Here is a 72,089-nt window from a genome sequence, read left to right as displayed (position 1 = left end):
CTCTGGGACTCTCTCACACACACACACTCTGGAACACTGATTCTCATACAGTCTGAGACTCACACACACACTCACACACGCTGGGACTCTCTCACCCACACACTCTGGGAGACAGTGGTTCTCACACGGTCTGGGACTACACACGCACTCTGGGACTCTGTCTCTCTCACACACAGACACACACAATAGGACTCACACCCTCTGGGACACTGATTCTCACACACTCTGGGACTCTCACACACACACAGTGTGGGACGCACACACACTCTGTGACTCACATATGCACACACTCTGGGCCTCACACAAACACACACCATCTGGGACACTGACTCTCACAAACTCTGGGACTCACACACACACACACACACACACACACACACACACACTGGGACTCTCACACACACTGGGACTTTCACACACACTCTGGGTCACTGTGATTCTCACACACTCTGGGACTCACACACACACACACACACACTCGGGGACTCACACACACATACGCACACACACACACACACTCTGGGACACTGATTCTCACACACACTCTGGGACTCACACACACACACATTCTGGGACTCACACACACACACACTCCGGGACTCATACACACACACGCTCTGGGACACTGATTCTCATACAGTCTGAGATTCACACACACACACGCACTTGGACTCTCACACACACACGCACCCACTCTGGGACTCTCACACACACACACTCTGGGACACTGTGATTCTCACTCACTCTGGGACTCACACACACACTCTGGGACACTGTGATTCTCACACACTCTGGGACTCTCTCTCTCACTCTCTCTCTCTCACACACACACACACACAAACACAAACTCTAGGACTCACACACACATACACACACACTCTGGGACACTGTGATTCCCACACACACTCTGGGACTCACACACAGGCACACACACTCTGGGACTCACTCGCAAACACACACACACTCTGGAACTCTCTCTCACACACACACTGGGACACTGATTCTCACACATTCTGGGACTCTCACACACACTCTCTGGGACTCTCTCCCTCTCTCTCTCTCTCTCACAGACACACACACACACACACACGCTGGGATTCTCACACACAGACGCTGGGACACACACACACACACACACACGCTGGTACTCACTCACTCACACACACAAACACACACTCTGGGACTCTCATTCTCACATACACTGATTCTCAGACACACACACACTGAGACTCGCACACTCACTCTGCGACTCTCTCTCTCTCTCACACACACACACACGCATACACACACACACACACACACACACACACACACACTCTGGGACTCACACACACACACACTCTGGGACTAGCACACACTCTGTGACACACATACGCACACACTCTGGGACGCACACACACACACTCTGGGACACTGCCTATCACACACTCTGGGACTCACACACACACACTCTCCGGGACTCTCACACACAAAAACTCTGGGACTCACACACACACATACACACACACACACACACACACACACACACACACACTCTGGGACCATGATTCTCATACACTCTGAGCCTCTCTCTCTCACACACACACTGGGACTCTCTCACTCACACTCTGGGACACAGGGGTTCTCACACACTCTGTGACTCACATATGCACACACTCTAGGACCCTGACTCTCACACACAGGGACTCTCACACACACACACAAACTCTGCAACTCACACACGCACACTTGGGACATTGATTCTCACACACTCTAGGACTCTCACACACACGCGCACACACACACATACGCTGGGACTCACACACACACGCTGGGACACACACACACACACAGACACACACACGCTGGGACTCACACACATACCCACAAACACACACGCTGGGACTCTCATTCTTTCACACACGCTGGGACACTGATTCTCACACACACTCTGTTACTCACACACACACACTCTGGGACTCGCACTCACACACTCTGGGACACTCACACACATGCACACTCTGGGGCTCTCATACGCACACACTCTGGGACACTGTGATTCTAACACACACTCTGGGACTCACACACACACACACACTCTGGGACACTGATTCTCATACAGTCTGAGACTCACACACACACACACTCTGGTACTCTCACACACGCACTCTGGGACACAGTGGTTCTCACACGGTCTGGGACTCACACACACACTCTGGGACTCTCTCTCTCTCACACACACACACACTCTGGGACTCACACAAACACTCTGGGACTCACACACACACTCACACAAACTCTGCGACTCACGCACACACACAATCCGGGACACTGATTCTCACACACTCTGGGACTCTCTCACACACACATTCTGGGAAGCACACATACACACACACACACACACACACACTCTGGGACTCACACACACACACAAACACACACGCTGGGACTCACACACACACAAACACACACGCTGGGACTCGCATTCTAACACACTCTCTGGGACACTGATTCTCACACACACTCTGGTACTCACACACACACATTTGGGGACTCTCACAAAAACACGCACATTCTCTGGTACTCACACACACACACACTGGGGCTCTCACACGCACACATTCTGGGACACTGTGATTCTCACACACTCTGGGATTCTCACACACACACTCTGGGACACTGTGATTCTCACACACTCTGGGACTCACACACACACACACTCTAGGACACTGATTCTCACACATTTCTGGGACTTACACACACCCAACCACACACACACTCTGGGATACGGTGATTCCCACACACTCTGGGACTCTCACACACACACTCTGGAACTCACACACACACACACTCTGGGACTCAGACCCAAACTCTGGGACTCACACACACACTCTGGGTCACTATGAAAATCACACACTCTGGGACTCACACACACACACACACACACACACATCTGGGACACTGTGATTCTCACACACACTCTGGGACTCTCTTTCACACACACTGGGACTTACAAAAACACTCTGGATCAATATGATTCTCACACACTCTGGGACTCTCTCACACACACACACTGGGACTTACACATACAGTCTGGGTCACTGTGATTCTCACACATTCTGGGACTCACACACACACTCTGGGACACACACACACACACACACACACACACACACAGACACACAAACTCTGGGACACTGTGATTCTCACACACACTCTGGGACTCACACACACACACACACACACACACACTCTGGGACACTCACACACACACACACTCTGGGACACTGATTCTCATACAGTCTGAGACTCTCTCACACACACACACTCTGGGACTCTCTCTCTCTCTCACACACACACTCTGGGACACTGTGATTCCCACACACACTCTGGGACTCACACACACACACACACTCTGGGACTCACACACACACACGCACACACACTCTGGGACACTGTGATTCTCACACACGCACTCTGGGACTCTCACACACACACACTCACACAGACACACTCATACAGTCTGAGACTCACACACACACACACAATCTGGTACTCACACACACACACTCTGGGACCCAGTGGTTCTCACACGGTCTGGGACTCACACACACACTCTGGGACTCTCTCTCTCTCTCACACACACACGCACAGACTGGGACTCACGCACACACACACACTCTGGTACACTGTGATTCTCACTCACTCTGGGATTCTCACACACACACTCTGGGAGACTGTGATTCTCACACACTCTGGGACTCTCACACACACACACGCTGGGACGCACACACACTCACGCACACACTCTGGGACTCTCACAAACACAGACTCTGGGACACTGTGATTCTCACTCACTCTGGGATTCTCACACACACACTCTGGGACACTGATTCTCACACACTCTGGTATTCACACACACACACACACACACTGGGACTCATACACACACACACGCACACACTCTGGGACACTGTGATTCTCACACACACTCTGGGACTCACACACACACGCACTCTGGGACTCTCTCACACACACACACTGTGGGACACTGATTCTCATACAGTCTGAGACTCACACACACACACACACACACACTGGGACTCTCTCACCCACACACTCTGGGAGACAGTGGTTCTCACACGGTCTGGGACTCACACACGCACTCTGGGACTCTGTCTCTCTCACACACACAGAAACACACAATAGGACTCACACCCTCTGGGACACTGATTCTCACACACTCTGGGACTCTCACACACACACAGTGTGGGACGCACACACACTCTGTGACTCACATATGCACACACTCTGGGACTCACACACACACACACCATCTGGGACACTGACTCTCACAAACTCTGGGACTCTCACACACACACACACACACACACACACACACACACACACACACACACTGGGACTCTCACACACACTGGGACTTTCACACACACTCTGGGTCACTGTGATTCTCACACACTCTGGGACTCACACACACACACACTCGGGGACTCACACACACATACACACACACACACACACTCTGGGACACTGATTCTCACACACACTCTGGGACTCACACACACACACAATCTGGGACTCACACACACACACACTCCGGGACTCATACACACACACACTCTGGGACACTGATTCTCATACAGTCTGAGACTCGCACACACTCTGGGAGTCTCACACACACACACTCTGGGACACTGTGATTCTCACTCACTCTGGGACTCACACACACACTCTGGGACACTGTGATTCTCACACACTCTGGGACTCTCTCTCTCTCTCTCACACACACACACACACACACACACACAAACACAAACTCCGGGACTCACACACACATACACACACACACTCTGGGACACTGTGATTCTCACACACACTCGGGGACTCACACACAGACACACACACTCGGGGACTCACACACACACGCACTCTGAGACTCTCTCACACACACACTCTGGGACTCTCTCTCTCTCTCTCACACACACACACACAGACTGGGACTCACACACACATACACACTCTGGGACACTGTGATTCTCACTCACTCTGGTATTCTCACACACACACTCTGGGACACTGTGATTCTCACACACTTTGAGACTCTCGCACGCACACACTCTGGGACGCACACACACTCACACACACACACACAAACACACACTCTGGGACTCACACACACATACACACACACGCACTCTGGGACTCTCTCACACACACACTCTGAGACAGTGATTCTCATACAGCCTGAGACGTACACTCACACACACACACAGACACACTCTGGGACTCTCACACACACACTCTGGGACACAGTGGTTCTCACACGGTCTGGGACTCACACACACACTCTGGGACTCACACACACACACGCACTCTGGGACTCTCTCTCACACACACACACTCTCTGGGACACTGATTCTCATACAGTCTGAGACTCACACACACACACTCTGGTACTCTCACACACGCACTCTGGGACACAGTGGTTCTCACACGGTCTGGGACTCACACACACACTCTGGGACTCACTCTCTCTCTCTCACACACACACACACACACACTGGGACGCACACACACACACACACACACACTCTGGGACTCACACAAACACTCTGGGACTCACACACACACTCACACAAACTCTGCGACTCACGCACACACACAATCCGGGACACTGATTCTCACACAATCTGGGACTCTCTCACACACACATTCTGGGAAGCACACACACACACACACACATACACACACGCTGGGACTCATACACACACACACACAAACACACACGCTGGGACTCACACACACACAAACACACACGCTGGGACTCGCATTCTGACACACTCTCTGGGACACTGATTCTCACACACACTCTGGTACTCACACATACACATTTTGGGACTCTCACACAAACACGCACATTCTCTGGTACTCACACATACACACACTGGGGCTCTCACACGCACACATTCTGGGACACTGTGGTTCTCACACACAATCTGGGACTCACACTCACATACACTCTCTGGGACTCACACACACTCTGGACTCGCATATGCATACACTCTGTGACTCACACGCATACACTCTGGGACTAACACACACTCTGTGACTCAACTATGCACACACTCTGGGACACACACACACACAAACACACACACACATACGATGGGACTCACACACCCACGCTGGGACACACATACACACACAGACACACACACGCTGGGACTCACACACATACACACAAACACACACGCTGGGACTCTCATTCTGTCACACACGCTGGGACACTGATTCTCACACACTCGGGGACTCACACACACACACACGCACACACTCTGGGACTCACACACACACACACACACACTGGGACTCTCACACACTCTGGACTCACATATGCATACACTCGGGGACTCTCACACACACACTCTGGGTTCACTGTGATTCTCACACACTCTGGGACTCACACACACACACACACACACACTGGGACTCACACACACACACACTGGGATACTGTGGTTCTCACACACACTCTGGGACTCACACACACACTCACTCTGGGACACAGTGGTTATCACACGGTCTGGGACTCACACACAAACTCTGGGACTCACACACACACACACTGGGAATCACACACACACACACACACACACACACACTGGGACACTGATTCTCACACACTCTGGGACTCTCTCTATCACACACACACACTGGGACTCATACACACACACACACTCTGGGACACTGATTCTCACACATACTGGGACTTACACACACACTCCGGGTCAGTGTGATTCTCACACACTCAAGGACTAACACACACACATACTGGGACTCACACATACACACACACACTGGGACACTGATTCTCTCACACTCTGGGACTCTCTCTCTCACACACACACACACTGGGACTCACACACACACACACACACACTGAGACACAGATTCTCACACACACTGGGACTTAGACACACACTCTGGGTCACTGTGATTCTCACACACTCTGGGACTCACACACACACACTCACACTCTGGGACTCACACACACACACACACACACTCTGGGACACTGTGGTTCTCACACACAATCTGGGACTCACACTCACATACACTCTCTGGGACTCACACACACTCTGGACTCGCATATGCATACACTCTGTGACTCACACGCATACACTCAGGGACTAACACACGCTCTGTGACTCAACTATGCACACACTCTGGGACTCACACACACACACACACTGGGACACACACACACACACACACACACACACACATACGATGGGACTCACACACCCACGCTGGGACACACATACACACACAGACACACACACGCTGGGACTCACACACATACACACAAACACACACGCTGGGACTCTCATTCTGTCACACACGCTGGGACACTGATTCTCACACACTCGGGGACTCACACACACACACACGCACACACTCTGGGACTCACACACACACACACACACACTGGGACTCTCACACACTCTGGACTCACATATGCATACACTCGGGGACTCTCACACACACACTCTGGGTTCACTGTGATTCTCACACACTCTGGGACTCACACACACACACACACACACACACTCTGGGACTCACACACACACACACACACACACACTGGGATACTGTGGTTCTCACACACACTCTGGGACTCACACACACACTCACTCTGGGACACAGTGGTTCTCACACGGTCTGGGACTCACACACAAACTCTGGGACTCACACACACACACACTGGGAATCACACACACACACACACACACACACTGGGACACTGATTCTCACACACTCTGGGACTCTCTCTATCACACACACACACTGGGACTCACACACACACACACACACACACACTCTGGGACACTGATTCTCTCACACTCTGGGACTCTCTCTCTCACACACACACACACTGGGACTCACACACACACACACACACACTGAGACACAGATTCTCACACATACTGGGACTTAGACACACACTCTGGGTCACTGTGATTCTCACACACTCTGGGACTCACACACACACACTCACACTCTGGGACTCACACACACACACACACTCTGGGACACTGTGGTTCTCACACACAATCTGGGACTCACACTCACATACACTCTCTGGGACTCACACACACTCTGGACTCGCATATGCATACACTCTGTGACTCACACGCATACACTCTGGGACTAACACACACTCTGTGACTCACCTATGCACACACTCTGGGACTCACACACACACACACACACTGGGACACACACACACACACACACACACACACACACGCATACGATGGGACTCACACACCCACGCTGGGACACACATACACACACAGACACACACACGCTGGGACTCACACACATACACACAAACACACACGCTGGGACTCTCATTCTGTCACACACGCTGGGACACTGATTCTCACACACTCGGGGACTCACACACACACACACGCACACACTCTGGGACTCACACACACACACACACACACACACACTGGGACTCTCACACACTCTGGACTCACATATGCATACACTCGGGGACTCTCACACACACACTCTGGGTTCACTGTGATTCTCACACACTCTGGGACTCACACACACACACACACACACACACACACACTCTGGGACTCACACACACACACACACACACACTGGGATACTGTGGTTCTCACACACACTCTGGGACTCACACGCATACACTCTGGGACTAACACGCACTCTGTGACTCACCTATGCACACACTCTGGGACTCACACACACACACACTGGGACACACACACACACACACACATACGATGGGACTCACACACCCACGCTGGGACACACACACACACACAGACACACACACGCTGGGACTCACACACATACACACAAACACACACGCTGGGACTCTCATTCTGTCACACACGCTGGGACACTGATTCTCACACACTCGGGGACTCACACACACACACACGCACACACTCTGGGACCCACACACACACACACACACTGGGACTCTCACACACTCTGGACTCACATATGCATACACTCTGGGACGCTCACACACACACTCTGGGTTCACTGTGATTCTCACACACTCTGGGACTCACACACACACACACACACACACACACACACACACACACTCTGGGACTCACACACACACACACACACACACACACACTGGGATACTGTGGTTCTCACACACCCTCTGGGACTCACACACACACTCACTCTGGGACACAGTGGTTCTCACACGGTCTGGGACTCACACACACACTCTGGGACTCTCTCACTCTCTCACACATACACACACACTTGGACTCACACACACCCACACTCTGGGACTCACACATACACACACAAACTCTGCGATTCACACACACACATTCTGGGACACTGATTCTCACACACTCTGGGACTCTCACACACACACACTCTCGCTGGGACTCACACCCACACACGCTGGGACACACACACACACACACACATGCTGGGACTCACACACACACACACAAACAAACACGCTGGGACTCTCATTCTGACACACGCTGGGACACTGATTCTCACACACACTCTGGTACTCACACACACACAAACACACACATACTCTGGGACTCACTCGCACACACACACACACTGGAATTCACACACACACACACACACACACACACACTGGGACACTGATTCTCACACATTCTGGGACTCTCACACACACTCTCTGGGACTCTCTCCCTCTCTATCTCTCACACACGCACACACACACACGCTGGGACTCTCACACACAGACGCTGGGTCTCACACACACACACACACATATACACACACACACGCTGGGACTCACTCACATACACACACACAAACACACACTCTGGGACTCTCATTCTCACATACACGCTGGGACACTGCTTCTCACACACACATACACACACACACACATTGGGACTCACACACACTCTGGGACTCTCTCTCTCTCTCTCACACACGCACATACGCACTCTGGGACTCTCACACACACACACACACTCTGGGACTAACACACACTCTGTGACTCACATATGCACACACTCTGGGACTCACACACACACACTCTGGGACACTGCCTCTCACACACACTGGGACTCACACACACACACACTCTGGGACTCTCACACACACAAACTCTGGGACTCACACACACACACACACACTCACACACACACTCAGGGACACTAATTCCCATACACTCTGAGACTCTCTCTCACACACACACACTGGGACTCTCTCTCTCTCTCTCACACACACACACGCACATACGCACTCTGGGACTCTCACACACACACACACTCTGGGACTAACACACACTCTGTGACTCACATATGCACACACTCTGGGACTCACACACACACTCTGGGACACTGCCTCTCACACACACTGGGACTCACACACACACACACTCTGGGACTCTCACACACACAAACTCTGGGACTCACACACACACACACACACACACTCACACACACACTCAGGGACACTAATTCCCATACACTCTGAGACTCTCTCTCTCACACACACACTGGGACTCTCTCACTCACACTCTGGTACACAGTGGTTCTCACACACTCTGTGACTCACATATGCACACACTCTGGGACTCACACACACACACTCTGGGACCCTGACTCTCACAAACTCTGGGACTCAAACACACACACACACACAGGGACTCACACACACACACACACAAACTCTGCGGCTCACACAAACACACTCTGGGACACTGATTCTCACACATTCTGGGACTCACAGACACACACACTCTGGGACACACACACACACACACATACGATGGGACTCACACACCCACGCTGGGACACACACACACACACACACACACACACACGCTGGGACTCACACACATACACACAAACACACAGGCTGGGACTCTCATTCTGTCACACACGCTGGGACACTGATTCTCACACACACACTCTGGTGCGCACACACACACACTCTGGGACTCACACACACACGCACATACTCTGGGACCCTCACACACACACACTTTGGGACTCTCACACACACACTCTGGGACACTGTGATTCTCACACACTCTGGGACTCTTACACACACACACTCTAGAACACTGATTCTCACACGTTTCTGGGACTCACACACATGTACACACACACACACACTCTGGGACACTGTGATTCTCAGACATTCTGGGACTCTCACACAAACTCTGGGACTCACAGACACACACACTGGGACTCACACACACACGCACACACACTCTGGAATTCACACACACACACACACTCTGGGACACTGATTCTCACACACTCTGGGACTCGCTCTCTCTCTCACACACACACACACTCTGGGACTCACACACACACTGGGTCACGATGATTCTCACACACTCTGGGACTCACGCACACACACACACTCTGGGACTCTCTCTCACATATGCATACACTCTGGGACTCACACACACACACACACACACTGGGACACTGTGGTTCTCACACACACTCTGGGACTCTCAGACACACACACACTCTGGGACACAGTGGTTCTCACACGTTCTGGGACTCACACACACACTCTGGGACTCTCTCACTCTCTCTCACATACACACACACTTGGACTCACACACACACACACTCTGGGAGTCACACAAACACTCTGGGACTCACACACACAAACACAAACACTGCGACTCACATACACTCACTCTGGGACACACACACACACGCACACACACACACATACGCTGGGACTCACACACACACGCTGGGACACACATACACACAAACACACACGCTGGGACTCTGATTCTGTCACACACGCTGGGACACTGATTCTCACACACACTCTGGTACTCACACACACACACACTCTGGGACTCTCATACACACACGCACACACTCTGGGACCCTCACACACACACACACTCTGGGACTCTCACATGCACACACTCTGGGACACTGTAATTCTCACACACTCTGGGACTCTCTCACACACACACTCTAGGACACTGATTCTCAAACATTTTGGGACTCACACACACACACACACACAGTCTGGGACTCACACACACACACACACGTACTCTGGGACTCACACACACACGCACACACACTTGTACTCTCTCACACACACACTATGGGACTCACACACGCACTCTTGGACACTGTGATTCTCACAAACTCTGGGACTCACACACACACTTTAGGACACTTATTCTCACATATTTCTGGGACACACACACACACACACACACACACACACACGCACACACACTCACACTCTGGGACACTGTGATTCTCACTCAGTCTGGGACTCACACACACACTCTTGGACACTGTGATTCTCACATACTCTGGGACTCACACACACACTCTAGGACACTGATTCTCACACATTTCTGGGACTCACACACACACACACACACACACACACACACACACACTGGGACACTGTGATTCCCGCACACTCTGGGACTCACACACACACACTCTGGGACTCACACACACACACACACTGGGACACTGATTCTCACACACTCTGGGACTCGCTCTCTCTCTCACACACACACACACTCTGGGACTCACACACACACTGGGTCACGATGATTCTCACACACTCTGGGACTCACGCACACACACACACTCTGGGACTCTCTCTCACATATGCATACACTCTGGGACTCACACACACACACACACACACTGGGACACTGTGGTTCTCACACACACTCTGGGACTCTCAGACACACACACACTCTGGGACACAGTGGTTCTCACACGTTCTGGGACTCACACACACACTCTGGGACTCTCTCACTCTCTCTCACATACACACACACTTGGACTCACACACACACACACTCTGGGAGTCACACAAACACTCTGGGACTCACACACACAAACACAAACACTGCGACTCACATACACTCACTCTGGGACACACACACACACGCACACACACACACATACGCTGGGACTCACACACACACGCTGGGACACACATACACACAAACACACACGCTGGGACTCTGATTCTGTCACACACGCTGGGACACTGATTCTCACACACACTCTGGTACTCACACACACACACACTCTGGGACTCTCATACACACACGCACACACTCTGGGACCCTCACACACACACACACTCTGGGACTCTCACATGCACACACTCTGGGACACTGTAATTCTCACACACTCTGGGACTCTCTCACACACACACTCTAGGACACTGATTCTCAAACATTTTGGGACTCACACACACACACACACACAGTCTGGGACTCACACACACACACACACGTACTCTGGGACTCACACACACACGCACACACACTTGTACTCTCTCACACACACACTATGGGACTCACACACGCACTCTTGGACACTGTGATTCTCACAAACTCTGGGACTCACACACACACTTTAGGACACTTATTCTCACATATTTCTGGGACACACACACACACACACACACACACACACGCACACACACTCACACTCTGGGACACTGTGATTCTCACTCAGTCTGGGACTCACACACACACTCTTGGACACTGTGATTCTCACATACTCTGGGACTCACACACACACTCTAGGACACTGATTCTCACACATTTCTGGGACTCACACACACACACACACACACACACACACACACACACACACTGGGACACTGTGATTCCCGCACACTCTGGGACTCTCACACACACACTCTGGGACTCATACACACACACACACCCTGGGTCACTGTGATTCTCACACACTCTGGGACTCTCACACACACTCTGGGACACTGTGGCTCTCACACAATCTGGGACTCAGACACAAACTCTGGGACTCACACACACACACACACTCTCTGCGATTCACACACACACACACACACATGCTCTGGGACACTGATTCTCACACACACTGGGACATGCACACACACTGGGTCACTATGATTCTCACACACTCTGGGACTCACACACACACACACACACACACTCTGGGACTCACACACACACACACTCTGGGACACTGTGGTTCTCACACACACTCTGGACTCACATATGCACACACACTAGAACGCACACGCACACACTATGGGACACTGATTCTCACACATTCGGGGACTCACACACACACTCTGGGACTCACACACACACACACACACACACTGGGACTCACACACACTCTGGACTCACATATGCATATACTCTGGGACTCACACGCACACACTCTGGGACACTGATTCTCACACACTCTGGGACTCTCTCACACACACACTCGGACTTCCACACACACTCTGGGTCACTGTGATTCTCACACACATTCTTGGACTCACACACACACACACACTCTGGAACTCACACACACATACACACACACTCACACTGGGACACTGATTCTCACACATTCTGCGAATCTCTCACACACACACTCTTGGACTCTCTCTCTCTCTCTCTCACACACACACACACACATACACACACTCAGGGACGCACACACACACTCTGGGACGCTCTCTCACACACATACACACACGTACGCTGGGACTCACACCCACACACGCTGGGACACACACACACACACACACACGCTGGGGCTCTCATTCTGACACACAGGCTGGGAAACTGATTCTCACACACTTTGGTACTCACACACACACTCTCTGGGACTTACACACACACGCACACACGCACACACACTGGGACACTGTGATTCTCACTCACTCTGGGACTCTCACACACACTCTTGGACACTGTGATTCTCACACACTCTGGGACACTGTGGCTCTCACACAATCTGGGACACAGACACAAACTCTGGGACTCACACACACACACACTCTGCGATTCACACGCACACACACACACACACATATGCTCTGGGACACTGATTCTCACACACACTGGGACTTGCACACACACTGGGTCACTATGATTCTCACACACTCTGGGACTCACACACACACACACACACACACACACTGGGACACACACACACACACACACACACACACACACTGGGACTCACACACACTCTGGACTCACATATGCATATACTCTGGGACTCACACGCACACACTCTGGGACACTGATTCTCACACACTCTGGGACTCTCACACACACACACTCGGACTTCCACACACACTCTGGGTCACTGTGATTCTCACACACACTCTGGGACTCACACACACACACACACTCTGGGAGTCACACACACACACACACACACACTGGGACACTGTGGTTCTCTCACACACACTGGCACTCACACACACACACACTGGGACACAGTGGTTCTCACACGGTCTGGGACTCACACACACACTCTGGGACTCTCTCACTCTCTCTCACATACACACACACTTGGACTCACACACACACACACTCTGGGACTCACACAAACACACTGGGACTCTCACACACACACACAAACTCTGCGACTCACACACACACAGTCTGGGATACTGATTCTCACACACTCTGGGACTCTCACACACACACACTCTGGGACGCACACACACGCTCTAGGACGCTCACACACACACACACACACACACACACACGTACGCTGGGACTCACACACACACACGCTGGTACACACACACACACACACACACACACACATACACACACGCTGGGACTCACACACACACAGAAACACACACGCTGGGACTCTCATTCTGACACGCACTCTGGGACATTGATTCTCACACACTCTTGGTCACTGTGATTCTCACACACTCCGGGACTCACACACACACACACACACTCTGGGACTCACACACACACACACACACACACACTCTGGGACACTGTGGTTCTCATACACACTCTGGGACTCACACACACACACACACACTCTTTGGGACTCACACCCATTCACTCTGCGACACTGTGATTCTCACACACTCGGGGACTCTCTCTCTCTCTCTCTCTCACACACACACACACACACACTGGGACCCACTCACTCACACACACACACTCTGGGACTCACACACACATACACACACACACACACTGGGACACTGATTCTCACACATTCTGCGACTCTCTCACACACACACTCTGGGACTCTCTCTCTCTCTCTCTCTCACACACACACACACATACACACACTCTGGGACGCACACACACACTCTGGGACGCTCTCTCACACACATACACACACGTACGCTGGGACTCACACCCACACACGCTGGGACACACACACACACACACGCTGGGGCTCTCATTCTGACACACAGGCTGGGACACTGATTCTCACACACACTTTGGTACTCACACACACACTCTCTGGGACTCACACACACACGCACACACGCACACACACTGGGACACTGTGATTCTCACTCACTCTGGGACTCTCACACACACTCTTGGACACTGTGATTCTCACACACTCTAGGACACTGATTCTCACACATTTCTGGGACTCACACACACACACACACACACACTCACACTCTGGGACACTGTGATTCCCACACACTCTGGGACTCTCACACATACACTCTGGGACTCACACACACATACCCTGGGTCACTGTGATTCTCACACACTCTGGGACTCTCACACACACTCTGGGACACTGTGGCTTTCACACACTCTGGGAAACAGACACAAACTCTGGGACTCACACACACACTCTAGGACACTGATTCTCACACATTTCTGGGACTCACACACACACACACACACTCACACTCTGGGACACTGTGATTCACACACACTCTGGGACTCTCACACACACTCTGGGACACTGTGGCTTTCACACACTCTGGGACTCAGACACAAACTCTGGGGCTCACACACACACACATACTCTGGGACTCACACACACACACGCACTCTGGGACACTGATTCTCACACACTCTTGGACTCTCTCACACACACACTGGGACTTACACACACAATCTGGGTCACTGTGATTCTCACACACGCTGGAACTCACACACACACACACACACACACTCTGGGACTCACACACACACACACACACTCTGGGACTCACACACACACACACACACACGCACACACTCTGGGACACTGTGGTTCTCATACACACTCTGGGACTCACACACACACGCACACACTCTGGGACCCTCACACACACACACTCTGCGATTCACACACACACACACACATGCTCTGGGACTCACACACACACACACACTCTGGGACACTGTGGTTCTCACACACACTGGGACTAGCACACACTGGGTCACTATGATTCTCACACACTCTGGGACTCACACACACACACACACACACTCTGGGACTCACACACACACACACACTCTGGGACACTGTGGTTCTCACACACACTCTGGGACTCACACACACACACACTCTGGGACTCACACACACTCTGGACTCACATATGCACACACACTAGAACGCACACGCCCACACTATGGGACACTGATTCTCACACATTCGGGGATTCACACACAAACACACACACACACACACACTCTGGGACTCACACACACACACACACTGGGACTCACACACACTCTGGACTCACATATGCATATACTCTGGGACTCACACGCACACACTCTGGGACACTGATTCTCACACACTCTGGGACTCTCACACACACACACTCGGACTTCCACACACACTCTGGGTCACTGTGATTCTCACACACACTCTGGGACTCACACACACACACACACACACACACACTCTGGGAGTCACACACACACACTGGGACACTGTGGTTCTCTCACACACACTGGCACTCACACACACACACTGGGACACAGTGGTTCTCACACGGTCTGGGAATCACACACACACTCTGGGACTCTCTCACTCTCTCTCACATACACACACACTTGGACTCACACACACACACACTCTGGGACTCACACAAACACTCTGGGACTCTCACACACACACACAAACTCTGCGACTCACACACACACAGACTGGGATACTGATTCTCACACACTCTGGGACTCTCACACACACACACTGTGGGACGCACACACACGCTCTCGGACGCTCACACACACACACACACACACACACGTACGCTGGGACTCACACCCACACACGCTGGGACACACACACACACACACACACACACACACACACGCTGGGACTCACACACACACAGAAACACACACGCTGGGACTCTCATTCTGACACGCACTCTGGGACATTGATTCTCACACACTCTTGGACTCTCTCACACACACACTGGGACTTACACACACACTCTGGGTCACTGTGATTCTCACACACTCCGGGACTCACACACACACACACACACACTCTGGGACTCACACACACACACACACACACACACTCACACACACACACTCTGGGACACTGTGGTTCTCATACACACTCTGGGACTCACACACACACACACACACACTCTTTGGGACTCACAACCATTCACTCTGCGACACTGTGATTCTCACACACTCGGGGACTCTCTCTCTCTCTCTCTCTCACACACACACACACACACACACACTGGGACTCACTCACACACACACACACACTCTGGTACTCACACACACATACACACACACACACACTGGGACACTGATTCTCACACATTCTGCGACTCTCTCACACACACACTCTGGGACGCTCTCTCTCTCTCTCTCTCTCACACACACACATACAGACACTCAGGGACGCACACACACACTCTGGGACGCTCTCTCACACACATACACACACGTACGCTGGGACTCACACCCACACACGCTGGGACACACACACACACGCTGGGGCTCTCATTCTGACACACAGGCTGGGACACTGATTCTCACACACACTTTGGTACTCACACACACACTCTCTGGGACTCACACACACACGCACACACGCACACACACTGGGACACTGTGATTCTCACTCACTCTGGGACTCTCACACACACTCTTGGACACTGTGATTCTCACACACTCTAGGACACTGATTCTCACACATTTCTGGGACTCACACACACACACACACACTCACACTCTGGACACTGTAATTCCCACACACTCTGGGACTCTCACACATACACTCTGGGACTCACACACACATACCCTGGGTCACTGTGATTCTCACACACTCTGGGACTCTCACACACACTCTGGGACACTGTGGCTTTCACACACTCTGGGAAACAGACACAAATTCTGGGACTCATACACACACTCTAGGACACTGATTCTCACACATTTCTGGGACTCACACACACACACACACACACACTCACACTCTGGGACACTGTGATTCACACACACTCTGGGACTCTCACACACACTCTGGGACTCACACACACACGCACTCTGGGACACTGATTCTCACACACTCTTGGACTCTCACACACACACACTGGGACTTACACACACAATCTGGGTCACTGTGATTCTCACACACGCTGGGACTCACACACACACACACACACACGCTCTGGGACTCACACACACACACACACACGCACACACTCTGGGACACTGTGGTTCTCATACACACTCTGGGACTCACTCACACACGCACACACTCTGGGACACACACACACACACTCTGGGACTCTCACACACACACTCTTGGACACTGTGATTCTCACACACTCTGGGACTCTCACACACACACACACTCTAGGACACTGATTCTCACACGTTTCTGGGACTCACACACATGTACACACACACACACTCTGGGACACTGTGATTCCCACACACTCTGGGACTCTCACACACACTCTGGGACACTGTGGCTCTCAGACACTCTGGGACTCACACACACACACTGGAACTCACACACACACACTCTGGGACACTGATTCTCACACACTCTGGGACTCTCTCTCTCATACACACACACACATACACTCTGGGACACTGATTCTCACACGCACTGGGACTTGCACACACATTGGGTCACTTTGATTCTCACACACTCTGGGACACACACACACACACTCTGGGACACTGTGGTTCTCACACACTCTCTGGGACTCACACACACACACACACACACACTCTGGGACTCACACACACTCTGGACTCACATATGCATATACTCTGGGACTCACACGCACACACTCTGGGACACTCACACACACACACTCGGACTTCCACACACACTCTGGGTCATTGTGATTCTCACACACACTCCGGGCCCCACTCACACACACACACACACTCTGGGAGTCACACACACACTGGGACACTGTTGTTCTCACACACACACTGGCACTCACACACACACTGGGACACAGTGGTTCTCACACGGTCTGGGACTCACACGCACACTCTGGGACTCTCTCACTCTATCTCACATACGCACACACTTGGACTCACACACACACACTCTGGGACTCACACAAACACTCTGGGACTCACACACACACACACAAACTCTGCGACACATACACACACTCTGGGACACTGATTCTCACACACTCTGGGACTCTCACACACACACACACTCTGGGACGCACACACACACTCTAGGACGCTCACACACACACACACACACACGTACGCTGGGACACACACCCACACACGCTGGGACACACACACACACACACACGCTGGGACTCACACACACACAAACACACACGCTGGGACTCTCATTCTGACACGCACTCTGGGACACTGATTCTCACACACTCTTGGACTCTCACACACACACTGGGACTTACACACACACTCTGGGTCACTGTGATTCTCACACACTCTGGGACTCACACACACACACACACACACTCTGGGACTCACACACACACACACACACACACACACTCTGGGACACTGTGGTTCTCATACACACTCTGGGACTCACACACACACACACATACACTTTGGGACTCACACGCATTCACTCTGGGACACTGTGGTTCTCACACACTCGGGGACTCTCTCTCACACACACACACAAACACACACACACACACACACTCTGGGACACACACGCACACACTCTGGGACACTGTGATTCTCACTCACTCTGGGATTCACACACACACTCTTGGACACTGTGATTCTCACAAACTCTGGGACACACACACACTCTAGGACACTTATTCTCACACATTTCTGGGACTCACACACACACACACACACACACACTCACACTCTGGGACACTGTGATTCTCACTCAGTCTGGGGCTCACACACACACTCTTGGACACTGTGATTCTCACATACTCTGGGACTCACACACACACTCTAGGACACTGATTCTCACACATTTCTGGGACTCACACACACACACACACACACACACACACACACACACACACTGGGACACTGTGATTCCCGCACACTCTGGGACTCTCACACACACACTCTGGGACTCACACACACACACACACCCTGGGTCACTGTGATTCTCACACACTCTGGGACTCTCACACACACTCTGGGACACTGTGGCTCTCACACTATCTGGGACTCAGACACAAACTCTGGGACTCACACACACACACACTCTGCGATTCACACACACACACACACACACACACACACACATGCTCTGGGACACTGATTCTCACACACACTGGGACTTGCACACACACTGGGTCACTATGATTCTCACACACTCTGGGACTCACACACACACACACACACACACACTCTGGGACTCACACACACACACACTCTGGGACACTGTGGTTCTCACACACACTCTGGGACTCACACACACACACACTCTGGGACTCACACACACTCTGGACTCACATATGCACACACACTAGAACGCACACGCACACACTCTGGGACACTGATTCTCACATATTCGGGGACTCACACACACACACACACACACTCTGGGACACACACACACACACACACACACACACACACACTGGGACTCACACACACTCTGGAGTCACATATGCATATACTTTGGGACTCACACGCACACACTCTGGGACACTGATTCTCACACACTCTGGGACTCTCACACACACACACTCGGACTTCAACACACACTCTGGGTCACTGTGATTCTCACACACACTCTGGGACTCACACACACACACACACACACACACACACTCTGGGAGTCACACACACACACACACACACACACACACTGGGACACTGTGGTTCTCTCACACACACTGGCACTCACACACACACACACACACTGGGACACAGTGGTTCTCACACGGTCTGGGACTCACACACACACTCTGGGACTCTCTCACTCTCTCTCACATACACACACACTTGGACTCACACACACACTCTGGGACTCACACAAACACTCTGGGACTCTCACACACACACACAAACTCTGCGACTCACACACACACAGTCTGGGATACTGATTCTCACACACTCTGGGACTCTCACACACACACACTCTGGGACGCACACACACGCTCCAGGACGCTCACACACACACACACACACACACACACACGCTGGGACTCACACACACACAGAAACACACACGCTGGGACTCTCATTCTGACACGCACTCTGGGACATTGATTCTCACACACTCTTGGACTCTCTCACACACACACTGGGACTTACTCACACACTCTGGGTCACTGTGATTCTCACACACTCCGGGACTCACACACACACACACACACACTCTGGGACACACACACACACACACACACACACACTCTGGGACACTGTGGTTCTCATACACACTCTGGGACTCACACACACACACACACTCTTTGGGACTCACACCCATTCACTCTGCGACACTGTGATTCTCACACACTCGGGGACTCTCTCTCTCTCTCACACACACACACACACACACACACTGGGACTCACTCACACACACACACACATTCTGGGACTCACACACACATACACACACACACACTGGGACACTGATTCTCACACATTCTGCGACTCTCTCACACACACACTCTGGGACTCTCTCTCTCTCTCTCTCTCTCTCTCTCTCTCTCTCACACACATACACACACTCTGGGACGCACACACACTCTGGGACGCTCTCTCACACACATACACACACGTACGCTGGGACTCACACCCACACACGCTGGGACACACACACACACACCCTTGGGCTCTCATTCTGACACACAGGCTGGGACACTGATTCTCACACACACTTTGGTACTCACAAACACACTCTCTGGGACTCACACACACACACGCACACACGCACACACACTGGGACACTGTGATTCTCACTCACTCTGGGACTCTCACACACACTCTTGGACACTGTGATTCTCACACACTCTAGGACTCTGATTCTCATACATTTCTGGGACTCACACACACACTCACACTCTGGGACATTTCTGGGACTCACACACACACTCACACTCTGGGACACTGTGATTCACACACACTCTGGGACTCTCACACACACTCTGGGACACTGTGGCTTTCACACACTCTGGGACTCACACACAAACTCTGGGGCTCACACACACACACACACACTGGGATTCACACACACACACACACACACACACACACACATACTCTGGGACTCACACACACACGCACTCTGGGACACTGATTCTCACACACTCTTGGACTCTCACACACACACACTGGGACTTACACACACAATCTGGGTCACTGTGATTCTCACACACGCTGGGACTCACACACACACACACACACACACACACTCTGGGACTCACACACACACGCACACGCTCTGGGACACTGTGGTTCTCATACACACTCTGGGACTCACACACACACGCACACACTCTGGGACCCTCACACACACACACTCTGCGATTCACACACACACACACACACACACACACACATGCTCTGGGACACTGATTCTCACACACTCTGGGACTTGCACACACACTGGGTCACTATGATTCTCACACACTCTGGGACTCACACACACACACAAACACACTCTGGGACTCACACACACACACACACTCTGGGACACTGTGGTTCTCACACACACTCTGGGTCTCACACACACACACACTCTGGGACTCACACATACTCTGTACTCACATATGCACACACACTAGAACGCACACGCACACACTATGGGACACTGATTCTCACTCATTCGGGGATTCACACACACACACACACACACTCTGGGACTCACACACACACACACACACACACACACACTGGGACTCACACACACTCTGGACTCACATATGCATATACTCTGGGACTCACACGCACGCACTCTGGGACACTGATTCTCACACACTCTGGGACTCTCACACACACACACTCGGACTTCCACACACACTCTGGGTCACTGTGATTCTCACACACACTCTGGGACTCACACACACACACACACACACACACACACTCTTGGTGTCACACACACACACACACACACACACTGGGACACTGTGGTTCTCTCACACACACTGGCACTCACACACACACACTGGGACACAGTGGTTCTCACACGGTCTGGGACTCACACACACACTCTGGGACTCTCTCACTCTCTCTCACATACACACACACTTGGACTCACACACACACACACACACTCTGGGACTCACACAAACACTCTGGGACTCTCACACACACACACAAACTCTGCGACTCACACACACACAGTCTGGGATACTGATTCTCACACACTCTGGGACTCTCTCACACACACACTCTGGGACGCACACACACGCTCTAGGACGCTCACACACACACACACACAGACACACACACACGTACGCTGGGACTCACACCCACACACGCTGGGACACACACACACACACACACACACACACACACGCTGGGACTCACACACACACAGAAACACACACGCTGGGACTCTCATTCTGACACGCACTCTGGGACATTGATTCTCACACACTCTTGGACTCTCTCACACACACACTGGGACTTACACACACACTCTGGGTCACTGTGATTCTCACACACTCCGGGACTCACACACACACACACACACTCTGGGACTCACACACACACACACACACACACACACACACTCTGGGACACTGTGGTTCTCATACACACTCTGGGACTCACACACACACTCTTTGGGACTCACACACACATACCCTGGGTCACTGTGATTCTCGCACACTCTGGGACTCTCACACACACTCTGGGACACTGTGGCTTTCACACACTCTGGGAAACAGACACAAACTCTGGGACTCACACACACACTCTAGGACACTGATTCTCACACATTTCTGGTACTCACACACACACACACACACACACACTCACACTCTGGGACACTGTGATTCACACACACTCTGGGACTCTCACACACACTCTGGGACATTGTGGCTTTCACACACTCTGGGACTCAGACACAAACTCTGGGGCTCACACACACACACACACTCTGGGATTCACACACACACACATACTCTGGGACTCACACACACACGCACTCTGGGACACTGATTCTCACACACTCTTGGAGGCTCACACACACACACTGGGACTTACACACACAATCTGTGTTACTGTGATTCTCACACACGCTGGGACTCACACACACACACACACACACACACACACTCTGGGACTCACACACACACACACACACGCACACACTCTGGGACACTGTGGTTCTCATACACACTCTGGGACTCACACACACACGCACACACTCTGGGACCCTCACACACACACACTCTGGGACTCTCACACACACACTCTTGGACACTGTGATTCTCACACACTCTGGGACTCTCACACACACACACACTCTAGGACACTGATTCTCACACGTTTCTGGGACTCACACACATGTACACACACACACACTCTGGGACACTGTGATTCCCACACACTCTGGGACTCTCACACACACTCTGGGACACTGTGGCTCTCAGACACTCTGGGACTCACACACACACACTGGAACTCACACACACACACTCTGGGACACTGATTCTCACACACACTGGGACTCTCTCTCTCATACACACACACACATACACTCTGGGACACTGATTCTCACACGCACTGGGACTTGCACACACATTGGGTCACTATGATTCTCACACACTCTGGGACACACACACACACACACTCTGGGACTCACACACACTCTGGACTCACATATGCATATACTCTGGGACTCACACGCACACACTCTGGGACACTGATTCTCACACACTCTGGGACTCACACACACACACTCGGACTTCCACACACACTCTGGGTCATTGTGATTCTCACACACACTCTGGGACTCTCACACACACACACACACACACACACACACACACTCTGGGAGTCACACACACACTGGGACACTGTGGTTCTCACACACACACTGGCACTCACACACACACTGGGACACAGTGGTTCTCACACGGTCTGGGACTCACACGCACACTCTGGGACTCTCTCACTCTATCTCACATACACACACACTTGGACTCACACACACACACTCTGGGACTCACACAAACACTCTGGGACTCACACACACACACACACAAACTCTGCGACTCATACACACACTCTGGGACACTGATTCTCACACACTCTGGGACTCCCACACACACACACTCTGGGACGCACACACACACTCTAGGACGCTCACACACACACACACACACACACACACACACACACACACACGCTGGGACTCACACACACACAAACACACACGCTGGGACTCTCATTCTGACACGCACTCTGGGACACTGATTCTCACACACTCTTGGACTCTCACACACACACTGGGACTTACACACACACTCTGGGTCACTGTGATTCTCACACACTCTGGGACTCACACACACACACACACACTCTGGGACTCACACACACACACACACACACACACACACACTCTGGGACACTGTGGTTCTCATACACACTCTGGGACTCACACACACACACACTTTGGGACTCACACGCATTCACTCTGGGACACTGTGGTTCTCACACACTCGGGGACTCTCTCTCACACACACACACACACACACACACACAAACACACTCTGGGACTCACTCACACACACACACACACACTTTGGGACTCACACGCATTCACTCTGGGACACTGTGGTTCTCACACACTCGGGGACTCTCTCGCACACACACACACACACACACACACACGCACACACTCTGGGACACTGTGATTCTCACACACTCTGGGACTCACACACACACTCTTGGACACTGTGATTCTCACAAACTCTGGGACTCACACACACACTCTAGGACACTTATTCTCACACATTTCTGGGACTCACACACCCACACACACACACACACACACACACTCACACTCTGGGACACTGTGATTCTCACTCAGTCTGGGACTCACACACACACTCTTGGACACTGTGATTCTCACATCCTCTGGGACTCACACACACACTCTAGGACACTGATTCTCACACATTTCTGGGACTCACACACACACACACACACACACACACACACACACACACTGGGACACTGTGATTCCCGCACACTCTGGGACTCTCACACACACACTCTGGGACTCACACACACACACACACCCTGGGTCACTGTGATTCTCACACACTCTGGGACTCTCACACACACTCTGGGACACTGTGGCTCTCACACAATCTGGGACTCAGACACAAACTCTGGGACTCACACACACACACACTCTGCGAATCAAACACACACACACACACACACACATGCTCTGGGACACTGATTCTCACACACACTGGGACTTGCTCACACACTGGGTCACTATGATTCTCACACACTCTGGGACTCACACACACACACACACACACACACACACACTGGGACTCACACACACACACACTCTGGGACACTGTGGTTCTCACACACACTCTGGACTCACACACACACACACTCTGGGACTCACACACACTCTGGACTCACATATGCACACACACTAGAACGCACACGCACACACTCTGGGACACTGATTCTCACACACTCGGGGACTCTCTCTCTCTCTCTCTCTCTCACACACACACACACACACACACTGGGACTCACTCACACACACACACACACTCTGGGACTCACACACACATACACACACACACACACTGGGACACTGATTCTCACACATTCTGCGACTCTCTCACACACACACTCTGGGACTCTCTCTCTCTCTCTCTCACACACACACACACATACACACACTCAGGGACGCACACACACTCTGGGACGCTCTCTCACACACATACACACACGTACGCTGGGACTCACACCCACACACGCTGGGACACACACACACACACACGCTGGGGCTCTCATTCTGACACACAGGCTGGGACACTGATTCTCACACACACTTTGGTACTCACACACACACTCTCTGGGACTCACACACACACGAACACACGCACACACACTGGGACACTGTGATTCTCACTCACTCTGGGACTCTCACACACACTCTTGGACACTGTGATTCTCACACACTCTAGGACACTGATTCTCACACATTTCTGGGACTCACACACACACACACACACTCACACTCTGGGACACTGTGATTCCCACACACTCTGGGACTCTCACACATACACTCTGGGACTCACACACACATACCCTGGGTCACTGTGATTCTCACACACTCTGGGACTCTCACACACACTCTGGGACACTGTGGCTTTCACACACTCTGGGAAACAGACACAAACTCTGGGACTTACACACACACTCTAGGACACTGATTCTCACACATTTCTGGGACTCACACACACACACACACACACACTCACACTCTGGGACACTGTGATTCACACACACTCTGGGACTCTCACACACACTCTGGGACACTGTGGCTTTCACACACTCTGGGACTCAGACACAAACTCTGGGGCTCACACACACACAAACACACTCTGGGATTCACACACACACACACACACATACTCTGGGACTCACACACACACGCACTCTGGGACACTGATTCTCACACACTCTTGGACTCTCACACACACACACTGGGACTTACACACACAATCTGGGTCACTGTGATTCTCACACACTCTGGGACTCACACACACACACACACACACTCTGAGACTCACACACACACACACGCACACACACTGGGACACTGTGGTTCTCATACACACTCTGGGACTCACACACACACGCACACACTCTGGGACCCTCACACACACACACACTCTGGGACTCTCACACACACACTCTTGGACACTGTGCTTCTCACACACTCTGGGACTCTCACACAAACACACACTCTAGGACACTGATTCTCACACGTTTCTGGGACTCACACACATATACACGCACACACACACTCTGGGACACTGTGACTCCCACACACTCTGGGACTCTCACACACACTCTGGGACACTGTGGCTCTCAGACACTCTGGGACTCACACACACACACTGGAACTCACACACACACACACTCTGGGACACTGATTCTCACACACTCTTGGACTCTCTCTCTCATACACACACACACATACACTCTGGGACACTGATTCTCACACGCACTGGGACTTGCACACACACTGGGTCACTATGATTCTCACACACTCTGGGACACACACACACACTCTGGGACTCACACACACTCTGGACTCACACGCACACACTCTGGGACACTGATTCTCACACACTCTGGGACTCACACACACACACTCGGACTTCCACACACACTCTGGGTCATTGTGATTCTCACACACACTCTGGGACTCTCACACACACACACACACTCTGGGAGTCACACACACACTGGGACACTGTGGTTCTCACACACACACTGGCACTCACACACACACACACACACACACACTGGGACACAGTAGTTCTCACACGGTCTGGGACTCACACGCACACTCTGGGACTCTCTCACTCTATCTCACATACACACACACTTGGACTCACACACACACACACTGGGACTCACACAAACACTCTGGGACTCACACACACACACACAAACTCTGTGACTCATACACACACTCTGGGACACTGATTCTCACACACTCTGTGACTCTCACACACACACACACTTGGACACTCACACACACACACACACTCTGGGACTCAAACACACTCTGGACTCACATATGCACACAGTCTGGGACTCACACACGCACACACACACTCGGGGACTCACACACACACACACACACACACACACTCTGGGACTCACTCGCAAACACACACACACTCTGGAACTCTCTCACACACACACACTGGGACACTGATTCTCACACATTCTGGGACTCTCACACACACTCTCTGGGACTCTCTCCCTCTCTCTCTCTCACACACACACACACTGGGACTCTCTCACTCACACTCTGGGACACAGTGGTTCTCACACACTCTGTGACTCACATATGCACACACTCTGGGACCCTGACTCACACACAGGGACTCTCACACACACACACAAACTCTGCAACTCACACACGCACACTCTGGGACATTGATTCTCACATACTCTGGGACTCACATACACACACGCTGGGACTCACACACATACCCACAAACACACACGCTGGGACTCTCATTCTGTCACACACGCTGGGACACTGATTCTCACACACACTCTGGTACTCACACACACACACTCTGGGACTCTCTCTCACACACGCACACACTCTGGGACCCTCACACACACACACTCTGGGACTCTCACACGCACACACTCTGGGACACTATGATTCTCACTCACTCTGGGACTCTCACACACACACTCTGGGACACTGTGATTCTCACACACTCTGGGACTCTCTCACACACACACTCTAGGACACTGATTCTCAAACATTTCTGGGACTCACACACACACACACAGGGGCACTGTGATTCCCACACACTCTGACACTCTCTCACACACACTCTGGGAATCACACACACACACACTGGGACACTGTGGCTCTCAGACACTCTGGGACTCACACACAAATTCTGGGACGCACACACATACACACACACACACACACACACACACTGGGACTCTCTCACACACACACCCACACCCACACTGGGACACTGATTCTCACACACTCTGGGACTCTCTCTCTCTCTCTCCCACACACACACACACACACACACTGGGACTCACATACAAACTCTGGGACTCACACACACACACACACACACACTGGGACTCACACACACACACACACACACACACTGGGACACTGATTCTTTCACACTCTGGGACTCTCTCTCTCACACACACACAGGGACTCACACACACACACACACACTGGGACACTGATTCTCACACACACTGGGACTTACACACACACTCTGGGTCACTGTGATTCTCACACACTCTGGGACTCAAACACACAAACAGTCTGGGACTCATACACACACACACACACACACACACACACACTGGGACACTGTGGTTCTCACACACTCTCTGGGACTCACACACACACACTCTCTGGGACACACACACACTCTGGACTCACATATGCATACACTCTGGGACTCACACGCACACACTCTGGGACACTGATTCTCACTCACTCTGGGACTCAGTCACACACACACACACAGACACTCTGGGTTCTCTGTGATTCGCACACACTCTGGGACTCACTCACACACACACTCTAGGACACTGATTCTCAAACATTTCTGGGACTCTCACACACACACACACACACACACGCACACACACACACACTCTGGGACACTGTGTTTCCCACACACTATGACACTCTCTCAAACACACACTGGGAATCACACACACACACTCTGGGACTCACACACACACACACACTGGGACACTGTGGCTCTTAGACACTCTGGGACTCACACACAAACTCTGGGACTCACACACACACACACTGGGAATCACACACACACACACACACACACACACACACACACTGGGACACTGATTCTCACACACTCTGGGACTCTCTCTATCACACACACACACTGGGACTCACACACACACACACACTCTGGGACACTGATTCTCACACATACTGGGACTTACACACACACTCCGGGTCAGTGTGATTCTCACACACTCAAGGACTCACACACACACACATACTGGGACTCACACATACACACACACACTGGGACACTGATTCTCTCACACTCTGGGACTCTCTCTCTCTCACACACACACACTGGGACTCACACACACACACACACACACTGAGACACAGATTCTCACACACACTGGGACTTAGACACACACTCTGGGTCACTGTGGTTCTCACACACTCTGGGACTCACACACACACACTCACACTCTGGGACTCACACACACACACACACACTCTGGGAAACTGTGGTTCTCACACACAATCTGGGACTCAAACTCACATACACTCTCTGGGACTCACACACACTCTGGACTCGCATATGCATACACTCTGTGACTCACACGCATACACTCTGGGACTAACACACACTCTGTGACTCACCTATGCACACACTCTGGGACTCACACACACACACACACACACTGGGACACACACACACACACACACACACACACACACACACATACGATGGGACTCACACACCCACGCTGGGACACACATACACACACAGACACACACACGCTGGGACTCACACACATACACACAAACACACACGCTGGGACTCTCATTCTGTCACACACGCTGGGACACTGATTCTCACACACTCTGGGACTCACACACACACACACGCACACACTCTGGGACTCACACACACACACACACACTGGGACTCTCACACACTCTGGACTCACATATGCATACACTCGGGGACTCTCACACACACACTCTGGGTTCACTGTGATTCTCACACACTCTGGGACTCACACACACACACACACACACACACTGGGACTCACACACACACACACACACACACACTGGGATACTGTGGTTCTCACACACACTCTGGGACTCACACACACACTCACTCTGGGACACAGTGGTTCTCACACGGTCTGGGACTCACACACACACTCTGGGACTCTCTCACTCTCTCACACATACACACACACTTGGACTCACACACACCCACACTCTGGGACTCACACATACACACACAAACTCTGCGATTCACACACACACATTCTGGGACACTGATTCTCACACACTCTGGGACTCTCACACACACACACACTCTCGCTGGGACTCACACCCACACACGCTGGGACACACACACACACACACATACACACACACACACACATGCTGGGACTCACACACACACACACAAACTAACACGCTGGGACTCTCATTCTGACACACGCTGGGACACTGATTCTCACACACACTCTGGTACTCACACACACAAACACACACATACTCTGGGACTCACTCGCACACACACACACACTGGAATTCACACACACACACACACACACACACTGGGACACTGATTCTCACACATTCTGGGACTCTCTCACACACTCTCTGGGACTCTCTCCCTCTCTATCTCTCACACACGCACACACACACACGCTGGGACTCTCACACACAGACGCTGGGACTCACACACACACACATACACACACACACACGCTGGGACTCACTCACATACACACACACAAACACACACTCTGGGACTCTCATTCTCACATACACGCTGGGACACTGCTTCTCACACACACATACACACACACACACATTGGGACTCACACACACTCTGGGACTCTCTCTCTCTCTCACACACACACACACACACACGCACATACGCACTCTGGGACTCACACACACACACACTCTGGGACTAACACACACTCTGTGACTCACATATGCACACACTCTGGGACTCACACGCATACACTCTGGGACTAACACGCACTCTGTGACTCACCTATGCACACACTCTGGGACTCACACACACACACACACTGGGACACACACACACACACACACATACGATGGGACTCACACACCCACGCTGGGACACACACACACACACAGACACACACACGCTGGGACTCACACACATACACACAAACACACACGCTGGGACTCTCATTCTGTCACACACGCTGGGACACTGATTCTCACACACTCGGGGACTCACACACACACACACGCACACACTCTGGGACTCACACACACACACACACACACACACTGGGACTCTCACACACTCTGGACTCACATATGCATACACTCTGGGACTCTCACACACACACTCTGGGTTCACTGTGATTCTCACACACTCTGGGACTCACACACACACACACACACACACACACACACACACACACACACACTCTGGGACTCACACACACACACACACACACTGGGATACTGTGGTTCTCACACACCCTCTGGGACTCACACACACACTCACTCTGGGACACAGTGGTTCTCACACGGTCTGGGACTCACACACACACTCTGGGACTCTCTCACTCTCTCACACATACACACACACTTGGACTCACACACACCCACACTCTGGGACTCACACGTACACACACAAACTCTGCGATTCACACACACACATTCTGGGACACTGATTCTCACATACTCTGGGACTCTCACACACACACATTCTCGCTGGGACTCACACCCACACACGCTGGGACACACACACACACACACACACACACACACACATGCTGGGACTCACACACACACACACAAACAAACACGCTGGGACTCTCATTCTGACACACGCTGGGACACTGATTCTCACACACACTCAAACACACACATACTCTGGGACTCACTCGCACACACACACACACTGGAATTCACACACACACACACACACTGGGACACTGATTCTCACACATTCTGGGACTCTCACACACACTCTCTGGGACTCTCTCCCTCTCTATCTCTCACACACGCACACACACACACGCTGGGACTCTCACACACAGACGCTGGGACTCACACACATATACACACACACACGCTGGGACTCACTCACATACACACACACAAACACACACTCTGGGACTCTCATTCTCACATACACGCTGGGACACTGCTTCTCACACACACATACACACACACACACATTGGGACTCACACACACTCTGGGACTCTCTCTCTCTCTCTCACACACACACACACACGCACATACGCACTCTGGGACTCTCACACACACACACACTCTGGGACTAACACACACTCTGTGACTCACATATGCACACACTCTGGGACTCACACACACACACTCTGGGACACTGCCTCTCACACACACTGGGACTCACACACACACACACTCTGGGACTCTCACACACACAAACTCTGGGACTCACACACACACACACACACTCACATACACACACTCAGGGACACTAATTCCCATACACTCTGAGACTCTCTCTCACACACACACACTGGGACTCTCTCTCTCTCTCTCACACACACACACGCACATACGCACTCTGGGAATCTCACACACACACACACACTCTGGGACTAACACACAATCTGTGACTCACATATGCACACACTCTGGGACTCACACACACACACTCTGGGACACTGCCTCTCACACACACTGGGACTCACACACACACACACTCTGGGACTCACACACACACACTCTGGGACACTGCCTCTCACACACACTGGGACTCACACACACACACACTCTGGGACTCTCACACACACAAACTCTGGGACTCACACACACACACACACTCACATACACACACTCAGGGACACTAATTCCCATACACTCTGAGACTCTCTCTCACACACACACACTGGGACTCTCTCTCTCTCTCACACACACACACACGCACATACGCACTCTGGGACTCTCACACACACACACACACTCTGGGACTAACACACAATCTGTGACTCACATATGCACACACTCTGGGACTCACACACACACACTCTGGGACACTGCCTCTCACACACACTGGGACTCACACACACACACACTCTGGGACTCTCACACACACAAACTCTGGGACTCACACACACACACACACACACACTCACACACACACTCAGGGACACTAATTCCCGTACACTCTGAGACTCTCTCTCTCACACACACACTGGGACTCTCTCACTCACACTCTGGTACACAGTGGTTCTCACACACTCTGTGACTCACATATGCACACACTCTGGGACTCACACACACACACTCTGGGACCCTGACTCTCACAAACTCTGGGACTCAAACACACACACACACACACAGGGACTCACACACACACACACAAACTCTGCGGCTCACACAAACACACTCTGGGACACTGATTCTCACACATTCTGGGACTCACAGGCACATACACTCTGGGACACACACACACACACACATACGATGGGACTCACACACCCACGCTGGGACACATACACACACACACACACACACGCTGGGACTCACACACATACGCACAAACACACAGGCTGGGACTCTCATTCTGTCACACACGCTGGGACACTGATTCTCACACACACTCTGGTGCGCACACACACACACTCTGGGACTCACACACACACGCACACACTCTGGGACCCTCACACACACACACTTTGGGACTCTCACACACACACTCTGGGACACTGTGATTCTCACACACTCTGGGACTCTTACACACACACACTCTGGAACACTGATTCTCACACGTTTCTGGGACTCACACACATGTACACACACACACACACTCTGGGACACTGTGATTCTCAGACACTCTGGGACTCTCACACAAACTCTGGGACTCACAGACACACACACTGGGACTCACACACACACGCACACACACTCTGGAATTCGCACACACACACACACTCTGGGACACTGATTCTCACACACTCTGGGACTCGCTCTCTCTCTCACACACACACACACACTCTGGGACTCACACACACACTGGGTCACGATGATTCTCACACACTCTGGGACTCACGCACACACACACACTCTGGGACTCTCTCTCTCACACACACACACACACACACACACACTCTGGGACTCACACACACTCTGGACTCACATATGCATATAATCTGGGACTCACGCGCACAATCTGGGACACTGATTCTCACACACTCGGGGACTCACACACAGACACACACACTCTGGGACTCACACAAACTCTGGACTCAGATATGCATACACTCTGGGACTCACGCGCACAATCTGGGACACTGATTCTCACACACTCGGGGACTCTCACACACACACACACACACACTCTCTCTGGGACTCACACACACACACACTCTGGGACTCACACACACTCTGGACTCACATATGCATACACTCTGGGACTCACACACACACACACACACACTGGGACACTGTGTTTCTCACACACACTCTGGGACTCACACACACACACACTCTGGGACACAGTGGTTCTCACACGGTCTGGGACTCACACACACACTCTGGGACTCTCTCACTCTCTCTCACATACACACACACTTGGACTCACACACACACACGCACTCTGGGAGTCACACAAACACTCTGGGACTCACACACACAAACACAAACACTGCGACTCACATACACTCACTCTGGGACACACACACACGCACACACACACACATACGCTGGGACTCACACACACACGCTGGGACACACATACACACAAACACACACGCTGGGAATCTGATTCTGTCACACACGCTGGGACACTGATTCTCACACACACTCTGGTACTCACACACACACACTCTGGGACTCTCATACACACACGCACACACTCTGGGACCCTCACTCACACATACACACTCTGGGACTCTCACATGCACACACTCTGGGACACTATGATTCTCACTCACTCTGGGCCTCTCACATACACACTCTGGGACACTGTGATTCTCACACACTCTGGGACTCTCTCACACACACACTCTAGGACACTGATTCTCAAACATTTTTGGGACACACACACACATACAGTCTGGGACTCACACACACACACACACGTACTCTGGGACTCACACACACACGCACACACACTGGGACTCTCTCACACACACACTCTGGGTCTCTCACACGCACACACTCTGGGACACTGTGATTCTCACTCACTCTGGGACTCACACACACACTCTTGAACACTGTGATTCTCACAAACTCTGGGACTCACACACACACTTTAGGACACTTATTCTCACATATTTCTGGGACACACACACACACACACACACACACGCACACACACTCACACTCTGGGACACTGTGATTCTCACTCAGTCTGGGACTCACACACACACTCTTGGACACTGTGATTCTCACATACTCTGGGACTCACACACACACTCTAGGACACTGATTCTCACACATTTCTGGGACTCACACACACACACACACACACACACACACACACACTGGGACACTGTGATTCCCGCACACTCTGGGACTCACACACACACACTCTGGGACTCACACACACACACACACCCTGGGTCACTGTGATTCTCACACAATCTGGGACTCTCACACACACTCTGGGACACTGTGGCTCTCACACAATCTGGGACTCAGACACAAACTCTGGGACTCACACACACACACACTCTGCGATTCACACACACACACACACATGCTCTGGGACACTGATTCTCACACACACTGGGACTTGCACACACACTGGGTCACTATGATTCTCACACACTCTGGGACTCACACACACACACACTCTGGGACACTGTGGTTCTCACAGACACTCTGGACTCACATATGCACACACACTAGAACGCACACGCACACACTATGGGACACTGATTCTCACACATTCGGGGACTCACACACACACTCTGGGACTCACACACACACACACACACACACACACTGGGACTCACACACACTCTGGACTCACATATGCATATACTCTGGGACTCACACGCACACACTCTGGGACACTGATTCTCACACACTCTGGGACTCTCACACACACACACTCGGACTTCCACACACACTCTGGGTCACTGTGATTCTCACACACACTCTGGGACTCACACACACACACACACACACACACACACTCTGGGAGTCACACACACACACACACACACACACACTGGGACACTGTGGTTCTCTCACACACACTGGCACTCACACACACACACTGGGACACAGTGGATCTCACACGGTCTGGGACTCACACACACACTCTGGGACTCTCTCACTCTCTCTCACATACACACACACTTGGACTCACACACACACACACTCTGGGAAACACACAAACACTCTGGGACTCTCTCACACACACGCAAACTCTGCGACTCACACACACACAGTCTGGGATACTGATTCTCACACACTCTGGGACTCTCACACACACACACACTGGGACGCACACACACGCTCTAGGACGCTCACACACACACACACACACACACACATACACACGTACGCTGGGACTCACACCCACACACGCTGGGACACACACACACACACACACACACACACACGCTGGGACTCACACACACACAGAAACACACACGCTGGGACTCTCATTCTGACACGCACTCTGGGACATTGATTCTCACACACTCTTGGACTCTCTCTCACACACACTGGGACTTACACACACACTCTGGGTCACTGTGATTCTCACACACTCCGGGACTCACACACACACACACACACTCTGGGACTCACACACACACACACACACTCTGGGACACTGTGGTTCTCATACACACTCTGGGACTCACACACACACACACACACTCTTTGGGACTCGCACCCATTCACTCTGCGACACTGTGATTCTCACACACTCGGGGACTCTCTCTCTCACACACACACACACACACACACACTGGGACTCACTCACACAAACACACACACTCTAGGACTCACACACACATACACACACACTCACACTGGGACACTGATTCTCACACATTCTGCGACTCTCTCACACACACACTCTGGGACTCTCTCTCTCTCTCTCTCACACACACACACACACACATACACACACTCAGGGACGCACACACACACTCTGGGACGCTCTCTCACACACATACACACACGTACGCTGGGACTCACACCCACACACGCTGGGACACACACACACACACACGCTGGGGCTCTCATTCTGACACACAGGCTGGGACATTGATTCTCACACACACTTTGGTACTCACACACACACTCTCTGGGACTCACACACACACGCACACACGCACACACACTGGGACACTGTGATTCTCACTCACTCTGGGACTCTCACACACACTCTTGGACACTGATTCTCACACACTCTGGGACACTGTGGCTCTCACACAATCTGGGACTCAGACACAAACTGTGGGACTCACACACACACACACTCTGCGATTCACACACACACACACACACACACACACATGCTCTGGGACACTGATTCTCACACACACTGGGACTTGCACACACACTGGGTCACTATGATTCTCACACACTCTGGGACTCACACACACACACACACACACACACACTCTGGGACTCACACACACACACACTCTGGGACACTGTGGTTCTCACACACACTCTGGGACTCACACACACACACACTCTGGGACTTACACACACTCTGGACTCACATATGCACACACAGTAGAACGCACACGCACACACTATGGGACACTGGTTCTCACACATTCGGGGACTCACACACACACACACACACACTCTGGGACTCACACACACACACACACACACACACTGGGACTCACACACACTCTGGACTCACATATGCATATACTCTGGGACTCACACGCACACACTCTGGGACACTGATTCTCACACACTCTGGGACTCTCACACACACACACTCGGACTTCCACACACACTCTGGGTCACTGTGATTCTCACACACACTCTGGGACTCACACACACACACACACACACACTCTGGGAGTCTCACACACACACACACACACACTGGGACACTGTGGTTCTCTCACACACACTGGCACTCACACACACACACACTGGGACACAGTGGTTCTCACACGGTCTGGGACTCACACACACACTCTGGGACTCTCTCACTCTCTCTCACATACACACACACTTGGACTCACACACACACACACTCTGGGACTCACACAAACACTCTGGGACTCTCACACACACACACAAACTCTGCGACTCACACACACACAGTCTGGGATACTGATTCTCACACACTCTGGGACTCTCACACACACACACTCTGGGACGCACACACACGCTCTAGGACGCTCACAAACACACACACACACACACACGTACGCTGGGACTCAAACCCACACACGCTGGGACACACACACACACACACACACACACACACACACGCTGGGACTCACACACACACAGAAACACACACGCTGGGACTCTCATTCTGACACGCACTCTGGGACATTGATTCTCACACACTCTTGGACTCTCTCACACACACACTGGGACTTACACACACACTCTGGGTCACTGTGATTCTCACACACTCCGGGACTCACACACACACACACACACACACTCTGGGACTCACACACACACACACACTGGGACACTGTGGTTCTCATACACATTCTGGGACTCACACACACACACACACACACTCTTTGGGACTCACACCCATTCACTCTGCGACACTGTGATTCTCACACACTCGGGGACTCTCTCTCTCTCTCTCTCTCTCACACACACACACACACACTGGGACTCACTCACTCACACACACACACACTCTGGGACTCACACACACATACACACACACACACACTGGGACACTGATTCTCACACATTCTGCGACTCTCTCACACACACACTCTGGGACTCTCTCTCTCTCTCTCACACACACACACACATACACACACTCAGGGACGCACACACACACTCTGGGACGCTCTCTCACACACATACACACACGTACGCTGGGACTCACACCTACACACGCTGGGACACACACACACACACGCTGGGGCTCTCATTCGGACACACAGGCTGGGACACTGATTCTCACACACACTTTGGTACTCACACACACACTCTCTGGGACTCACACACACACGCACACACGCACACACACTGGGACACTGTGATTCTCACTCACTCTGGGACTCTCACACACACTCTTGGACACTGTGATTCTCACACACTCTAGGACACTGATTCTCACACATTTCTGGGACTCACACACACACACACACACACACTCACACTCTGGGACACTGTAATTCCCACACACTCTGGGACTCTCACACATATACTCTGGGACTCACACACACATACCCTGGGACACTGTGATTCACACACACTCTGAGACTCTCACACACACTCTGGGACACTGTGGCTTTCACACACTCTGGGACTCAGACACAAATTCTGGGGCTCACACACACACACACACTCTGGGATTCACACACACACACACACACATACTCTGGGACTCACACACACACGCACTCTGGGACACTGATTCTCACACACTCTTGGACTCTCTCACACACACACTGGGACTTACACACACAATCTGGGTCACTGTGATTCTCACACACGCTGGGACTCACACACACACACACACACACTCTGGGACTCACACACACACACACACACACACTCTGGGACTCACACAAACACACACTCTGGGACACTGTGGTTCTCATACACACTCTGGGACTCACACACACACGCACACACTCTGGGACCCTCACACACACACACTCTGCGATTCACACACACACACACACACATGCTCTGGGACACTGATTCTCACACACACTGGGACTTGCACACACTGGGTCACTATGATTCTCACACACTCTGGGACTCACACACACACACACACACACACACTCTGGGACTCACACACACACCCACACTCTGGGACACTGTGGTTCTCACACACACTCTGGGACTCACACATACACACACTCTGGGACTCACACACACTCTGGACTCACATATGCACACACACTAGAACGCACACACTATGGGACACTGATTCTCACACATTCGGGGATTCACACACACACACACACACACTCTGGGACTCACACGCACACACACACACACACACACACTGGGTCTCACACACACTCTGGACTCACATATGCATATACTCTGGGACTCACACGCACACACTCTGGGACACTGATTCTCACACACTCTGGGACTCTCACACACACACACTCGGACTTCCACACACACTGGCACTGTGTGTGGAGTCCCAGAGTGAGTGAGAATCACAGTGTCCCAGTGTGTGTGCGTGTGTGCGTGTGTGTGTGAGTCCCAGAGAGTGTGTGTGTGAGTACCAAAGTGTGTGTGAGAATCAGTGTCCCAGCCTGTGTGTCAGAATGAGAGCCCCAGCGTGTGTGTGTGTGTGTGTCCCAGCGTGTGTGGGTGTGAGTCCCAGCGAACGTGTGTGTATGTGTGTCACTGTGATTCTCACACACACTCTGGGACTCACACACACACACACACACACACACACACACTCTGGGAGTCACACACACACTGGGACACTGTGGTTCTCTCACACACACTGGCACTCACACACACACTGGGACACAGTGGTTCTCACACGGTCTGGGACTCACACACACACTCTGGGACTCTCTCACTCTCTCTCACATACACACACACTTGGACTCACACACACACACACTCTGGGACTCACACAAACACTCTGGGACTCTCACACACACACACAAACTCTGCGACTCACACACACACAGTCTGGGACACTGATTCTCACACACTCTGGGACTCTCACACACACACACTCTGGGACGCACACACACGCTCTAGGACGCTCACACACACACACACACACACACACACACGTACGCTGGGACTCACACCCACACACGCTGGGACACACACACACACACACACACGCTGGGACTCACACACACACAGAAACACACACGCTGGGACTCTCATTCTGACACGCACTCTGGGACATTGATTCTCACACACTCTTGGACTCTCTCACACACACACTGGGACTTACACACACACTCTGGGTCACTGTGATTCTCACACACTCCGGGACTCACATACACACACACACACTCTGGGACTCACACACACACACACACACTGGGACACTGTGGTTCTCATACACACTCTGGGACTCACACACACACACACACACACTCTGGGAGTCACACACACACACACACATTGGGACACTGTGGTTCTCACACACACTGGCACTCACACACACACACTGGGACACAGTGGTTCTCACACGGTCTGGGACTCACACACACACTCTGGGACTCTCTCACTCTCTCTCACATACACACACACTTGGACTCACACACACACACACTCTGGGACTCACACAAACACTCTGGGACTCTCACACACACACACAAACTCTGCGACTCACACACACACAGTCTGGGATACTGATTCTCACACACTCTGGGACTCTCACACACACACACTCTGGGACGCACACACACGCTCTAGGACGCTCACACACACACACACACACACACACACACGTACGCTGGGACTCACACCCACACACGCTGGGACACACACACACACACACACACACACACGCTGGGACTCACACACACACAGAAACACACACGCTGGGACTCTCATTCTGACACGCACTCTGGGACATTGATTCTCACACACTCTTGGACTCTCTCACACACACACTGGGACTTACACACACACTCTGGGTAACTGTGATTCTCACACACTCCGGGACTCACACACACACACACACACACTCTGGGACTCACACACACACACACACACACACACTGGGACACTGTGGTTCTCATACACACTCTGGGACTCACACACACACACACACACACTCTTTGGGACTCACACCCATTCACTCTGCGACACTGTGATTCTCACACACTCGGGGACTCTCTCTCTCTCTCACACACACACACACACACACACACTGGGACTCACTCACACACACACACGCACTCTGGGACTCACACACACATACACACACACAGACACTGGGACACATTCTGCGACTCTCTCACACACACACTCTGGGACGCCCTCTCTCTCTCTCACACACACACATACACACACTCAGGGACGCACACACACAGTCTGGGACGCTCTCTCACACACATACACACACGTACGCTGGGACTCACACCCACACACGCTGGGACACACACACACACACACACGCTGGGGCTCTCATTCTGACACACTGGCTGGGACACTGATTCTCACACACACTTTGGTACTCACACACACACTCTCTGGGACTCACACACACACGCACACACGCACACACACTGGGACACTGTGATTCTCACTCACTCTGGGACTCTCACACACACTCTTGGACACTGTGATTCTCACACACTCTAGGACACTGATTCTCACACATTTCTGGGACTCACACACACACACACACACACTCACACTCTGGGACACTGTGATTCCCACACACTCTGGGACTCTCACACATACACTCTGGGACTCACACACACATACCCTGGGTCACTGTGATTCTCACACACTCTGGGACTCTCACACACACTCTGGGACACTGTGGCTTTCACACACTCTGGGAAACAGACACAAACTCTGGGACTCACACACACACTCTAGGACAATGATTCTCACACATTTCTGGGACTCACACACACACACACACACACACACTCACACTCTGGGACACTGTGATTCACACACACTCTGGGACTCTCACACGCACTCTGGGACACTGTGGCTTTCACACACTCTGGGACTCAGACACAAACTCTGGGGCTCACACACACACACACACACACACTCTGGGATTCACACACACACACACACACACACACACACACGCTGGGACTCACACACACACAGAAACACACACGCTGGGACTCTCATTCTGACACGCACTCTGGGACATTGATTCTCACACACTCTTGGACTCTCTCACACAAACACTGGGACTTACACACACACTCTGGGTCACTGTGATTCTCACACACTCCGGGACTCACACACACACACACATACTCTGGGACTCACACACACACACACACACTGGGACACTGTGGTTCTCATACACACTCTGGGACTCACACACACACACACACACACTCTTTGGGACTCACACCCATTCACTCTGCGACACTCGGGGACTCTCTCTCTCTCTCTCACTCACACACACACACACTCTAGGACTCACACACACACACACACACACACACACACTGGGACACTGATTCTCACACATTCTGCGACTCTCTCACACACACACTCTGGGACGCTCTCTCTCTCTCACACACACACACACATACACACACACACTCAGGGACGCACACACACACTCTGGGACGCTCTCTCACACACATACACACACGTACGCTGGGACTCACACCCACACACGCTGGGACACACACACACACACACGCTGGGGCTCTCATTCTGACACACAGGCTGGGACACTGATTCTCACACACACTTTGGTACTCACACACACACTCTCTGGGACTCACACACACACGCACACACGCACACACACTGGGACACTGTGATTCTCACTCACTCTGGGACTCTCACACACACTCTTGGACACTGTGATTCTCACACACTCTAGGACACTGATTCTCACACATTTCTGGGACTCACACACACACACACACACTCACACTCTGGGACACTGTGATTCCCACACACTCTGGGACTCTCACACATACACTCTGGGACTCACACACACATACCCTGGGTCACTGTGATTCTCACACACTCTGGGACTCTCACACACACTCTGGTACACTGTGGCTTTCACACACTCTGGGAAACAGACACAAACTCTGGGACTCACACACACACACTCTAGGACACTGATTCTTACACATTTCTGGGACTCACACACACACACACACACACTCACACTCTGGGACACTGTGATTCACACACACTCTGGGACTCTCACACACACTCTGGGACACTGTGGCTTTCACACACTCTGGGACTCAGACACAAACTCTGGGGCTCACACACACACACACACTCTGGGATTCACACACACACACATACTCTGGGACTCACACACACACGCACTCTGGGACACTGATTCTCACACACTCTTGGACTCTCACACACACACACTGGGACTTACACACACAATCTGGGTCACTGTGATTCTCACACACGCTGGGACTCACACACACACACACACACTCTGGGACTCACACACACACACACACTCTGGGACACTGTGGTTCTCATACACACTCTGGGACTCACACACACACGCACACACTCTGGGACCCTCACACACACACACTCTGGGACTCTCACACACACACTCTTGGACACTGTGATTCTCACACACTCTGGGACTCTCACACACACACACACTCTAGGACACTGATTCTCACACGTTTCTGGGACTCACACACATGTACACACACACACACTCTGGGACACTGTGATTCCCACACACTCTGGGACTCTCACACACACTCTGGGACACTGTGGCTCTCAGACACTCTGGGACTCACACACACACACTGGAACTCACACACACACACTCTGGGACACTGACTCTCACATACTCTGGGACTCTCTCTCTCATACACACACACACATACACTCTGGGACACTGATTCTCACACGCACTGGGACTTGCACACACATTGCGTCACTATGATTCTCACACACTCTGGGACACACACACACACACACACACACACACACACACTCTGGGACTCACACACACACACACTCTGGGACACTGTGGTTCTCACACACTCTCTGGGACTCACACACACACACACACACACACACACACACTCTGGGACTCACACACACTCTGGACTCACATATGCATATACTCTGGGACTCACACGCACACACTCTGGGACACTGATTCTCACACACTCAGGGACTCACACACACACACTCGGACTTCCACACACACTCTGGGTCATTGTGATTCTCACACACACTCTGGGACTCTCTCTCACACACACACACACACACACACACTCTGGGAGTCACACACACACTGGGACACTGTGGTTCTCACACACACACTGGCACTCACACACACACTGGGACACAGTGGTTCTCACACGGTCTGGGACTCACACGCACACTCTGGGACTCTCTCACTCTATCTCACATACACACACACTTGGACTCACACACACACACTCTGGGACTCACACAAACACTCTGGGACACACACACACACACACACAAACTCTGCGACTCATACACACACTCTGGGACACTGATTCTCACACACTCTGGGACTCTCACACACACACACACTCTGGGACGCACACACACACTCTAGGACGCTCACACACACACACACACGTACGCTGGGACACACACCCACACACGCTGGGACACACACACACACACACACGCTGGGACTCACACGCACACAAACACACACGCTGGGACTCTCATTCTGACACGCACTCTGGGACACTGATTCTCACACACTCTTGGACTCTCACACACACACTGGGACTTACACACACACTCTGGGTCACTGATTCTCTCACACTCTGGGACTCATACAGATACACGCTGGGGCTCTCACACACACACAAACACACACGCTGGGACTCTCATTCTGACACACACGCTGGGACACTGATTCTCATACACACACACTCTGGGACTCTCACACACACACGCACACACTCTTGGACTCTCACACACACATACTCTGGGACACTGTAATTCTCACTCACTCTGGGACCCTCACACACATACTCTGGGACACTGTGATTCTCACCCACTCTGGGACTCTTTCACACACACACTCTAGGACACTGTGATTCTCACTTACTCTGGGACTCTTACACACACTCTTGGACACTGTGATTCTCACACACTCTGGGACTCACACACACACTCTAGGACACTGATTCTCACACATTTCTGGGACTCACACACACACACACACACTCACACTCTGGGACACTGTGATTCCCACACACTCTGGGACTTTCACACACACACACTGGGACTCACACACACACACCCTGGGTCACTGTGATTCTCACACACTCTGGGACACTCACACACACTCTGGGACACTATGGCTCTCACACACTCTGGGACTCAGACACAAACTCTGGGACTCACACACACTCTGGGATTCACACACACACACACACACACACATATTCTGGGACTCACACACACACGCACTCTGGGACACTGATTCTCACACACTCTTGGACTCTCACACACACACACTGGGTCACTGTGATTCTCACACACTCTGGGACTCACACACACACACACACACACACACACTGGGACTCACACACACACACACACGCACTCTGGGACACTGTGGTTCTCATACACACTCTGGGACTCACACACACACACTCTCTGGGACGCACACACACTGGGACTCTCACACACACACACTCTGGGACACTGTGATTCTCACTCACTCTGGGACTCTCACACACACTCTTGGACACTGTGATTCTCACACATGCACACGCACACACACACACGCACTCTGGTACTCACACACATACACACATACACACTCTGGGACTCACACACACACACACTCTGGGACTTACACTCTGTGACTCACATATGCAAACACTCTGGGACTCACACACACACACACGCTGGGACTCTCACACACACACACACACTCTGGGACTTACACTCTGTGACTCACATATGCAAACACTCTGGGACTCACACACACACACACGCTGGGACTCTCACACACACGCACTCTGGGACACTGATTCTCATACACTCTGAGACTCTCTCTCTCTCACACACACACACACACACACACACTGGGACTCGCACACAAACACACATACTCTGGGACTCACACACACACTCTGGGACTCACACACACGCACACGGAAACTCTGCGACTCACACACACACACACACTCTGAGACACTGATTCTCTCACACTCTGGGACTCATACAGACACACGCTGGGGCTCACACACACACACACACACACACACGCTGGGACTCACACACGCACACGCACACACACACGCACACACACAAACACGCTGGGAATCACACACACACAAACACACACGCTGGGACTCTCATTCTGACACACACGCTGGGACACTGATTCTCATACACACACACTCTGGGACTCTCACACACACACGCACACACTCTTGGATACTCACACACACATACTCTGGGACACTGTAATTCTCACTCACTCTGGGACCCTCACACACATATTCTGGGACACTGTGATTCTCACTCACTCTGGGACTCTTTCGCACACACACTCTAGGACACTGTGATTCTCACTCACTCTGGGACTCTCACACACACTCTTGGACACTGTGATTCTCACACACTCTGGGACTCACACACACACTCTAGGACACTGATTCTCACACATTTCTGGGACTCAAACACAAACACACACACTCACACTCTGGGACACTGTGATTCCCACACACTGTGGGACTCTCACACACACACTCTGGGACTCACACACACACACCCTGGGTCACTGTGATTCTCACACACTCTGGGACTCTCACACACACTCTGGGACACTGTGGCTCTCACACACTCTGGGACTCAGATACAAACTCTGGGACTCACACACACACACACACACACTCTGGGATTCACACACACACACACACACACACACACATATTCTGGGACTCACACACACACGCACTCTGGGACAATGATTCTCACACACTCTTGGACTCTCTCACACACACACTGGGACTTACACACACACTCTGGGTCACTGTGATTCTATCACACTCTGGGACTCACACACACACTCTGGGACTCACACACACACACTGGGACACTGTGGCTCTCATACACACTCTGGGACACACACACACACACTCTCTGGGACTCACCCGCATACACACTGGGATACTGATTCTCACACACTCGGCGACTCACACACACACACACACACACACTGGGACTCACTCACACACACACACACTCTGGGACTCACACACACACACACAGGGACACTGATTCTCACACATTCTCCGACTCTCACACACACACTCTCTTGGACTCTCTCTCTCTCTCTCTCTCTCTCTCTCTCACACACACACACACACACACACACACACACACACGCTGGGACTCACACACACACACGCTGGGACGCACACACACACACACACACGCTGGGACTCACGCTCTCACACATACACACAGACACACACTCTCGGACTCTCATTCTCAATACACGCTGGGACACTGATTCTCACACACACACACACACGCACTCTGGTACTCACACACGCACACACACACACTGGGACTCACATCCACACTCTGGGACTCTCTCTCTTTCTCTCACACACACAGACACACACACACACACACACATACACACATACACACTCTGGGACTCACACACACACACTGTGGGACTTACACTCTGTGACTCACATATGCAAACACTCTGGGACTCACACACACACACTCTGGGCCACTGACTCTCACACACTCTTGGATTCACACACACACACACACACACACACACACGCTGGGACTCTCTCTCTCACACACACACACACTCTGGGACTCTCACACACACGCACTCTGGGACACTGATTCTCATACACTCTGAGACTCTCTCTCTCTCTCTCTCTCACACACACACACACACACACTGGGACTCTCACACACACACTCTGGGACACAGTGGTTCTCACACACTCTGTGACTCACATATGCACACACTCTGGGACTCACACACACATACACACACACAAACACGCTGGGACTCACACACACACACACACACGCTGGGACTCACACACACACACACACACACACATACACACACACATACACACACACACTCTGGGTCTCTCACACAACACATAAACACACACGCTGGGACTCTCATTCTGACGCACACGCTGGAACACTGATTCTCACACACACTCTGGGACTCACACACACACTCTGGGATTCTCACACACACACGCACACATTCTGGGACTCACACACACACACACACACACACTGGGACTCACACAGCCACATACTCTGGGACACTGTAATTCTCACTCACTCTGGGACTCTCTCACACACACACTCTGGGACACTGTGATTCTCACACACTCTGTGACTCTCACACACACACTCTGGGACGCTCATCCACACACTCTGGGACTCATACACACACATTCTGGGTCACTGTGATTCTCACACACTTTGGGACTCTCACACACACTCTGGGTCACAGTGATTCTCACACACTCTGGGACTCACACACACACACACTCTGGGACAGTGTCGTTCTCACACACACTCTGGGACTCACACACACACTCTGGGACTCTCTCTTTCTCTCTCACACACACACGGACACACACACACACATACACACTCTGTGAATTACACACACTCTGGGACTCACACACACTCTAGGGCACTGATTCTCACACACTCTGGGACTCACACACACACACACACACTGGGACTCACACACACACACACACACACTCTGGGACACTGATTCTCATACACTCTGAGACTCTCTCTCTCACACACACACACACAGGGACACAGTGGTTCTCACACACTCTGGGACTCACACATACACTCTGGGACTCTCTCTCTCTCACACACACACACACACACACACACACTGGGACTTACACACACACACATACTCTGGGACTCACACACACACTCTGGGACTCACACACACGCACACGCAAACTCTGCGACTCACACACACACACACTCTGGGACACTGATTCTCACACACTCTGGGACTCATACAGACACACGCTGGGGCTCACACACACACTCTGGGACCTGATGTTTAAAATCGCTTATTCTCCTAACATTGGCAAATGGACAACACTAACAAGCTACAATCACATCTCTTATCAAGGCCATGTAACTGTTTAAGAGCCAATCACTGAATTAAATTAACCACCAGAGGCCAACGACATTAATGCTTCCTCATTAACAAGTCAGTGGAATCTTTAAGATGTATGATAAGGAAACAGTAAAGGTTGGAGGAAATTTGTAACAGCAGTAGATCATTGAGCCCTTCGATGCTGTTCCAACATCTCAAGATACCATTGCTAATCGGACGCCAAAATCCATTTTCCGACTTTTTGCCATTTGTTGTTGGAAGTGCTTATTAACATGCATCTTGAATGGTCTGGCCCTAATTTTCTATTATGAGCACTATCAACGCAGGAGTATTTTTGTGAACAGGCGAACATGCTGACTAAATGCAAAATAGAGTCTGAGGTGTACAAAAAATGTAGGATTCCGAACATTATGTGTTCCAGCGTTAGACTGCATTTCCTGAAATATCAGTTGTCCTCGATCAGTATTCCACTTCCAAAGTATAGGCTGGGACTTTCATTGTCGAAAGATGGGGGCAGTCTTGTCGCAGCCATTGCATACCCATCTATGTTACGAGGAATCATCCCTGTGTGCGGATACATGCAAAGTAATTCTGCAGTTTGTCTGCCATTGTCTTCCTTTCAATTACGGTGTCACCTGTGTCGCTATTTAGAAACATGGATAGACCAAACCGAGTGCAATCTTTCTCTATGGTACGACACCGTGGTAAACCTTTCTGCTAACAAAACCAAACACATAGAAAATCTCACCTCGTCTCATAACCTGTTCATATAAAAGAGACAAAGAGCGACTCGAATTCCACTATTTAACTAAAGTATATCAGTTTGATTCTGTATCTCTAAAACTGAACATTAAACAACAAATATTGAAAATTCTAAGTCTCGTTCGATTGGGTTATAATTATTGGGGCATCATTTAATCTATTTGGTTAAATTGAAACTGATGTGAAATAGTCATTCTGGATTGTTATTAGACAGAGGGAGAACTGGTGGTGATCGACAAAGAGGGAAATCACACAACAGATGAACAGACGTTTTGTAAAGGAGAGTCTTTCCTCGTCAGCTGACGGATTTAAACCCACACTTTGGAGACATAAGGAAAACAGGCAATCGGCTCTGAGAAAGTGTTTGGTTTTCAGAAACTTCTTCAAGGAGGAAAACTGAGATTGTGTGTTCCAACAAACAACTTCGCTCACTGTTATTGGTTAAAGGAGCTGGATTTTTGTTCAGCTGCAGCCTTCAAGACATGGAATTACTATTTGGATGAACATTTAAAACGCGTTTGAACACACAAGGTCAAGTTTTGGAATCTTGGTTCAGAAGTACGATGTGTGACGACTGTCATTGATATAATGGGGTGAAGGGACTGTGCCATTGTTCTGAAAATTCAGTGATTGTCTCTCATTTTGCAACTGAACGAAAAATCATAAGCAGTGTTTAGATGTAAAGTTGCAAGCATAGAGTGCGCGTTCTCTGGTGCTCTAGTTGTTGGGATTCAGCACTCGCACTGTTATTTCCTGAGTTTAATTCTCAGAGAGGAATGCGGACTGAGCATTCTTATAAAAAGTGTGAAAAATGAACATGAATTCCTGACATTAAAAACTGCAAATGGTGCAGCTCTGAAAGACTCAATGAGCGTTTTACTGCATTGATAAAATTAAATGGGAGGAAGCGGTGATATCCATTGTCTGTGCCTGCTCAGACTCAGTACTGCAACAAAAAAAATACTCCTTACTTCAGCATACACGTTCGTGAAAGATTTAACTTCATGCAGAAAGTTTGGTTTCCTTCTTGGACAGCCGAAGATCAGAGTGCCTCATATCAGAATGGGATTTGCAGGTTTAACACAGACATGAGAAAGAATTTCGGAGCAAATGACTGCACATTCTGGAATCTGTACTGATGGCAAAAAAACACCTGGAAATTACAGGGGATCAGGAATCATCCATGCTGAGTATGGACGTCAGTGTTTCCAGATTGGAGTCATCATCATCAGAGCAGATGTGAAGTGTGGAGGTGGCAGTGGTTGTGAAATAGTGGGGAGAGGGGGTGGCCTGCTGTGTGAGTAACGATGTTAATCGTTCAGGTAATTGATTGGAATCTGAGAATGGCAGAACAATGGCGTAATTTTGAAACCACACCCACTCTTTCCCTTTCCTTTAGTTTTAACTGTTACATTCTCTCTCACCATGACTTCACCATTCTCCCACTCCAGTGGGACTGACTGTTATTTCCTATTTGGCAAGTTTACTCACTATTGTTCTGTATTTCGTGGAATTCTGTACAGCATAGGCTGTCTGGTCTAGCTCATTAAGTATATTCAAGTCTAAGAGAGACAAAGTTGTAATCAATAAAGTTATGAAGGGTTATGAAGAAAGGCTAGTTATGCAGTTCGGAATTATCAAATCAGACATGAGCTGAGTTCATGGTGAAACAGACATGGCTTGAATGGTGTCTTTCTGCTTCTAAAAATAGCTGTGTTAATATGAATCTGCAAAGATGATCTGAGTAAACTTCGCCAAGTTAAAAATGCGTGGATCCACTTGTGACACTGAACCGATGTGAGACCTGCAAAGGTCACCACACGAAGAAGAGTCAATTGGGTGATTGATCCGGAGTGGTCACTACACCAGGATAAACAGGAAAACTAACCTTCAGGGCACATATTGATCCTGGCTCCAGTTAGCCTATAGTCGATTCCAACAAACCACCATCGGCCTTCCTTATTCCGGTGGCCTCCTCTGTTCTTGTTTTGAGCCGAATGCACGTCTGGCAATTGTAGCTGACATTACGCATGTGGATCTGTGACATGGAGGGAAGTGATTCTGACTGGTTCACGCATAATTCTGCTTCTAAAGGTCAGTCAGCATTTCCTAGTACCTACCATAATTGGTAACAATTAACAGACCATGACATTGATGACTGATAACCAGCCAGCACATCCCCATTCTGCAGGCATGGTTGGTGGTCTATTGGTTCGGAGTTTGCACTTTTACCACCGCGTCCCGTCTTCGATTCCCTGCCAGTGAATGAGAATTTTATTGTTCCCGACAACGGCAACAGCAAACGCACAGCATCTGTGACAGGATTCCTCGCAAAGCCTCGGATCACTTAATCACTCCGAGAACATCAGAGTCAATATAGTGGCCTCTGACAGAAGGGGCAGATGCCTGGATAATCCCTGCTCCGTCGGTCAGGTGAGCCTTAATTCTCCTCAGATTCCGCTTCCCAGTGAATTTCTGAGGATTTTAAAACCTAAGATTTGGTATTCGTTTCGTTTCATTGCCATTCCCTCCAGCCACAGCAATTGGTGGCTGTGATAGGAAGGTTGTGCGTGAGCAGCGTGTCAGACTAATCCAGCTTCCACCTCTGTGATGACCCTGGGACATTGAATAGGATATCCTCAGGGACATTTATGGAAGGGATATTTGCTCTTGCCGATATAGAATTGAATTCTTATCTCAGCTTCACAAAAACACTTCATAAGATTGTGAAAGCCGAAAGCCCTTGCTGACGAACCCAGCAGTATTCGAACCTACAATTGCCCAAACTGTAGATAGGCGCGTGACCCATTGCGCCACTGGAAAAGGCTTGGAAAAAGCCTACAAGCCTTGCTGTTGATTCGTAGTCAGGTGCGTTATCTATTGTGCCACTGGCCCCGAGCATGCCTTGGGTGTGCATGCTGCAAATTAGTGTCGTCAACACAGATATGAACAAGAGCATTCATGTTCACAAGTCAAACAACTAACAAAGATAATCACCATTAATATTTAACGCCAATGTCCCCAACTTTTTGAAGCAGCGAGTTTCGCAAAGAAAACACATCTGTCGTGATGATGCTGGCATTCACTGTATGTCAGATCAAACATTCAATGGGATCACTGCTGATCTGATAAATTTAAACTCCAGGTTCCTCCTTTTCGTCGTTAACTCGAGATAAACTCGAGTGTAATCACAACAATGGATGTTCCGCTTAATTTTAGGAGCTTTAGATTACTTTAACGACCTGTGAGATTTCGCAGGAAATTGATGAACATGAACGAGCTAAAATTCGCTTCTGTAAATTTAGCTCAGTGCAGAGTCAGCCATGTGTTAAAGGTCATAGGGAGAAAACATTGCCGCCATTTCTCTCTGCACAGATTAGATTTCTTACAGGGTGGAAACAGACCATTTGGCCGAACAAATGGCCACCGACAGTTCAAAGAGTAACCCAGAAGACCCAACCCCCTCTGACTAATACACCTTACACTATCAGCAATTTTGCATCGCCAATACGACTGACAATATTTGAATTGTGAGAGAAAATCATAGAACCCGGAGGAAAGCCATGCATATTCAACGAGTATGCTCAAACTCCACAGAGACAGTCGTCCGGTGCTTGAATCAAACTCGATCCATGGCTCTCTCAGGGTGCAGTGATAACCACTGAACACTTCCACGAGTTGAAACTTGGCAGCATTTCTCTTTATGGAGGAAGTGAGGACTGCAGATGCTGGAGATCAGAACTGAATATGTGTTGCTGGAAAAGCGCAGCAGGTCAGGTAGCATCCAAGGAGCAGGAGAATCGACGTTTCGAGCATGAGCGCTTCTTCCAGCAACACATTTTCATCTCTGATCTCCAGCATCTGCAGTCCTCACTTTCTCCTCATGCCCGAAAAATCGATTCTCCTGCTCCTTGGATGCTGCCTGACCTGCTGGGTTTTTCCAGCAACACATTTTCAGCTCAGTATTTCTCTTTATAACAGAAATATATACCTTGGGAAACATATTCCCTCAATTTTCAAATATGTGCACTGCTAAGATCTATTTCACTTCAGATTAAAATAGCTTCGCATCCTTTCCCTCAGCCAGATGTCAAAATGCTCCCTGCTCCATGTCAACATGAGCTGTACCCGGTGCGGTTGGACCTCACAGCCTGTTGTCCCAATGTTCCCTTCTCAATGTCATTAGAAACTGCTGCAGGTGAGGTTGGAGCTCCCAGCATGATATTACAATAATCCCTGCTGCTCCATGTCAAAAGAAATTGCTCCACGTGAGGCTCAAACTCCCAGCCACGTGTCACAGTGCTCCCTGCTCCACAACAACAGAAGATGCTCCAAGTGACGTTAGAGCTTCCAGCCTCGGCATTTCACACACCTCTGATCCGTCAGAGATGGACCTGGCCCTCATCGATTACATCACTGGTGCAACAGGTGCGTGCTCTTCCCCATCACAATTTCCACTTGGATCTTCGGGACGTATCAATTAGTTTCTCTGATTCTGGGCCTGTGAACTGGGATTACATGATATTTCGCAGCAGTGTTTACTTGATTTTGTGAGCAAATTGGTGAAGAAAACCGATGTTAAACTACATTCTTATTGGGAAATAAGAAGTTTTGTAAAAATCCATCAATCTCAGCATTCAACAACTCCAAGTTAAAGATTCAGGCCACTCTGAGTACCCACATCTCAGACACTGTTTGGCAACTATTTCTGTTGTGCCTGTGGAGCTGTTCCTGATATATCCTCTGTCGCTATCCTTACTGCTATTGAATAGTATTTTTACATGTAACGCCGGGAACGTGCTTTGCCTTGTGGCCACCGCAAGTTCAGCTCCGGTCTGAGTTATGGCTAAATACATCTTTCCGGTTGTATGCCACGTAATGCCTGATGTCCCAATGTTCCCTTCTCAATGTCAGAAAAAAAACTGCTGTAGGTGAGGTTGGAGCTCCCAGCCTGATATTACAATAATTCCTGCTGCTCCGTGCTTTGCAAACGCGGGGAGAAATCAGTAAAATACGCCATGAAAATACTCTTCGAGGCGATGATTTCGCGCTTTCGAACACGCGTTTCCTCCATCTCAGAGTTTCAGATATCAGGATTCAAACCCACCCTTCCTCGGAGATTTCTCTCCCTCTACAATCACTAACCAACCTTTACGCTGCTCCTGCGATTTCACTGAGGTATTCCACAATCTAACACTCACATTACACCGTGCAGTCTGTGCTGCTGGGGTGCTGTAGCTGGGTGAACATGCCCCTAAAGAGCATCGGGACCTTCAAACCAGTCGATTCATTCAGCTTCCGCGGTTGTGAGATTAATCGTCATATAGTAGCATTTATGACATAGACCAGAAATTATTGGAGTATCATGCTCAGGAAGATGATACAGCGCAGTGTTGAGCAAAAGAAAATTTATTGCAAAAGAACATTTTGTGTAGCTTTCTGCGTCATTTATTCCATTTGTTCATTCTGCTGTCGACTGAGTATTGTGTGTAGTTCTGCAATTCACATTACATCAGGGATGATCTAGCACTGGAAACGGTACAGAAGAGATTCAACAGGAGATTGGCTGATTGAGGATTTTAGGTTTTGAAGAGAGAATGTACACACTGGGGTTATTTTTCTTACAGAAGAGTAGATTTTGTAAATGCATGATTGAGTTACAAAATAATGAGGGGCATGCGTGGGGTAGATTGAAAGAAATATTTACTTTTGATCAATCACCGCGGGAGATAGATTTAAGGTAAAAGGCGAAAAGAGTTGTGGAGCGATGCAGTAAAGCCGAAACAGCCAACGAGTGTTTCAATCTAGATCTCACTCTGTGGAAAGGTCAGAGGAGCAGAAACCCGCATAACCTTCACCGGTATTTCAATGTGATTTTGTGATGCTGAGCCATACAAGTCCTAGAAATGGAATGTGAGATGAGGATAATCAAGTTGTTGTTTCTGACAAGAGCGCTTACAAGGGGCTTAAGAGTTATCACGCCAGACATGCACTTGATTCTTGAAGTCATACTTGCTGGTGTAATGGGCAGCATTCAGTGCTTTCACAACTTTGGTTGGGCTTCGATTCCTAGCCAGGGAGACGGGAATTTATTTTTCTCCTATCAGCGCCAACAACAAAAGCGGAACGTCTGTCATGTTAGTGCGTTGAATGTCTCGGATCAATTAATGTCCTCGAGAACATCAGAGGCAATCTTCTATCCTGTTTAAGAATTGGAAGATGCCTCGGAAATCCCTGATCAATCGGACAGTTCATTCTTCATTCTCCTTTGAAACCGCTTCACCCAGAGTTTCTAAAGATTCTCAAAGCTGCAATATGGCTACACATTTTATTTCCTTGCCATTTCAAGGAGGCGCAGTGATTGGGTCAGTGCGTTATGGAAATGGAAAATTGCCCATGAGCAGCGTGTTTAACTATTTCAGCTTTCGCTCCTCTGATGATGTTGGGGCATTGAATGAAAGTTCCTGCATATCAGGAGTTCAAACATCTACTTGGCTTCAGTTCAAAATGCACGATTGGTTTGTCAGTGTAATAAAAACCGACATTGCTCTCGAGCCATGTACGAGTCGAACCTATACTCTCCTGACACATAGTCAGGCGCGTTATCCATTGCTGATTCAGACATGAATGGCATGACGTTCAGCATGTGGGAGACAGCATCACCACACAGACACATTTCCTCCATGTTAGGACATATGACACCGATTGTGAATGATCTCAGAGAGATACAAGTTGCACAGATTCTGTGTGTGCGGAAATGACGCCACGTGTTTGAGCCGTCCCTTGCCCTATCACTGGGACAGCGGGTGAAACAATGGCTCATTTTTAACCCTACATTCTGCGTTGGGCTGTCAGCAGCAACGCAGCTCTGGGCCGTTGTGATGAATGTCAGTGAGTGAGCATTTCTCTTGGATCCTCCTCATCTGCGACAGTGGTGGCTCAGATATCGCAGCAAAAAATAGACGCCCATTTTGCATTGGACATTCTGCAGGATTGCTGTGAGAAGACTTCTGAACACCACACAGGCTGCACTCAAGGGAACTCACATTATTTACCTGAAGGAAGAATCTCCAGTGTCAATTTGTTCCTTTCCCACCAGCTCAGCAGCTTTCTATTTCTCGGATAAGAGACTTTTGGAGAAAATCCACAAATAAAGTTGCTGACTTCCTGGCGTGTAATTTTCTCCTTCCACCGCAAGTGATTGAAACTGAGCAGAAGAGCGAATGGACTCTCCCCCCACCCAGCACAGCTTACACAGCGAAACAATGTTGTCTACCAGTGGAGACAGCCCGGTCTTTTTTTTTACGGGACAAACAGCAGAATCAGGGAGCAGGGAGACAGAATGGGAAGCAGATACTCTGGAAACACTTCGATGTTTGGAATTCTGGAGCAATGTGGAAGGAATTTAAACTGAGAAAAAGTGAGCTGCTGGCAGACTGGGCAGTGCAACCAGGCTGTGGCTCATTGCTCAAGGGATGTATTTTTCTTTTGAGCTTTCAGTGGTTTAGATATACCGTTCAAATTCCGGAGGGACCCATATGTCCTGTCCGTACTTCCGCAAAAATGTTCGATCGATAACCTCAAGTAGTAGATTCTCTACATGACGTCGGACTACCTGAAGTCAGGATGGGGAAGAGCGAGCATTGCGTTAAGTGCGACAAATGGAAGCACATTGAAAGTTAAAACATGTGTTTCGGATTTTTCTCTGTGTCAATCCGACTCTAAGTGAATCTTTCAGCTGCATTATTGTTCAGTTCTGCACGTGAAACTTCAGTAAGTGGGGAAGTGAAGTGATTGGCGACAGCGCTGAACAGGTTGAAGTGAAAGGTGTAGTGTATGTTCAATGTCAGTTGTGAAGATAGATTGGAAAATTGGGTCAAGTCCTGAAGAACAGAAAGCTGAAAGCTGGTCTTCCCTTACAACCGCATGAGGTGAAAAACCTGCACCCTCACCAGCTCCCTCACCTCTGTCGATTGCCCCATAGGTACTGCATATGCCAACATCTGTTCTACTGTGTGCGTTGTTCTCGTCGTGGTCTCCTTGACTTTGGGGAGACAGGATGCTATTACGCAGAGCGTTGCAGAGGATATCTCTGGAAAGCACGCACCAAACAGTCCACTGTACTGTAGTCGACTGTTTCATCTTCCGCTCCCATTCCATCAAGGGCATGCAAGTCCTGGGCTTCCTCCAACATCAAATACAAGTTGCACGATGAGTGGAGGAAGACCACCTCATCTTCATCTTTGGGATCATCCAACAACTCGTCATCAACTTTAACTTCTCCAGTTTCCTCATCTCCTCTCCCCTCCCCCCATTGCAGGTCAAAACCTCCAACTCGTCACCGCCCTCTTGAACTGACCTACCAGTCCAACTTTCTTCCCCCACCTATCGTCTCTACAATCTGCTCCGACCTATCACTGTCTCCCCTCAACCTGCATCTACTATCTGACTTCCCAGTTCCTTGGTCGCAACTTCACTCTCTCAGATTCGGCCCATGCACCTTCCAATTTGTCTCTCAGTCCCCTTCCAGCCCCCATTCCTGATGAAGGGCCAATGTCTGAAATGTCGATTTTCCTGCTCCCGAGGTTGCCTGAACAGCTGTGTTATTCCAGCCCTCCATTATTTTAATCTGCTTGACCTTTTTCATGTCAAGAATGCTCTCGACAGAGAAAATAATGACTTGAAAATTCTCCAACGCCAGAAACGATCCAGAAAGACTTGGTAGAAATTGAAAGTCACGAGGAAAATAATTAGAAATGACACGAGAAAAAATGTGTTCGCAAAGGGAGTGGTGCATGTCCGTAAATCACTGTCTGAGAGTGACAAAGAGTGAGTTTCCATGGATGCAAAATGGAACTCAATGTTCAGAGTTACGTGGAGAGAGCAATAAAATGACAGCAGATACAAGGTTGGCTGCCCAGCCTCCTTGTGCGCTGTGACAAACTTTGTGATTCTGAATGAAATCGCATTTGGTACTACAGAATGTGGGACATTTGACAACGCCTATATTCTGCCCAAAAACAATGAAGGAATTATGACTACATTCTCAAAGTTACATGCTACATGAAGATGGAAAACTAAGTATTTCTCTGAATCACTGAGAGCTTTCTTTACAGTTATTAAGCTCAGGTGAGCGGAGTGGCGCACTTGGAGCTTAAAGGTGTGCAACCCATTGGACAATGTATCAAAGCCGTCTCCTCCTGTGTGGCAGTTCCGCGAGCAATACAATTTGCTGTGCTTCCAGTAAGTAGACGAGATGTGTACAGAGGAGGTGATACGCCTGTGAATGCCTGAATACCATTCTTTTGTTCTCCGATGGTCTGCTATGATCTAAATTACGCAACCTCTCTTCACTGAGATGGGAATAAAGTCATGAAATTGTAAAAATAAAAATCAGTTGCGATGTGTTTCACGCCCTGCTGTAATTTCCTATTTTGTTTCACACAGCGACGTCCTCCCAGCCGATTAAATGCAACAAATACAGGACTGAACAAAATCAATGTCCGTAGTTGGATTTTACCAACACAGTGTGACATTCAGCCTCACCGTTAATATGGAGAAATCCTTTTTGGATGTAGGTTTGCTCGCTGAGCTGGAAGGTTCATTTCCAGACATTTCGTTACCTTACGAGGTAACACCTTCACTGGACCTCAAACGAAGCAATGCAGACAATTCCTGCTTTCTATTTATATGTTTCGGTTTCTTTGGGAGAATGCCCTCAGACTACTGGCCCTTCTGTTGAATAAAGATCACTTTTACTGTCCAGTGAGTGGAAAGAATTGCTGTTGCTGGGAAACATTGCCTTCTCAAACATAAAATTGGGTGTCCATAAATTATGTAATAAAATGTCAGTATATAAAACTAAGCACTACCCTGTCACCAACTGAACGAAGCGGCTATCCAGAGGGAGGTGGTTGTGTGTTTATACCCCATGCTGAAAGTTTGTTTTTAATTCTCACAATGGGTGAAGTGAGCATTTACCAAAACGATGGGCATTCCAACTCCCTGAAATAGTATTCACAAATAAAACTGACAGCAACACTTCTCGTGTGATCCAAAGGAGCTGGAAAGAACATTTTGACCAATGAATATCCGCACACAGCACGTTTGTTGACATGGAAAACTCAGGGAGGGAAACATCCACAACACACCACGAGCCTGACGTGATTTGAACACGCAGCTTTCCGATCTGTAGTCAGATGTGGCACCCACACACTTATTACTGTGCTCCATAAAGTAACGCTATTTTGCTGCGACGATTTTACGTTATGACGAGCAACACATGCCTTTACTGTCTCGCTCGATCTCTACTCCTCTGCCTCTCGAAACAACGCCTCCTTCTGCCTGTCTGTGTTTTTTTCACTCTCACACTCCCATATTCCCCCCTTCTGCAATTCATTGTTTCAACGTCTCTCTCCTCGACCATGCCCGTCCTGCCTCATTGATTCGGCTCTAAACTTGTCTCTGTGGAGACTGATTCGAGTCTGAACCTCACAGTGTGGATTCAGGGCAGAGACAACAACCGAGACAACGAGAGACAAAGAATGTGTGAGAGGTAAAACAGAGGGGGACAAGGTTTCGTAAACATGTTCCCGATAGTGACCAGTACATTCGGCCATTTCTTCACCAAAGTTCTTGAAATTCACTAAGGAAATCCATCATGTATATCAGAAATAAAAATATCCCATCAGAACAGTTGATGAACCTTAAGCCAGTCCCGGAATCACGTGTGAGTGACATGTACAACTGTAAATTCCTGTCGTTTTAAAAACATTCCATTGAATACTCCAGTACCACGGGACCCGTGACCAACCATATTCATGTCCTATTGACCAGCTCATGCCCTATAAGGTCACGTTGCAACTGGAATCCCCGGGGACAGTTTATGAAATAAACTACCCTGAGGTTCAGGCAGGCCTGCAACGGGAAGCATTGATTGTTCAGCTCACATGGGGAAATATCTCTACATGAAACAGACGAGAGGCAAACAAAATGGAAAACCCATCACCCAAAATCCCTCAGGTAGGTTTGGGAGCATTTATTCCAGATGTTGACTAATGATTTCTGTGGACACTTGCATAAAGTTTAACATGGTGTGAAACAATGCTGGCAAGATGGATACCCATTTGAAGTTCAGCCCAGTGCCTGAAATGCTCGAACAATACTTAAAGCAGTGCTTTAAATCTAGCCTGATTACAGTAGTGAAAGACTCCATAAGGCGAGATTTGTCCGTGTTTCTAATAAAGACACAAGTGCGATGACAATTGAAAGGAACGAAATGACAAACAGATTGCAGAATTGCTTTGAGTGTAATAACAGAAAAGGTCATTAGCTGATGACATGGATGAGTTTGCTGGGACTGGGATCAAGCTGTCGCCATCTCTCCACAATGAAAGTCTCAGCCTGTATTTTGATACAGTAAAGCTGATAGAGGAGAACTGCTACTTCAGGAACTGCAGTCTGAAGCTGAAAATTGCTGACACCCAGGCTTCAGAATCTTACAGAACATTTTTACATCTCAGACTCTATGGTGCATTTCGTCATCACATTAAGCTGTCCACCGAAATATTAGTGATTTACTATGATTCCTTATCTAAGAATTAGGATTAGACCACTCAAGGTGCATGTTCAGAAAGACTTGGACACACTGAGTTTATCAGATGTTTGGAGCTCATTTGGACATTCAGCAGTGTAAAGTGAATGATTTGTTATCTATAAATCTGAGATAGACAGTTTTTATGCAGAGGAGACAGTCACACTCTGTAGATTAACTATTTCAAACCAGTCAGTGGTCAGGGACAGAACGGTGTGACTGTGAGTGAGACAGATAGAAGGAACTAGTGGGTAGTACTGAAGGTGTCTCAGCCCTTCAGCTTAACAGTTTGAGGTACTTGCTCCCTATGTGATTAACATAGCAAATGGAACAGTACAGTGCAGAACAAGCCCTTTGGCCCTCAATGTTGCACTGACTTGTGAACTGATCCATGCTCATCCGCCAACACTATCCCAGCATCGTCGATATGCTTATCCAAGGATTGTCTAAATGCCCCTAATATGGCTGAGTTGACTACATTAGCCGGCAGGTCATTCCACGCACTTACCACTCTCTGAAGCATTCCCTCCTGCACCATCCCTTTCACAACGTTTTCAATTTATATATCTCTCTATTCCATGCCTCACGATCATGTGGCATGGGGGGGGGGGGGGCGCGGGGGTAACAATCCAAAGATAACAACACTGTTTGTTCTAGCGCTGAGCTTCCACCCAAGCTCCCTGAAATTCTGCCTTCCATTCATATTGATGGAATTTAGTTAGTGCGAAATTAGAAAACAGATACAAATCGGTATAACCTTTAGATCCATAAATAAATCGGCACGAGATCAGCAAGATTAGCGAGGTAAATGTGTGATTGAAAGACTGGTGTGGGAGAAATACATGTTATTTCTTTAGATATTGGGATCAGAACTGACGACGGATAGAACTGTTGGGATGGGACAGTTTCCACCTGCATAATGTTGCGACCAAAGTCCTTGAGAATCTGATAACTGGGGTCGGTTTATAGCACTGTAAACTATGGGTGTTGGTTTCAATTGCATCAAAAATTATGTGAAAAACTTCAATAAGTGGAGAGTTTTGCACGGGTTAAGTTTTACACAACAAGTAATAGGACAGAAACTATGGAAAGGGTTAGGAATCTATTCCCAGAACAGCAATTCAGGGTACAATTCTGAGAAGAGCAGTCACGGCATGCCTGAGGGTGTTGACGTAAACAGACACAGTATACGAATAAAAGATAAAAGAGTTTGAAGCACAGTTTGAAACTGGCAGGTATGTTATTTTTGTGTGTATCTCAGAGACTTGGTTGCAAGGGGATCATCTAGGAGAAAGTTAAGACTGCAGAGGCTGGAGATGCTGCAAGGGGATCAGGCCTGGGAGACCTCTACCAGTGCAACTGATCGAGTAGATAACATTTGTTGCTCATGATGTGGCCTCCCCGACATCGGCAAACAGAACACCAAATTGTGGATCGTTACAGGGAAAATTATGGGACACCTGCACCAACCACACCACCCCGTTATTGAACAATTCAAATCCCCTTTCTACTCCACCAAGGACATGCATATTCTGGGCCTACTCCATCGCCAAACACTAACTACCTGGGACGCCTACACCAACCACACCGCCCCGTTACTGAACAATTCAAATCCCCTTTCTACTCCACCAAGGACATGCAGAGTCTGGGCCGACTCCATCGCCAAACACTAACTACCTGACACTTGGATGAAAGAAGCCTCATTTTTCGATGCTCCACTGCAACCCCACGGGATTAACGTAGATTTCACCTGTTGTCTCAATTCCACTACCTGCAACTTATTCCAATTCTCCAACTCGACACCGCCATTTTCACCTGTTGAACATCTTTCACATCTATCTGCTCCGCCCTCCTCTCCACCCATCACCTTCTCCCGCACCTTCATCTACTTTCTGCATTCTCAGCTATCTTGCCTCCAGCCCCACTCGTCTTCCAATTAACTCTCAGCGCCCCTGCCCACAAGCTTTATTCGTGACGATGGGCTTATGACTGAAAAGTCGACTCTCCTGATACTCGGATGCTGGCTGACCTGCTGCACTTTTTCAGAGCCACACTTTTGATTTTGATCTCTAGGATCTGCTGTCCTCACTTTCCTCCTAAGAAAAACCCGTCTTCAGCACCAACATTGAGCTTGGCTCCACTTGGCCACCGTCACCTCTGACAAATCGCCAATGACTTTCCCTTTCCCTGATGTCTGCTCTGTTCTTGATTCAAGCCGATTGCACATCAGGTAATTGCAGCTGACACTGATGATGTCGGACTTTAACATGCAGAGAAGTCTTTCCGATGCTTTCCTTGAATGGTCAGGGCAGTAAGTACAGAATAAATAGATTATCTTGCAGTAGTGCAGTGAGTATAGAGTAAAGTGGTCGTTTTGCGGCAGTACAGGAGGTAGGATAGACTGCATTGTAACATTGTGTGCAATTCCAGTCTGCCTCCTGTAGAAATGATAAGCAAATGTTGAACGAGTTCCGAAAAGATTTGGAAGGATGTTGCCAGTGTTGGAGGGTTTGAGCTATAGGGAGAGGATGACTATGCTGTGGCTGTTTTTTCCTGGAGAGTCAGGCTGAGGGATGTACTTGTAGATATTCATAAAATCATGAGGTGCATGGATGGGGTAAGTCGGTAAGTTCTTATCCCTGGGGTAGGGCTAGTCCAGAATTAGAGGCCAGAGATTTAGGGAAACATTTAAAAGGGATCTAAGGGGCAACATTTTCACGCAGAGGGTGGTAAGTGTATGGGACGAGCGGTCAGAGAAAATGGTAGAGCCTCGTACAATTACGCCAAACAAAAAAACGCATCTCAATATTCACATGAGTAGGAAGGGTTTGGCGAAATATGGGTCAATTGCTGGCAAATGAGACGATATTAGGTTCGGATATCTGGTCGGTATTGACAAGTTGATCTGAAGGATACGTTTCTGTTCTGTAAATCTCTATGATTCTGTGACGAATCCACTGCGTCATTCTGCTTCAAAATATCAGGCAGTATTTCACATTGATTGCTGTAATTCTTAGCCATTAACATGCCATGGCACAGATACCGCTGCCGTATCACAGTGGTTGACTCATTGCTTTTGTAAGCCTGCGGTTGTGAGTTTCTGCCACACTGAGCCACGTGTGAAATTTGACAAACCTGCCGCATCCAACATTCAAAGGAGTACTTTGCAGCAAACGGATTCTGTTGTTCAAGCCTGAAAAGGGACAAGTATGCAAAGCTGGTCAAATCCTACTTCCTGGATTTGGTCAGTTCTGAAGCCGATGTCACTCTTGGGGGGATGTCACTGCATGATTCTCTCTGTCGGTGAAAATGAGTCTCGGTTCCACGAGGGAGAATGAACACATTTTATCAATCTCAGGCAAAAGCAGACGTTGCTGAAAGACCTGGTTCGGAGGAATTCCCACCGAACCCGTAACTTTATCTCTGATTTAATCTCACAGATACTACCAGAACTGGTGAGCTTTTTCAGCAACTTCTACTTTTCTTTCCCATCTCAAATTTCAGTCCTAATTGTTGTGTCGTTGAAGTGCAAAATATTCCAGTGAAAATATCATTGAGATGACCAGTTGAAACTTCAGTGCAAATAAGGTGAAAGGCCAAATGCTGAAAACTGGGATGATGGGCCCCTAATGGTGAAGTAAAAAACTAGTTGACTCCATCAGATGGACGAGAAAGTTATCTCCAAGGACCAAAACAATGACTAAATCTGTTTTAAAACAATGACTAAAGCAGTTTTAAAACAAATCAGAAACGTGCTCTTGCTTATATCCCCGGTGGCAGAGTGAATAGGAATTGGTGCTTCTACCACTTTTGCCCGGCTTCTGGTTCCTGATCTGAAAGTTCGAATTTGTTGTTGCAGACTGTTGCAACAGTAAAATCAGAGCCGGTATGACGGTAATCAAGTAATGCCGTCGAGAACATCAGAGCTCCATCTGAAAGAAGGGGAAATTTCCAGACTGTCTCTGTTCAGTTGGACAGTTCACTCTTCATTCTCCTGATTCTGCTTCGGAAAGAGTTCTGAACGGTTCACAAAGCTGAGATTAAGTTTTGGTGTTTGCTTCCTTTCCGTTCCCAGGAGCTGCAGTGATTCAGTCGGTGGGTTTGTGTAACAAAAGCAAATGAAGGGTGGGGCTATTTCAGCTTCCTCTCCACTGACAGCGGTGTCAGATTGCTTCGACTGTTTTCGGGGACATTTGCTGATGTGAGGCAGTGAAAGGATTCTTCTGTCTCTGGGATGACGGAGAAAGAATGGCTCATTTTTTAACCCTTCCTTCCGTGTTGGACTGTCATCAGCGGCGCAACTCAGGGCCGTGGTGATGACTGTCACTGAGTAAGCGTTTCTCTTGCATTCTCTCCACCGGGGTAAGTTGGGGCTCAGATGTTAACTGCTGCCTGGTCGCAGGAAAGAAATGTACGCCCGTGTTGCATTCGACTTCCTGCATGATTTGTGTGTGAAGTCGAACTCGGAACACCAATCAGGCTGCACACAATAGAACTCGTATTAGTTTACCTGTAGGAATAATCTCCATTCTCTATTTCCTCCTCTATATCCAGTTCAGAATCGTTCTATTTCTCGGATAAACAAACGTTCGGAGATAATCCACAATCAAAGTTGCTCATTTTCTGCTGTAATTGCTTCTACTCACTGCAAGTAATTGACACTGAGCAGAAAAGCGAACGGGCTCTGCCCTCTCCACGCACATCTGGCAAGTAGAAACAAAATGGTTATATTGTCCGCCAGTGGAGACAGCGTGGATCCTTGATACGGAGCAAGGAGCAGCATCAGTGAGCAGGGATACAGAACAGGAAACAGACATTCTGGAAACGCTTCGCTGCTTGGAATTCCAGGAGCGTTGTGGAATGGATTTCAGACGGCGAAAAGGTCCGCTGCTCGCGCAGTGGGCTATGCCACCAAGCTACCACACATTACTCATCGAGTGTCATGGCATTCAAGGGTTGAGATACGTGGTTCAAATCTCGGACAGGTCCGTATGTCCTGTCTGCACTTACACAAAAGAAATCGATCTATTTCTCAAAAAACAGTCTCTGTAAATGACGTTGAACAGCCTGAAGTCGAGATGGAGAAGAGCTGCTATTGCAGCAAACACAAATGAGGGAAACACTTTGTCAAATCGAAAACCTGTGTTTCAGATTATTCACTGAGTCAATCCGACTCTGAATGAAACTACCAGCTGCAATATTGCTCAATTCAGCTCGTGAAACTTCAGGAAGTGGGGAAATTAAGTGATTCAAGACACGATGAACAGGATGATGTGAATGGTGCAGCGTATGTGCAATTGTAGCCGTGAAGATAGATTGGAAAGTTGGGGCAGTTTTGCTTAGAGAACAGAAGGCTGAAAGCTGGTCATCCGTTGCCACTTCAAGAGGTGAAAAACCTTCGCCCTCAGCACTCACCTCACCTTGTCCGTCGCGCCAAAGGATCCTTCCACGTCTAGTAGAGATTTTCTTGCAAATACAAACACTTTTTCTACAGTGTCCGTTGTTCTTGACGTGGTCTCCTTGACACTGGTGAGACAGAACACTAATACCTAGAGCGTTGCAGAGAACATCCCATCGTACTGTAGCTGACTACTTCATCTCCCCCTCCCAAACCAAAGATATGCAAGTCCTGGGCCTCCTCCACATTCAAATACAAGCTACTCGATGAGTGTGGGACGAACACCTCATCTTTCTGTATGGGACCGTCCAACCACTCGGCATCAACGTTAACTTCACCAGTTTTCTCATCTGCCCTCCCTAAACCCCCATCGCAGGTCTGACGCTCCAACTCGATATGTATCTCTTGACTGTCTTATCTGACAGTCGTCCAGCCCACCAGCAGCTCCATACTCCGCTCTGACCTATCACCATCGCCCTGCAGCCTGCATAGACTGATTAACTTCCCAGTCCATTCCCACTCCTGTCCCCCACACACCTATTTATTTCTCAGCACTTTAAACCTCCCCTCATTCGTAATGAAGAACGAACCTCTGCAACGTAGATTTTCCTGCTCCTGATGTTGCCTTACCAGTTGTGTTTTTCCAGACCCACACATTGAGCATCTGCTTGACCTTTCCAAAGTCATGAAGGTTCTAGTCAGGAGAAAGAAGGAGTGAAAACGCTCCAACGCCGAAAAGTAACTAGAATGACTCGGCAGAGATTGAAGGTCTTCAGAAAACGAAGTAAAACTGACATGAGGAATAACACATTCGCACAGGGAGTGACACATGTCCGTAAATCACTGTCTGACAGTGAAAAAGATTCAGATTCGATGGACAAAAAGGGGAAATCGAAAAGGAAAGGAACAATATTCAGAATTGCATGGAGAGAGCAAAAGAGTGGCACTGGAGAGCCAGCAGAGAGAAGGAGTGCTCTCTGGCCTCCAACTGCACTATGCCACATTTTGTGATTCTGAGTGAAATCGGGTTTGGTACAACAGAATGTGGGACGTTTGACAATGTGTATATTTGCCCAACAGCACATTACATAACAGCAATGAAGGAATTATAACATCATGATCAAAGTAACATGCTACATGCCAGATGGAAAAAAAAATTCTCTCGATCACTGAGAATTGTCTTTACAGATATTGACCTCAGGTGTGTGTAATGGTGCATTCGGAGCTAAAGGTGTGAAACCCAGTGATCATTGAATCAACGCCGTCTCCTCCGGCGTGGCAGTTCCACGAGCACTGCAATTTGCTGTGCTTCCAGTAATAGATACAAACATATATTGCATAAAACATTGGTGAAGTTGGCACAGAGGAGTTGATACGCTTGTGAAGGTCTGAATGGCCTTATCCTGTTCTCAGTCGGTCTGCTATGATCTACATCATACAGCCTCTCTTCTGTGAGATAGGAATAAGCTCGTGAATTTGTCAAAAAAAAGATCAGTTGTGATGTGTTTCATGTACAGGACTCCACACAGTAATTCCCCATGCTGTTTCACACATCCACGTCATGGCGGGCAATTAAATTTAACACATCGCGGACTGAACCGAGTATTTGTCCGTACATTGGATTTTAC

This window comes from Chiloscyllium plagiosum, unplaced genomic scaffold (genome assembly GCF_037043375.1).
Source record: "Chiloscyllium plagiosum isolate Xiang-an unplaced genomic scaffold, Cpla_swu_hap1 HiC_scaffold_33, whole genome shotgun sequence".
Lineage (NCBI taxonomy): Eukaryota > Metazoa > Chordata > Chondrichthyes > Orectolobiformes > Hemiscylliidae > Chiloscyllium > Chiloscyllium plagiosum.
This window is presented reverse-complemented; position numbering follows the sequence as displayed.